Consider the following 57,307-nt stretch of genomic DNA (forward strand, 5'->3'; position numbering starts at 1 on the left):
CACTATAATGGAGAAAATCAGAGAGAATAATACAAGGAGTCCTAAATTTACTAGAGGTTAAAAGTATTTCTAAAGTTGTGTTAATAATGAACACCAAGAAGCCCTTTTATAACCCTTTACAAAACACCCAAAAAGATAACTCAAAACGAAAAATCAAAAACCACGTGGCCGCCAGGCCGTCCGATCGGATCGGGCGACGTCCGCCCGATTAGGCGACATCTGCCCAATCAGGCGACTAATTTTTTTTCCAAACTGTTAATGTCTCGGGCCCGATCGATCGGGCGACACCCGCTCGATCGTGTTTGCAACGGATGCTCGATCGGGCGAGCTTGCAGAAATAGCATATGACGAATTTTCAAGACACAAAACTTAACATCATAAAATATTATGTACCAAAACATAAACACTATATTTTTCTATGGGAATAGCAACATATCATCTACCACTTAGATATTTATCATTTCTCGAGATCCAGTTGGATGGATATGCTATGAGATTGTTATACATGTGACACCAACGATTCTCTTTTAGCCACTATAGTCTATATGACTATATTCTACAGTATAATGTCCTTTGATATCACATATTGTCGTGGTTTCAAAATTATCATCCTCAATTTGATTGGTTATTGCTAGTTTTAATCTGATAAAACTTTGCTTTGAAGTTATGAGGCTTTAAAGAGGCCCAATAATACCAAAATGTTAGCACATTAGGGTTATTCAATGATTTTTGCCGTAGACCAACCCTCTAATAATAGGTAAGAATATTAGCTTAGTAATTAAGCAGAGATAATCTTGATTAAGTGATCATATCGGACGGCCCGATTTGGGCCGGTTTCGAATAATCATTGTCAGCCCAAATAAGGCCCATCTTTGATTTAGGCTCCGTTTGGTAGGGTGTAAAACATTTTCAGTGTAAAATGATTTTCATGGAAAACAATTTACAATGGAAAACACAATTCCAAAATTAGTTTTCCGTTGTTTGGTTCAATGTAAAAAAAATGATGAAATGAAAGGAAAATGAAAGGGAAAGTAAGGAGGTGGTGAGAGGAGTGTACAAGAGATAAGAAAAATAGTTTTCCCTTCATTTTGAAAGGAAAATGGTTTTCCATCATTGGGAGAGTAATTTTACCCCAAAGGGAAAATGATTTTACATTCTTTTGCCAACCAAACAATGTAAAACTGAAAATAGAGGAAAACAGTTTTCCGAGAAAACGTTTTACGCCCTGCCAAACGGAGCCTTAGTGCCAATGTTTTTGAGAGTATACTATATTTTTGATCCATATAAGTCACGAAGGTAATACAAAGTATAAAACAGGAGAGGAGGATTTGAACCTGTGACCTATTGTTTCACAACACCTTAATCTTAACCACTCGACCAAAATATCCTTGTTTTGAAAGTGTACTAGATAAGAAAGAAGTTTCTTCAAGTAGATTTAAGTCAGACGTTCAAGAATTTAGTAATGAAATTATGTATTCTGTACAAATTAGTAAGTAAGCTCTACAATTCACCTTATACATAAATTACAGGTTGCTCAATGAAAAGAAATTCCCCACAAAATTCAGGAGATTAATTCAAAAGTATAGAGGCTGTACAAATTGTGATGATTAACAAGTAGGAGCATCCAAACCACCCTTGAGTTCCAAGTGCCTGCAATTAGGATTTTCGAAATATTAGTTCACTATTCAACAAACTATATATAGAGTGCAATACCGACATATCGACTATAGTAATAATATCGTCTAAAATATGTCATCGGTGTGATTTTGACCAATACCTAACAAGTTAATGTGCGCATTGCTAATCAAGAATAACAAAAATTATTAAAAGAGACGGTCTAATTTTAATATAAAAGTAGACCTAGTCACTAAATGGATTGAACTAGTCACCGAAAGATATTAACCTAGTTACTATTGGGCTAATTCTTTTTTTAATATTAGGTTTAACATAGCCTAATTTTAATTTAAAAATAGGCGGTTTCTTAAGACAAACTCCAAGAATAAAACATGTTACCTAGTACATAAAATATGACAAGTTTGTTATGACTCGAGACCAAGAGCAATATGATAGTCCTCAACTATCTAAGACTTCATTTTTTTTTTCATGTTTCAGCGTATAATTGATCATTAATATCTTTTTTCTTGACGGGTTTTAATATCCTTTTTACCTATAAGTAGAAGTTATGATAACACAATATCTTGATTTTTATTCTTCCAGATCTACTTCTTAAACTAGAGGTGGTCATGGCCGGGACGAGTTCGGGCTGTACCGCGTCTTAAAAGAATGCCATTGATCGGGCCGAGCCAAAATTTTGTGCCCAAAAAGCCCGCTATTCGGGCTAAAATCGAACCAGCCAAAAAATAGACTAGAAAGTCATTTTTGACTTGCCAAAGCAAAAAAAATCGGGCCAAACCCGACCACGGGCCAAAAAATTCTACCCAAAACACGCCCAAAAAGCAAGCCGGGCCAAAATGATCAACTCTACCTTAAACATACCGTTCAATAATATATGCTTATAAGTTATAACAAGGACACCATTTAACATATACTATATGGACTAATAATGATTAGAGAATAGTTATGATACTATACCTTGAAGGAAAACATGGATGAGGGAGCTGAATTACCAATACCAGTGAAACCAATCTTATATGCAACACTACCATCAGCCTTAAACAATCCAAAGTTTCTCTCAGAAAGAGGTCCTGGTTTCGAATCTTCATTAAACAAGGCAAACACATATGCCTTAATAGGTATATGTGGTCTATAAGGTGTTCCTTTCTTTTTGTACAACAATTTCTTCAAATTACCATTATAAGTCTTTGCATTTTTAACCGTTGCTCCAATCTCATTCGGGTCTCCTTTAGACGCCCACCCGGTTTCAGAAACGATCACTTCCATCTTCCCAAACCCAACTTTCTCCAATGCAGCATAAGCAGCATCAATTTGAGCCATGAACATGTTATCATAGTGAAGTTTAGTTTTCGAGTCGAAAATGCCCTTATTTTTCTTAAAAAGGGCATAATTGATATCAATGTGTGTAGGATCACTTATATAAGCTAAAAAAGGGTAGGCATTTATGTAAAAAGGAGAACCAATTTGGCCAAAAAATTGTAAAAGCGGCTTCATGTAAGGTAATATTTCTTCCCTAAATGCCCCTGCCGAAGGAGGGAAAGATGTAGCAAAGACAGCCTCCGAGTGAGGACTTGAGACTTGAATTGTCCTAGCTAATTGGAGATGATCAAGGGCAAGATAGACATTTCGCACCGCGCCTACTAATGCTCCCCATATGGCTGGATCACCCGTGCTACCTAAGACCTCGTTACCAACCGCAATACCAACAATTTTAGTCCTAGGAAGATATGGTTGTACGTTCTCTTTTATCCATCCCATAGCACGATCTCCATTTGCAGCTATTTCCATCAAGAATTCATTGCCAAGTCCTATAATTATTTCGATTCCACTATCTGCAAACGCGGTTAGAACACTATGATCAGCATCGTAAATCCTTGTGTTCTTTATTTTCGCGGCTTTAAGGAGGGTTACTACACTCTCTGGAGGTGGGAGATTATCAGCTATTCTTCCATAGTTTACACCATATGTTCCAACGAATGCATTTGTGGTCAAAGCTGCATGACATAGAAAGAATATATATAAGAATCAAGTAGATGTATGTGATGAAAAAGTTTAGGCGTAGAAGAATAACAAATTGCAATATATGCATGTAATACGTGATTCATATGCTCAAATTGCAATAATAAGGCAACTAAATTAAAATTTCATGTATATGTTGTTCATGCATAGTATACACATAGTCACATACGTATATTAAATTAAATTTAGGAATAAACTCTTAGTTGGTGGGTGAGATCGGATTAATTCTAGAATTGACTTTCTATTTGAATAACAAATTGACAAATTATTGCACCTTAATGAGCCCGAGCCTAATAAAAAAATATTGAATGGATCTACTTATCGTTTGAATATGACCTAAACATGAAATTTATGATCCGATATTATAAAAAAGATCGAAATAACATACGTACCGTGATGAGAGAGGAGAAGGAAAGAGAAGAAGAAACAAGAGAAAAACCCCATTAGATTAATGAGCTTGTTAATACTAACACTGTTGTTAAACCATTTGAAGTATTTATTCTAAGAAGAGCTTATGAAATTGGAAGGTGAAGGTGCACTTCATTAAAAAGGAAGGCGAATTTAGAACTTATGTAAAAGGAAATGTCAGAAAGATTCCATATCTAAAGTAGGAGAAGAAAGTAATTAAGATTTTTGGTCATTTGTTTAGGAGGGCTTGGAATCTGTTAAAGAGAGTATATGACTTAACTTTTCTTCAAAGTATATCTTTTGTAACCTTTTTTTATTAAGCGTAAGACCTCTAAAGATGGGTTATCTCGTATATTTGGGTTTAGTTTTTGTCCTCTACTAAATTTTATTTCAAGATTTTCATACTTTCTAAGATTGGAATCTAATTATTCCTTAATTTTGTGGGTACTCCACACTTTTGAATCTTATGGGAAGGTCAAACTTGCAGAACTCTGCCTATTGATGTAAGCAGTCGAAGCCTTTCTAGCTATTCCAATGCAAGGTATATAAAGGCTCACAAGATATCCTTTACAATAATTTATCCTACTATATATGCACGTTGAGTTAATTAGAGTATGTATGCACGTTGGGAGTATAGTGTCGGGCTTGTAATGGGTCTTTGGGTGGAGGTTCTGTGTGAGGATAATTTAGAGAAATTTTTTTTACTAATTTTTTTTAAAAAGTTTAAACTTATTTTAAAAATACCTATTTCGTTGTATATCTCTGATATGCTCACGCACAAAGACCTAATTACTTTTGAGACAAGAAAACTCATGGAAAACCTCTCTTTTATAAGAAAAGGAATCTAGTTATTTGGGTTAATAGCTAACATATTACGGAATTATGGTGTCTTATCTTGAGATTTCTTTTTAGTGCAAAAGCTAGTTAAGATACACATAATTACTCTTAAATCCTAAACTTTATTTCAATGTACTTTCTGTTAGTTCTATCAATTAAGTGTTAGTTTTAACATTCAAAACTCGTTTCTCTTATTTTCCATTATCTCATTTTTTTTGGATCAAGACCTTCGTTAATTTGATTGATAGTGCATTACTTAGAAGTTTGAAGTTTAGCCAGCTACATGAAAAGTACGTTGTTACTAAAAGAAAGGATAATTAATTATTTTGTATATTTTACGTGTGATATTCTTTTGTAACTAATACCTAATGAGATGAAATACTTATGTCAAAGGGTATAAGTATAACAGATAAGTTGTTTTTGTTTAACGCTTTTTGGGGTCCATATTTCGTTAGGATATTTGCCATGTTTGGTAAATGGTTTTTCATTGGCTTTTGACTTTTCAGTTTGGTCAAACAGCAAAAAAAGTGTTTGGTTATTGGTTTTTTGATTGGTTGAAAAGCAGGCTCCATTCCCCTCTTTTTGTAGCCAAAGCCCGGCCCAGCCAGGCCCATGATTACCTCTATTTAATATTAGTATATCAACTTAAAATATATTTTGTATAAATAGTATCCTAATATAGGTTGGCTTCCTAACATGGTTAATTAGGACTATTATTTTGTAATCACTATATATTGATCAATGACAATACTCCAAAGGTAGGGAGTTTACATTATCTAACATGGTATAAGAGCACATCCTAAAATAGTGAGAAGAATATTATCCTAATTTTATTCTCTGTTACTTACTATCGGAAAAATTAGTACATCAAGTGTGAAGCACATCTGCACATAATGCACTCCCTATGCGGCCATGTGTAGGCCCACGCATCTTCCTATGATGTTTGGGGTTATGGTTAAGGGTTAGGATTAGGGTTGGGTCGCGTTAGAAAAAAAGACTAGGGTTATGATTAGAGGTTAAGCAGGGTTTTAAATAGAAAATTAGGATTAATGATTAATGAAGTTAACCGCTGTTAGTCATTAAATACATCTGGTATATTATCATAAAATTGAGGAGAACTAGGTGTATTTTCAATGCGAGGATATCTCATGAATAAAACCAAAACTTGGGATAATTGGTGAATTTTTTTTTTTTTTTTTTACTATGATGTGATGTATAGAAATTTAGACAAAAGTAGATAATAGACTTGATTTTTTGATGTTGTGTTATTCTAAGTTCTAACGCTATATTATGTCTTGGTCATATCAAATATTCAAGTGTATAATATGTAACAGATGTAACTATTTCACGTGACATAAATCTGTTGTATACTAGCTCTTATGGTAAGAGTTTAACTTACATCTTTCTATAAAATTTTTAGAGGAGAAAAAAGAGAAACTTGGAGAGAATTAGAAAGACTACATTTTAATATATTTTTCATACTCAGATAATGAATAAGCAAAACAACATTTAAATAGACATACAAAGCACTACTAATAACATGTCCACTATGTAGCCCACTACTTGATATCCCACTAACTAGACCATTATCTAGACTACTACTTGTTAACCCACTAACTAATTATTAGAAACTAATCCTAACTATTAGGAAAACTATTTGACTAATTTTGGAGCATAATCCAACACACCCCCTTGCTCCAAAATTTGTAGGAGCCAACATTAAACATTATGTCACAATCTTGATTCTTGGTAATTCTTCCCACATGATGGACCTTCATTTTTTATCTTCATGGAGCACTTCTCTCCATTAACATGGAAGCACTTCTCTTCCTAATGGGATGCGCTTCTCATCACCAAACATTTGTTGATGCACTTCTCACCAACACCATCTTTTGTTGATACACATTATCACCAACTTTCACTCAATGGAGCACTTCTCTCCATAAACTCATTTTGACGTTGCCTTGCAAATTGACTAAGTCCACTACTATAATTTCGGAAACCGTCTCTGCATTGACTACGACTTCCACATACTCGTAAAGATTACTCGATTTTCACCTCAACAATTTTTTTTTTGATGCTTTTGATGCCCTCTTTTTCATAGGATTCAAATCATTTTCATGGGCTAAAAGAGAACCCATCCACACATCTAAGTATAATCATTACTTGCCATGGTTAAACACATAAAACACTTATAAATTTTCTCCTACTGGTTCTCTCCCTTTTTTTTCTTCTTCATTTCTCTCTACTTTTTTTTTTTTGATCCAACCTGATGTTCTTGATACCATGTAGAATTTTTAGAGGAGAAAAAAGAGAAACTTGGAGAGAATTAGAAAGAGACTACATTTTAATATATTTTTCATACTCACATAATGAATAAACAAAACAACCTTTAACTAGACATACAAAGCACTACTAATAACATGTCCACTATGTAGCCCAGTACTTGCTATCCCACTAACTAAATCATTATCTAGACCATTACTTTTTAACCCACTAACTAATTATTAGCAACTAATCCTAACTATTAGGAAAACTATTTGACTAATTTTGGAGCATAATCCAACACTTTCAAGAATCTAGCATAGTTGCCAAGTATGAGGGAATCTCCAGGATTAGCCTTGATCATCTTTTGATAATATGCCTCAAAACTTCCATGCCCACTATTACTACTATAACTATAAAACCCGGACCCAATACCACCATGTCCATTTCCTCCGTCCAATCCTTCCCCATCACCACAACAAACAATGTCATCATCATCGTCTTCGTCTCCACCACCATCCTGATCAGCATACGACGCTGCCTCATCGAGGAGGCCGGTTGCGAAGAAGGTTGTATACATGGCTCGTTCAGAAGGGTTGGTGGTACTCGTGGTAGGGTTTGGAGAGGAGGAGGTGTAATTAGTTTTGTAGAGAGAGGATGTGATGTTGTTAGGAGAAGAGTTGAAGTTGGTGTAGTTTGGTGGAATACATGAGTTTAAGATAGGGGTTGATAAGTTCCTTAGTATCATTATTATTTTTCTTCCTTTGTCTTAGTGAGTTGATAAGCTCCTTAGTAATCTTGGAATATTTATATATTTGGTAAGTGGTGATGAGAGCTCCTCTCTCTATATTTCTGTTAGGGTAGGAATTGAGGTTGGCTCAAGTGGTAAGTTTTCTCATCTTCTCTAGAAAAGTTTAGGGTTGAATTCCTACCCCAAACATTTGCTTGAAATTGGGTTGGTGGTGTTTGGTTTGTAATGAGCCTCTGGGTAGGGATCCTGTACGAAGACAGTCAAGATGATTTCTTCTTATCAATTTTAGAAAAAAATAATATTTCTGTTAGTATACTAACTAGTTTATGGGTCTCGTCACTCGTGAGATATAATAGAGACTTTAAGTAGAAAGAAAATAGATTATAGACTAGAGACTTTATAATACAGTCTCTTATAGTGCAAATGGCAATTAAATATTGTTGGAAACAAACATTAAAATGAATTAAATTACTTTTTTCGTTTTGTTTTGAATGAAACATTGGTGAAATAATATTATTTATTTATCGACTTTGACTTCAATTTATCGCTATTATATAAAGAAAAACATAGTCATGTGGTCATAAATTCGTCTCGATGCATACTATCGAATTATAACTTTTTTATATTTTTTTTACGTGTGTACAACTAAGATATTAATAATTAAAGAAGAGCGTTGAGTGGCATGAAAAAATAAACCTTTCATTTAAAACGGAACGGAGGAAGTATATGATATTACATATAAGTCAAAATATTCCAATAAAATAAATTAAATTAAAAAAAAAGGGAAAGTAAATTTTAGATACTGAAAATATCCAAATTAGACAGGAAAGAAAGTAAATTTTAGATACGGAAAATATCCAAAATAGACACTACTTTTTGTCTAACTTTAGGTGCCAAATCCAAAACATTTTCTAATGTACACAGTACACAGCTAGAAGAGATGCCACACAAACAACTTTATTGCAAAATCGGAAGCTGGACCAGATGGCCCCTTGGAAATGAAGCACAAACGGTACATCTCATGGGTCACATGGTTTTTGGGCCACAAATCAACATCTATTAAGTAAGTGAATGAATTATACTACTCCACATTTTTTATTTTCCGTTTCAATTTAGTTGTGACACTTTTAAAATTATGGACTACTAACAGTTTGTTTGGTAGAAGGAATTTGGAAGGAAAAGAAAGATAGTGGAAAGAAATTTATTACTTTCTAATGTTTGGTTCATTAAAAAAAAAATTAAGTGAAAGGAAATGGGAGGAATTGGAAGGAAAGACTCTTTAATAAAATTTCACTTTCCTTTCCTCCCAAAAGCGGGGGAATTCAGAAGGAAAGAGAAAATTTATACCAAACATGGGAAGTTAAGGTTTTTTTTTCCTTTCTCTTCCATTCTTTTCTTTTCTTTTCTCTTCCCTTTCTTTCCTTTACTAAAAATGAACCAAACACACTGTAAAGAAAATAAAAGGGTCCTATGTAATAGAAGAAAGATAGAGAGAAGTTATTACCCAAAATAAAAGTGTTACAACTAAATTGAAACTTTCTGAAATAGAAAGTGTCATAACTAAATCGAAACGGAGGAAATATTTCAATTATACTTATGTAACAATTTTTACCGAGTAATATAATGGACGGTCCACCGGAGCCTAAACAATTTATTAGGTAAGTGAACTGGACACTAAACAATTGGCACCCATCACTTAAGAGCATCTACAATGGGGTGGGTTTAGCTTGGTTTAGCAAATAGTAAAACTAGTTTTACTTGGTTTTGTTGTTGTGGAACTTGACTCTTTGGCTTGGTTGGTCTGGAAATCCAGCCATATGAGCATGGGATGGTGTGCACAAAAAGCATCTATTTTATATAAATCATCTATTTTATACAAAAAATAAACATTGTATATGGCGGGGTTTGGTAAAAGTAGGAGAGAGAGTATATGGTGGGGTTTGGTAAAAATAGGAGAGAGAAATAGAAAAACCAAGTAAGACCAACCACACCATTGTGACAAAAAAAAGATGAGTTGGTGGGAGTTTTAGTGGGATGTGAGGGGTAAGAAGGAGGAAAGGAGAGAGAAAAAAAAAAAAAAAAACTCCAAGACCAAGTAAGACCAACCCACCCCATTGTAGATGCTCTAAGAATGAGATCAATTTGTCCTGCAGAACCTCAAATTCATGTTTAGTACTTGTGACTGCGTCTAGTTGTTGGTTTATTAAGATAATGACTTGCTATCCTAATTTCATATACGGATCATCGATAATCTCATTGCTCTATCTGTTAATTTTTAAGATTATATGAAAATAGGCCCGGGTAACCCAATAAGAAGGAGGAGAGTTTAGCCATTTTACAAGGAAGGAGGTTCCATCCTAAAACCAATTGGTGATAGGAGGAGTCACTCCTAATCTTATAAGGTGGTTTATTCTCTCATCTTTCTCCAATATAGGACACTCATAAGTGGGATTTCAATGGGTTTCAACACACCCCCTCACTTGTGAGTGTCCTTAGAAATCCAGAGCTAACTGGAAAGGTCAGAGCAATAATCCTCTTAGGGGCTGGACATCCTATCGAGGTAAATCCTTATCCAGTAACGATCAAATACCCAGTTTAGACGAGATCCACAACCCGGGCTATGATACAATGTTAATTTTCAGACCTTTCTAGTTAGCTCTGAATTTCTAAGGGCACTCACAAGTGAAAGGGTGTGTTGAAACACATTGAAAGTCCACTTGTGAGTGTCCCACATTGGAGAAAGAGGAGAGAATAAACCACTTTATAAGATAAGGAGTTACTCCTCCTATCACCACTTGGTTTTAGGATGGAACCTTCTAGTTTGTAAGTCGGCTAAACTATCCTCCTCCTTATTGGGTTACCCAGAACCATTTTCATATAATTAACACTATCAACACAGTGTGATACATTGTATGTAAAGTTTTTTTTAGTATTAAAATAAATAGTTTTTTCAAAATTCGTTGCATGCCCTTAATGACTAATAATCATTAACTTTTTTAGGCCTATTTTTCCAAACTTATTTTCAGTTCAGTTGTAATCAATTTAATCCAGTTCAGTTGCAATCAGTTTAGTTCAGATCAATTCAGTTTAGTTCAGTTCAGCTCCAACTATCATTTCTATTAGTTATAATATAGTTCAGTTCAGTTCATTTCGATTCACTTCAGTTCAGTTGCAATCAGTTCAGTTCAATTCAGTTGTTTTATGTTGAAGAGAACAATTAGTCATTCTCAATTTCATTATTAAACCCTAATTAGCCTCTATTTGATAGTTCACCTTAATTGACAATCCTTGAAACACCTATTATGGCCTATTTTCTCTCTCATCCCTTGTAATGATAGTTTATTAGGTAAATGACTCAAGTATAAATTAATGATTGAAAAAAGTTGACGGATATTAGTCATTAAGGATATAAGGAAATTAAAAAGTACATAATGAATTTTAAAAGGTTGAAGAATATATGATAGAAAACAAAATTATTCAGACTATTTGGTGAAAAATTAGTACAATAAATTATCACAGAAATTGTCTAATACAAAATTTTGTCACTTTAGCATAATGGTTCTAAACATATATTTGGTAAAAGGTAAGTCACATGGCGAATAAGACTTGCCATGATAAGAACTACTCTAAGAAGTACAATGTATTTTGTGAAGGTAGGTTTCAATAACAATTGATGCCTACCTTAAGAGTTAAGACCTCAACGCTAGATATGAATAGTACTCATATTCTTCCTTCGTGACTGTTTTCTAAGGTCATTACACATACAGAGACCGTAACAAAATTGTTCGTTTTTATGGAGGTTATGGACTTATGGTGATTTTGAAAGTTAGGTAATACTACATATAGTTATACTTTTTTCTTTGTTACGAGTTAAGTCTATTATGGTGGTTAATTACTCGAAAAAAGTCGAAAAAGAGTTTGCAATGGTGGCCTGATGGACGGCCTTGAGTGCTCGGCCTCGCGATTGTTGGAGGGGTTCTGAACCAAGAACCTGATATATTCATTCCCCAAGCTAATCACTACATGACCTCATTTGGGTTGTAGTCTTGTAGACTAGGTGCTTGAGGAGTTCAGGTGGTTGGTTTCCAGAATTGGCAAAACACAGGCACAAGCACAAAATAACCTGATTTCTCTCAAACTAATGTTGAAGGAATCCAAACTAAACCAATCCAAGTATTAGTATAAACTAGAATTGATCAATCTTTTATAAGCAGCTAATCATCAAGAGACTTGCCTACACGACACGAGAACTGAATATTTCATCAAACACGATTTTAACCAAATAAATCGAAACCTTACTTCGAGCCATATGACCCGATTACCTGGCCGATCTCTGTCGAACTAGGTTTAACACTGACCTATCCTATACTTGTTACTTAAACTTCCTTTATGAAAGTTAGTTACTCCTGTTGCATTGCCGCCACTAACGCCACAACACACTGTAAACTAAAAACTTGATATGAAGATGATTTTATATTACTCTAGGCATTTTAGGTTGACTTTCTTCGAACTCTTATTCGGTCAATGCTACGTCAAAATCACCGGAAAAACAGCAGTCGATCTAATTATGCAAAGTAATATGAGACGGAGGAGTAACATCATATGAGCAAAAACTAGTACTAGTCCCGGACAGATAAGTATTTCACTAACACAATCCTCTTCTTGCACAACAGCACAAGAAAGTCTACATTTATGATTCAACCCCTAAAGATAACTATGTGTTCTTTTCATCATCACAATTCACAGCTATCTTCATGCACAACAGCACAAAGTGTAATTTTCATCTTCATTAAACTAACAAAAAAATACATAGTAAAATGACATATATATATATGTATATCTAATACTTCGTACTGTAACCTATGACTATGTACATATAAGATTGCGATTGCTTACAACTCACTTTCTAAAACGATCGCTCTTATTACTTCTTCCTGAATTCTTTCCATCTGAAGCAGATGACCAGAAGAATAAAGACATCCAGAAAAGAACTGCAACAAAAATCTGCAGTGTGTCCCAGAGCTTAGAAAAGGTTGCTGCAATACCTGGATCACATATAACCCTTAGATGGCGCCAAAATACTGATGTTGGAAGCATCATCAGAAAATAAAAGGAGCCCAAAGACATATGACCTTACTAAGGAGGAGAAAGGTCGCAAGAAAAGATATGCAGTTCATCGACTATTCAGCTTACATAGATAGTCAGTTGGAAGGAAGATTTAGAAAGTTTCAGAACGACAGCGATATCGAATAGAAGTATAATGAAACAGTCAAATCTAACACACCATGCATTACACAGCCAAATATCTGCAATATGGACTATGGTTTACATGGGAGATGACACACAAAGAACTTTACACAATTTGCTAAGATGATATATTAAACATTAAAAAGATCAATATGTTCCATATTCAACAACTCCCAATTAAAGCCTTAATCATATCAAAACTTGCGATGCAACTATTAAGTGAAGTTTAAAACTGAGACCTCAAAGCCAAAGCTTCATAGGCCCGATTACTATTTGGTAATAAATGATAGTAATGGTAATAAATTCATATGCAATTTTGTGGAAAAAGCTTCATGTCAATATATATGGTACTGCTTGTTCATTCCCAGATGTCTTTTTTTCTTCACAAATTTACATTATCATCCAATACCAATATTGAAGTGGTATTGAGCGGTGATGAAGATTTATGAAGAGAAATACATGTTTAGGGATGAAGTTCCATTACCATGGCATTCACACAGAACCTTGTTCCAAAAACTACATACTCATACTGTTACCACCATGAATTACAGGCTACAGAAAGGAGCTTACAAGTTTATTAGTTAATGTTAAACAAGAGTTGTGGACACCAACTTCTCCAAGATAAATATTGCACCATTTCTATACTGCTTGCAAGATGGGAAGCTCTGATGCTAGAAAACTATTAAGTTTAGAGCTTCAGTAGATACCGGAATGATAAAAAAAAATTGTAGGCCACCTAGTAATTTACTCAACTCTCTTCTTTGCTCACTCACTTAATCTCTTTCAAGTTTCAAGTTCATCCCATCATTTAAGTATAGTATCCTAATCCTCAAAAATTAAATTTCATAAGTATGTGAATACTTGTAATTGAAACAAAAACTAATGACCGAAGACGCCAGTTTGCCTTAACAACTAATTTCAATCATAAAGCATCCTTGAGCAATTTAGACTTCAGTTTCTACGGCTACTGTCCTCATTGTTAGACTTGCACATTATTCATTTCCAACATATTAAACGGAAAAAAATTCAAAGATCCACGCACTACATCTAGCAATAATATACAAGTATGCTTATTTAGAGAGGAAATCCTGTCGTTGATCTGTGAGATGCGGACATGGTATCTAATTAGCCACATTGGTACCAAAAACTCTTCCAATTGGTACCAAAAAAACTAAAAAAAGATAAATAAATCAATTGGTATCCCCTTCCAAAAGGGACCAATATGTAGTTTTGATGACACCAATTGAAAGAGACATTGGTACCAATCTATCTGATAGATAGACGTCGATAAGCTCTCTATTTCGGGATACCCCGAAATAATAGAGGATGTTTTAGTCCAATTCTGTCATGTCCTCAATTATGAATGGTTTAGACAATGTATCAATTTCTTTTCTGACAGTAGAAGAGCTTGAAAATCCCTTCCTCCAATAAGATAAATTTTTTAAAAAAAAACACATTTGCACAACATTTTGAGAATTTTACAGGAGTTTTGTCTCCTTACTCTATCAATAATTCAACATATCAGAAAATGCCTGGATTTATTCAATAATAAGTGTAACTTAGAACAAAATTTTTAAAACAAAGAGCACAGATTTATAACAAGTGTATAACCAACCAACTATTTCTAAACAACTCCCCTAAAAATTACTTCAAATTAAGGATTAGCATCTTATTAAGCCAAAAATCAAATTTTTTAACAGAAAAAACACAAACAGAAACACAATTCCACGCAATAAACCAAGCAAACATCAGAATATTAACCGAAAAACACAAAAAATAGTACAATTACTAAACACCCATCAAAAAAAATTGAAACTTTATGGAAATTAAATTAAGAAAGTCAATTTTTTTAACAGAAAAAACCACAAATAGAAACACAATTCCACGCAATAAACCAAGGAAAGATCAGAAAATCAACCAAAAAATACAAAAATTTGTACAATTAATAAACACCCAACAAAAAAAATTGAAACTTTATGAAAATAAAATTAAGAAAATCCATACCAATGGAACGCTGAGGTTCCTGTCCAGGAGGAGACGGAGGTGGGCCCGGACTAGCACGAAGAATCATGCGGTTGAAATTTAAAGGGTACCCAGAAAATGAACGGTGGAGATGAATTGGGGAAGAATTATGATTGATTGAACAAGGAAAAAACACTAAATGAGATGATAAAAATGGAATTGAAGTTTTCCAAATTGGGTAAACCCAATTGTTGTTGTTGTATTGCGTGTTAGAATGATGTGCGCTAGTTGGGAAGAGAGAAGCCATGAAAATGAATTTTCAAGTTTTGGGAAAGAATGACAAAAGGAAGAAGAAGTTCAAGTGTGTGTGTTTTCTTTTTGTGGTATGAGTTCATTTTGGTGTTGAAATTTTGTTGTTGTTTTGTTAAGTAGGAAAATTTAGGAGTATTGTGGTGGCCTTGGATTGAAGAATTGGGCTAGGGTTGTGGCCTTGTGGGGGAGTTGAGTTGGGTTGTTGGCTTCTCTATTTGTATGTTATTTATGCTATGTTTTTTTTTACTGAATTGAATTAAAATAAATTAAATTTATATGTTGAAATAAACTGAATTGAAATAAAAAAATTTATTTAAATTAAAATATTTTTTATCAATTCAGTCCAAAAAACATAGCCTTAATCCATGAGAAAATATTTTTTTGTTGTCCAAATTATGAGAAGCTTTGTAAATATTTAAGTATCTACTACTTTTAGTTTAACCATTACTGGTAGAGTTTGTGAAATTGGGTCGGATCAACTTTTTTTCTCAAGGAGAGCACTTGTTGGTTTTGAATATTTTGTAATATTCTTTTTAGAGGTCAAATTCTGTCAAAGTTTTTTATAAAGTTCATTTAATCTTAATACGATTCTCTATGTTTAAATTGTTGCAAAGATAGTGCAAATAAGCATAAGTGTTTCTCTTCTCCATTTCTTAGCTAAAGTTCCAATGTAAATTCAATAATTATTTTTGAAGCCGGACTTCTTGGTGCCAAGCCATCTGGCTTTCTTATTGAGCAAAATCTTCGCCTAGCTCATGCTTCTGGCGCATTATTAGAGGATGTTGCGTCCTACAGGCGTCTCGTTGCCTGCTTGATTTATTTGGCTGTACTCGCCCTGCATTGGCATATGCAGTTCACGTTCTCTCTCAGTTTCCGCAGACCCCTCATCAGGAACACTTGGATGCTGCTCTTCGTGTGGTTCGTTATTTAAATGGTACCCCTGGACACATTTAAAAAACAGCTTATACTAAGTAGTACTTGATTTTTTATCTCACAATATTAAGATTGTGGGATCTACCCTACTGGAAGCGCTTTGGAGATAGGATTCTCTTTCCCTTCCCCCACACTCCCAAGAGGCCATATTTGTATAGCTGTGCCGAGTTAAGATGAAAGAGGTTCCGATCTAATACAACATTTCTATTACAAATCTAAAACAATAATCAAAGAATATATACTATACATTCCAAAAGTTATAGGGATACAATTTACAACGTGCATCAATGTAACCAATTTTACTGAATGAAAAAGTTACCTAAGTCAAAAACTCATGACTCCCCATCAAGAATAAGCTAAGCATTTAGTTCAAAGTAACAGTTTCCAAAGAGGACAAACCAAAGAATAAGTCAAAAAAACAAACTTGAAAAGTTTGCTAAGTGGTCAATGGTCCATTTGAGAAACAAATAGTGAAGAAACTGAACCTTCATATCGAAGCATTTGTCTCTCTTGTAGGAAACAATTCTTAACCTTTCACCTCAAGTTTTTCCAACATTCATATATCTCTCTTTCTTCCTTTCTCATGCTCCTCCAATCCCAACCAAATATATATATCTCTCTCACCTCTATCATTTTTTTCACTGTCTTAGACTCAAATGGCTCTATCAAGAAGATATCAACATAGAATAGAAGTTGTTATCACTATTACCCTCATCATTTCTCTAATAATTTTACCTTCCAAATCAGGTAATTAATATTTCATGTAACATATTTATGTTGTAAAGTTTTGTGTTGTAATTATGTTTTTCTTTGATGCTAGATGATGATGAGAAAGAGATGAAGAACAAAAAAATGATGTTGGGTTCAAGACCACCTAAATGTGTGAACAAGTGCTTGAGTTGTAATCCTTGCATTGCGACGCTAGTTGCTCCTCCTCGCCATCAAATGAAAGATGGAATCTTAGTAACATCTTATGATTATGGATATAATAATCATGATAGTTATTACCTTCTAGCATGGAAATGCAAATGTGGAAATAAGTTATTTCAACCATGAAGGTTTATGTAATTAATTAAGGTTGGTTGTTTAAGAATAGTGAGTTCTCTCATCTCTACATGTCTAATCTAATTAATCTGATTTGTATTATTGTATATTATTATTTGAAAAAAAAAAGGATTATTGTGATCGCATGTTATATTATCAATTTAAAGTAGTTAGTCGTATACTCGTATGAATATAATAAGTCTAGTTCCTATAGCAAGTTAAGTTTGTCATTTAATTAGTTTCTTCGTCCATTTTCTTTTGTTTTTCTTATTTGAAATCTGTTTGTGAGAGAAAATTGGTCAAAGTAGGAAGAACTTTCGAAAACAGAAAGAATATTATAGAGTATTAGTCTTTTACTTAAGAGGAAGATTTTATGATTTATTGGAAATGTATTGCTAATTAAAGAAGGATAATGGTATTTAGTGATAATGAAGTTTCTAATATGTCAAACGACTATGCCGAAATTCATGCAAAATTAGAAGGGGTGATGTTTTGTCCATAGTTGATATGTGATGTACACAAGTACGTAAAAGCAACTATATTGATCAGTGGTTTGTCACACCGTCTACAGAATCTTATCATAACTTAATAGCACAAAGACAGCCATTGCACATTGGTGTGTCCCATCTTACCATCTATGTGCATGTGAATTGACTTCTTCTGCATGTTTGTAGTGAGCCAGATTCTAAACAAATCCATACTAAACCCGCGCTCTTTCAATTATTGGATACTCTAGTCTAGTATTGAGGTGTTTGCATTGGGGTAGACCTGATCAAATCAATTTTTGGGTAGATTTTCGACAGATTTTTTGGTCTTTGATTCGGCCCGGCTCGATTTTTTTGCTTTGGGCAAGCCAAAATGACTGTTAGTCTATTTTTTGGCCCGGTCCAAAATAGCGGATTAAGGGCACACAATTTTGGCCCAAAATTCATCCCGGCCCAACCAATCGGGAATATTTTTTAGAGGCGACCCGACTCATGATCACCTCTAATTGGGGGTAGGTAGTCACAACTCACAACATGAGGAATGAAAAATTGAGTAGTAATAAACCACTAATGTTACTAAGGTATTATGCATATTGAGTGAATTTTTGAATCCATAGACAAGGACAATTTTTTCTAAAAATGGTTATACCCTAATCAAATTGTTGGTTGCATAATTATTAGATATTATTGAGAAAAAGTGGTAGAATAATTATTAGATATATGGGTGTTTAATTGAGTAAATTTTAGTTTTTGGATTTAGTAATGCATGCTGTGATGTTAGTTAAGACTATTTGGAAAGAAATTAGATGAAATATAAAATCAATTAATATTGGACACTTTAAAAAGAAGTAATTGATATAAAAGAGTACAGTAAGATAAAGATATATATGAATCTACTTATTTATATTTTTCAGATTTATTACAATATAATGAATAAAGTTATCATTAGTCGAATTATTTATCTAATCATCTTTCAACTCTTGAGTTGGCTTCTATCTTTTTTGTGGGTACAATGATTTGGCCTAATTCGCCCTATCTCATTAATAAAAGTGTTATTGTTAATTATGACTTGAAATCTTGTGAATGGCATAAGGCTAATTTTGAATGCACATATCTCTCAATATATAAATGATTTTGATGTGATTAAAATTGGAGGTGATAGCTTGTTCAAAGAGCTTTCCAACGATAGGTCATATGCCCAATTTCGATGAGAAACGAAAAAGTTATGACTGTTTTACGAAGAACTGACGAAACTGTTTCGTCCCGGGCCCGACCCGGCGGATTTCGCCCGACCCGGTCGGGCGGTGCGCGGTTTTGAGCGTTGAACGCGTTTTTTCGATATTTTTTCGTTTTAAAGTTATCTTTTAGGGTCTGTACGGGGTTCCTTTGTTATGAAAGGGCTTCCTAGTGTTCATTATTATTGACACAACTTATGAAACACTTTTAGCCTCTATATTTAGGACTCCTTGTAATATTCTCTCTTATTTTCTCCATTATAGTGAAGAAGCTCTAATCCCCCACGCACCTTGTGGATGTATGTCAAATTTGACTGAACCACGTAAATCCTTGTGTTCTTTGTTTGCTCATCTTTATTGCTTTCTCACCTTTATTATTTCATTGATTTTCTGTTCCGCATTAATCAAACTCCAACACCTTGTTTACTAACAGTTATTATATTATAACAATATTAAATCTTGTTAGAGTCATATAAACCAGCATTTACTCATTTTTTAGACAAAATTAACATATTAGAGCTGACATAATATATAGTTTTCTATGCTAATATACGTCATGTCATGCACAATAGATAGTGATCATGATTCATAACCAATAAGATACTCCCTTTGTTCCAATTTAGTTGCTACATTTGTTTTATTATAGTTTACGAGATGCAACTTCAAACACCAATATCTTGAGTTACATTATGAAAAATTTATAAAAAATATATATTTGAAAAATACAAATTGGAACGAATCAAATAAGATTCAACAGGACTATGTTTTTTCTTATGTATATGAAATAAAAGATAGTCAAAGTTATGACGTGAATAATGTCTACAGCCTACAGTCAAAATGTAGCAACTAAATTAAAACGAGGGAGTAGTGGTTATTTTTTTTATCTTGACCACCCACGTACATACAGTATTATTTCGCTCTTGACATGAAGGCTGTCCATTATCAAACCTTTGGCAAATAGTAGGAGTAATTAATGATGTTGGACATGTTCAATTCTTACCAAAGTTTATTCCGTACACTGGCTAAAAAAGCTGCAAAAATATTAACCTTTGGGTAAGAAATCAGCTCTGAATAGTATCTGGCATCTTGCTATATCAGTGTCTGATACGTAAACTTATATAACTGTTCATCAAAGGAACCACAGAAGACCTCAGGTAAGGTTTGCCAAAGTTAGGGAATTTAGACTTCCTTTTTCCTTGGGACCAGCTGATTTTGGTTCATACTTTTAAAACTTTTTACTGCACCACACATGCAAAACTATATTGTTAATCATAAATTCATAATTTATTTGTACCCTAGTGTCTTAAATCATGAGGCTTACACCTTAACATTTTAAAAGAGTCTTGAGTAATGTTTTATTCAGCAAGTCTTTTTCGGGTTGAAAACAATTATTAAAATGGTGCACTTTATGTAAAGAAAGATAGATTGAATCGTGAACTTGAAGTGTTAATTAATATTGTCTAAAAGAACACATAAACTCATTTTTGATGATAGAATGGATTAAGTTGAATAGAGATATATATAAAAGAGTAGTAATTATTGTACACTGGCTTATCTATATATAGTCTATTTATAAGCATGCATTTTAGCACCACATTTAGTGCCTCTAAGGAACTCAATCCTCAAAAGGGTTACTTGTTTACGTACTATAGTAAATAGAAAAATTCAAATTAACAATTGCACTATACACCTAAACGAAGACATTATAATAAAGGGCTAACCCAAAAAATTTGAAATAGCAATCACAAGATTTGAGATTTTTAGAAGCAGGAAGAGCGATAAAAAGGTGATTCGGAGGAATTTTGGATATCAGAGAGAGAAAGAACGAAGAAAATGAGGCGGAGAAGAGGTAAATAAAAAATTAGGGTTTAGGAAGGAGTCATTTAAATAGAAGGCTAGCTGGAAATAGTTTATTATTTTAGGTATTATTAGTAGGTAAAATGAGGACAAAAGTATGGTAAAATCGTAATTGTAATATAAGCTACAACTTCAAAATAGAAATATGACAACTAAATAAAAACACCTATAAACATAACAATTAAAAAAGACGGAGAAAATTATTAAGAAAGTCTTGACCTAAAAGTTATACACATAAAATTCTTTCATAAAGATGTCTAGTCAATTAATCCACCTGTGCTCATTAGGTTGATTTCTTGTATTAACTTCTCTTTGATTCATATATTTGTCCCCTACAATAGTACTTTTCCAGGGGTCATTTATTTCGCAAAGAATAGCGCTTAAGTTGCCTATATTATATACTTTATCCGTTTCACAATAAGTGAAATACTACTTTTCTTATTTAGTATATGCACAATAAGTAAAACTAAACTCTAAATGGTAAAAAAATTCACTTTTATTACAAATATGCCACCAAAAGTAAAAGACGACCACAAACTATTTTTTTCATCACTTTTTCATCACTTTATTTTATCGTGATCCCAACTTTCTCTCACTATATTCTTTGATATGTATATACTTTTTTGTGAAACTGAGGAATACATAACATGCACCAAATAAATACTAGTATAAAACATAGATGTTATTATTGCATATGCATGTGGTAACATTTCTAACCATTCACTCAACACAACAAAACCCAAAACACACATAACAATCAACCTCTAAAACCCCAAGCCACACAACACAAACTTTCACATACACACACATTAACTAACATCAACTACATCACCCCTTCAAAGGTACAAAACGCCCAAACTAGTAAACTTTAACCTCCTTAACATCCTTTCCACGAAACTCTGTTTTAGGTATGGTTATATTAAGCACACCATCCTTTAACTCAGCCTTAATATCATCTTGCTTAGCATCATCAGGCAAAACTAAGCTAGTATTGTAGTAACCATAGCTCATAAAATACTCGTCGTCGGATTCGTCTTCCTCCTCCACTTTCCTTTCTCCGTGGATCCTCAGCACGCCATTATTATCAACAGTTACCTTAAGATCGTCTTTAGTTAGACCTGGCATGTCGTAACGTAGCTTGTAGTTTTCGTCTGTCTCTTTAAACTTGCCCATGAGCTGTGCTGGTGAGGGTGCTGTGCCTGTTATGTGTGTTGGAATTACATTTTCAAATATCCTGTTCATGTTTTCTGCTGCCTCTATTAAAGCGTTTCCCATGCTGGAACCTGGGAAAATTTCTGCAGTAATATGAACATATAAGAAGAATAAGTACACTAGTACAGACTACAGAGTACTTGATCATAATAAAATTTCTGTAGCCTATATGTTGGGATGATTTGAATGTGGCAGGAGAAGTAAAATTGTGTTAATATTGATACTAATATACTCCCTCTATTTCAATTTAATTTATCTGAGGACGTACACTTGGATTTTAACACCTTTCTCTCAATGCAGAGCTTCAACAATAAATATAGTTTATTATTAATTTATTAATAAAAAATATTAAAAAATACATCGAGATAAATTTTGATAACATCGTATATGACTATATTTAACCTTATAATTATACTAAATGGTCAAAAGAGATTATATGAACAATATAAAAGTCCTTATATTATGTAATTTAATAATATTAACATACTACAAATGTGACATGTCTAAAAAACCCTAAAAAATCCAATATTATTGCATATATAATAAGTAATTACAATATAAAAGTCCTTATATTATGTAATTTGATAATATTAACATACTACAAATGTGACAGGTTTAAAAAAACCCTAAAAAATCCAATATTATTGCATATATAATAAGTAATTGTATGTTGTCGTGTCGTAATTGATTATACACATGCATAAAATTAGGATATCAATGAATAATAGACCCTTTCAAATCCGTGAATTCATATTCTTTTTAGGTTGTGTTTGGGAACATGGATTTCATTTCAATTCTAGAATTGTAAATCCCCACATTCAACTCCAAATGATTTGTTTGGAAAAAATTAGGAATTTCAAATGCATAATTTGAACATGTTTGTAATGGTATTGTTAATGATGGGAGAGAGAAGAAGAGGGAGAGTGATGAGAGATGTTTGTAATGGTATTGTTAATAGTGGGAGAGAGAAGAAGGGGGAGAGTGATGAGAGAGGAGATAGAAATAAATTGACACTTATTTTGGATTTGAAATGATATATGTTTTGGTTGGATTTCAAATTCTCCAATTATGCCTTACTTCTTATGAGTTTTGGATTTGGGTCAAATGCAATTCCAAATTCTTAGATGATCCAAACAAGTAATTTGGCCCAATTCCAGAATTTCAAATGAAATTCCATAATCCAAACAGGCCATTAACGAATTTGAATCCTCAAAATTTAGACCCAACATATCTGGGTAAGACATGGATAGTAGTTTTCAATATAATTTAGGGTTTGAATCAAATCCTAAATTATTATCCAGACTCGAATTCATTTACTTTTTTAAAAAAATTATTTTGAAATGTATAATATAAAGGGTAAAATCTAAGACCTTAAAATCGTTATTTATGTTTAAATTTATTGCATTGAGGTTGAATGCTTATTTACTTTAAAATCGACAAATAGAAGTGTTAAATACCATTGTGTTGTTCTTAAAATCTTTAACTATAGTAAAATTAAAGTCGTTTGAAGAAAATAAATTTCATTTTGAACCCAATCCTGTAGAATCTATCAAATCTGGATCCTCAATTTTATTACCCACCAGATCGGAGTGGATCTAAATCATAGAGGATTCGTTTTATATCCTACCCATTGACATTCCATTAACATTCCTAGATAAAATTGCATGGTTTAGCGAATTGAAATCTCTTAGAAATTTATCATTCGTTTCACTTCAATTCTCACTCAAATAATTCTAACTTCTCATCACGCCGCATGGCGATGCGCCGATACGTACATATATAAAAACTAGTACTACCTCTGTTTTTTTAGTTGCAACGATTTGACATAAAATAAAGAGGGAAAATGTCTAATCGTTACAACTAAAAAAAACAGAGGTAGTATTACAAAGAGAGTGAAAAAAAAGTATGATTACCAAAGGGGTGAGAGTGACGGGTATTAATATTATGATCCTTCCTCCTCCAAAGACTAGTAGGCCTTCGAAGTGTACTAGGCAACAAAGACTTCCACTTGCTCTTCATCATGTTTGATCTTTTCCGACCACCTTCGTCACTTTCAACCGCCACTTCTCTACCACCGTCTGATGATGTTTCCGATGATGTTGATAAACATAATCTCTGTTGAACACCATAACTCCACCCATATTGTCCCTGCATACCACCCAGTAATTTCTCCCCAATACTAGGCAAAAGAGAGTTTTTAGTAGTATTAACTGATGCAGTTTTTTGCTGCAAATTCTTCAAAACTAGTCTTGCCAGAGCCATTTTGGTGATTACGTACGATGTTGTTTAGTTAGATTAAGCTCTTATTTAATGTTTAGTTTGTTTTTACGATGGAAGAGATATAGTTTTGGTATATCAATATGTCATCTGGTCGGGTGACAATATAAAGGTTAATCGAGTAAAGGAAGTGTCGGATAGTTTCTCGAATTCGGGACAATTGACACGTTGTCACTAACTCTTTACTACAAACTATACAAGTCTAGAACTGAACAGAAACTACGTGTAGCTTCTCAAACTTACTACTTTTTAATTTGTGGTTTGCCAACTCTTGCACATACAGTTGCACTTGTTCTCCTAAGTTCTAGTTCCTGTCAAAAAGTTCTAGTTGTATCACAAACCTCGTCTGTTCGGACTGTTCCTTTTTTTTTTTTTTACTCATTGAAATGCTATTCAAGATACAACTTTTATCATATTTCGGGTTTACTGTAAGTATTACTTCCTTCGTCCTCTATTAGTTTACTCCTTTCTTTTGTATAGAGTTTTAGGAGGAATAGTATTGTGGAGCATACAAAGAGAGAGAAAAGATTATTATTTATACTTAAAGTTAAATATATGTGTGATGAAAAGTTTGTAATCCCATTACAAAAATAGCAAAAAAAGAAAGGGGTAAATTAATAAGGACACCCTTAAAAGGAATACAGATAAACTAATAGAGGACGGATGGAGTATATACTAAGGGAAAAACTTTGTCTATTCACCGATAATCTATCCATTAGAGACAGATATTAATAATTAGTCGAGCCAACTTAGCAGAGTTAATTATATTTTGATTCTCTATTTTTAATGGTAGTCTACCCAATAGATAAATATAATACATTGACTACACCAAATGAATCCAAGGTTATTTTTTGCTCATTGATAATTTAACACCTACAAATAAGCAAAACTCGCATAATAGAAAGAGCTCTAGATAAATGAATAAGCAAATAGGCAAAAAAAAAAAAAAATTGGGTGTGACATGCACAAGTTACACCTAAATCTACAAAGAATGCTCTCATATTTAAGGAGAAAACTCACCATGTCTGAGAGATTCAACTTCCATTTCTATAGTATTAGTAGTATTATTAAAGCTATAAATTTTCTTTTTGGTGAAAATAGTGTAGATAATCTGGGTATTATAAATTAATAATAAGTTCCAACAAATTTAAGAGGAAAGTTGGCAAAATTTTGACACATTGAAATCAAAATGTTGAGTTTTTTTCCCTAGCTCAGTATTCTTTTTACTCTTTTAAGCTTAGAAGTTAGAATTGCAAAATCTCCAAATTGTGAAGAGCAGGTTAATCAAATTCAGAAAAGAGATGGAGAAACAGCAGCAAGTTCCATTAGTTTAAAAAACACCCAGTTACAGCACAAGAAGAAACCAAGAGAAGCCTTTAAGATAAGTCACACAACATTGGTACAAATGAAGTTTTCCCTAATCCTTTCCCTAACGCATTAGCTCAAGGATTGCATGTAAATTGTGTGTTTGCCACACTTGATGGATGGCATGCTACTAACTACCCAGATCTCGGTTTTCGTCAATCATACATCCCTTCCTGCTCCCAGATATCCACAAGAAAATCTACCATCTCCTGGAACATAATTTGGCGCAAACGAAGGTTTACGTACATAATCCAGCAACTTTTAGGATATACAGCATCAAATATGAAAAGAATAGTTGGCTTACAGCGAGAGGTACTGGTTGAGAGAACGGTTTATTACTCCCGAGTAAGCTTTCGTAGGTTGCATTCCAACTGCAAGGCCAGAACGAATCAAGTATGCTGTAACAACAGTTGCTGACAGGATGAAAGAAATGGCGAGGGAAAACAAAAAAATTCAACAATAAGAGTATATAACATTTAAAAGGTAAAACAATAAAAAGGTCAGAAACAAAACAATTATTCCTCAAGTTAAAGGATAATGAACAATGATGCCTACAAAATCAACAAAACTAAATATTAGGGTTAAAACTAGAACTTCAAGAAAAAGAACAAAAGCCTGATGCAGAATGCTTTTCCATCAAAAATAAGTTAAAAAAATGAAGCTTTTGCCTAAAAGATCTCGATCACTTTGCTTCAACCGACAACACCAATTATACCAAACCCCCCCCCCCCCCCCTCCCCAAATGACATAGAGACAGCACGTGAGGATAATGAAGTCGGAGAAGATGGCACTGATTCTTTCTCATGCTCACAAAGACTAAACCCTACTAGGAAATTTGGATTTTGTTACTTAAAGAGCATCCTTTATACTTCCTTCGTTTCTTTTTACTCGCTACACTTTCCATTATGGGAAGTTTCACATTACTTGCTACACTTCTTTTTTGGGCAATAAACTCTCTCTATCTCTCTCCTCCCACATGGGTCCCTTTTCTTTTTACTCTCTACCTCTCTCTTCTCCAAAAATTGCCTAGGAGTCCGTGAAATGAGAAGTGTAGCGAGTAAAAAGAAACGGAGGAAGTATAAAGCTTCCTTTTGTTTTTGCTCAACGGGGTAACAGCACACTAAGAGGGCAGGAATGAATACACATAAAAAGGAGGCCGCTTGGATCTTAATGTGTGTTGAGCAAGGTAATCGAAGTTCTCAACCCACTTCATGCATGTTGTAGAACATCCTACCAGGACAAGTACCATTGTCAACACATTCAGGAACAATCCTAGACGGCAATTTCACTAAACTGGATTCAGAATAGCTTATGTTGCTAAATCACTCGGATCTTTCCATATACAAGACCAGATTTCCATTGCCAGATGCCACTTCATGGACCTAGCTTTTACTGAATGGACGCCACCCAAGTATCAAACTTAAGGCCTGTTTGGTAGACGGTAATAAGTCATATTGGTAATAAATTTACATGTAGTTTGTATAGAAATCCACGGTAGATTGGTAATGGTTGTCCACCTCCAAACTGTTGATATTCTTCATCAAATCTCATCACCATCAATTACCATTTAGAGGTGGTATTGAGTGAGAACGGAAATTTTGAAGAAGATCCCTATGTCTAGGGATGGAATTTTATTAACAATGTAATGAGTAGAGGAAGTCCTTGCAAGTTACAACCTACATATTATTTTTATGTAAACCACCTACAAAAGAGCCACTAAGGCAATACCAAGATTAAAGAGAACCCTCCAGCCTAGATCCGACCAAGTAAGCAACCCAACTAAGGAGATTTTCTTTTTCTCCACCAATACAACATGTACACTTCTTGCCCTTCTTATCTTGAAAATTTCTTTCACAACAGCTATTGCTAGGATCCCCCACCTTACAAGTTACATTCATCATCCTTGTTCACCCAATATTTTCTCATCTCTATCATTGGTGGCTTGATCTTTCAAATTTTCTAACAAATTCCCAAATAACTACTTTACATCTTTGAGCACGCATGGAACCCTTGATAATGGTTGAACAAAAGACACCAAATAGATGATGAGGCATATACATATATCACTCTAATTCAACTAAAGCTTTCAAAAGCTTGAATCATCTAGTTAATCAACCATTTGAAATTTGGTGAATGCAGAACAGGCACATGTTGACAAACTCAGAACAGAAAAAGACGCTCAGCAACATCAAAGGAAACTAGCACAAATCATGGTATAATTTGCATATAGCGGCGCATATGAAATCATGAATGGAGCAGCATCAGAATAAGAATAGTCTGCCAACCTAATTTTAGGATCACGAACTTGATGCCTTTTGTTACTTTGATTTTTATTATCTACCCAGCGTTGCCTGGTCTGGTTCCAGAGAAGAAGACCTGCACCAACATAATCGAAATAAGTGAAGATGAATATACAAAAATCAGATTAAAATGCAGTTAAGATAAAAGCCAATCTGACATGCTACAAACAAGATGGCCCGCAAACCAAAAATTCATATTTTGACGCACCACACTCTATAGCAATGCATATAAACAGTCGAATGAGAAATAGACAAATGGACACATAAGATAGTGATACTACAATTGTAGAGCAAAAATACATCCAAATTTCATGAATTCTGCAGAACAAAAAAGGCAGCATTTCAGAAAGATGAGGTCCCTTAGTTGGAACTAAGTCAGCGTGATAGTACACAACTCAATGTAACAACTAAAACCAGATGAAAGTTGGATATCAGTTTCATCCACATGTAAGCAGCGACGAACAAATGGAAGCTGAACTTTCTGCTTCCAAAACAAACAAATTGATAGTATAAAACTCGGAATAAAGACTAATATCTTCATAGATGTTTGAACTTGCCATGATTTACATATTCGGAAGGCGGATTAGAGCTGCTGACACCAGAAGGGGTATCAATTGATGCGTTAATGGATGATAAGCTTCCTTGTGACTGCATTGCACTGTTGTCCATATCACACACACTTGTGGTCCAATAATCCCTGGAAATACTGGGCACTCTTCTGGTTTGACCTCGACTTATACAACCTTTTCGTCGCTCATCCAAGGAAGCTATTGACTCAGGCTTAATACAACATGCAAGGCAACCACTGCACTGTTACAAAACATACATGCTGTTAGAAATCAATCACATTCGGCTAAAATAACTACATAAAAAGCACTACATCCACAGGCCAAAAATCATCAAGGGTAACATACATAAACTTTATATTAAACTAGGTTTTAAGAGCATTGAGACGGATCAAAATTGTCGATCCAACATTCAAAAAGTTGATAGAATCTAAATTTCAGTTAGATGCTATCAGCAATTAGAAGTTAGAACAATCTGCTAGTAGACTAACCTAATAACTCTAAATAAAGAAAACCCACCAACAAACAATTTTCTAAAATTCAAGTTTCTTGGCGAAAATTTTGTAACCCCTCAGCTGTTTTCCTTTGGCTTACTGAGTCAGTGTAGGTCAGCAGCAAAGTGCTTGTCATCATCCTAACTGGGACCATCCCCTGCAACAAAGAATGAATAGCGCACCTGTATAGTATACATTAGATTCTCATCTGATTGCTCAAAACCCATACACTGTCTCATCAGGAATTGACTTGCTACCTACAAAATTAGTAGTTTAGAGCAGTATGTCTGTAAAATGAGTAAACGTACTTACGCCAGTCGCCAGGGTTCACAACAAAACCTGTATTTACCCTAGGTTCCCGTTGAAATATATTTTTTCTTCTATAACAAGAAACACAAAGCCAATAAGGATGAAGTACAAGCAGCTGTACCTTCCACCTTTTTTTTCTTTCCTTTTCTTCTATTACCTTGTTTTAGGTCTCTCAAAAATTACTTCTCAATTCACTTATAAACCTGTCAATAATCGACACAACCCAGAAATAAAAGGTTCAAACCAACATTTTGTAACCCGAAACTTAATTGTCTGGAACCAGACAACCTGGAAATTTCTGGGTCAAACCCAACCCAGAAATTCCAAGAAAAAGTGCAACCCTCGATGATTTCTGCTCAAGTGGAAATTCCAAGAGAAAGTGTTACCCTGTTTTGTAATAGAGTTTAGGATAAGACAAGGGAAATATATTGCTCTTTTGACCAAGCCTCCTCCTTAAACCCGGTCATATTGCCCATCCAAAGTCTTATAGAACTCATACAACTTCCTAAACTCATTGTGCCAGAGTACATACCTGCTTCTGATCACTCGATGCTATGAGAAATTTGGTTCAAGAGGGAGCTGTTGTAACCAGTTCCTCACCAAGTAGATGTTCTTGAACACTACGCTACCAAGAGTCAAGCTTCCAACATAAACAAAAACTATATAACCTCCTCCACATCAATTCCATACAAACCATTTTTCCTTTTTCATTCATATTATTCCATCCACCTACCCTAAACCCCCCCCCCCACACACACACACCCATGCACAAAAAATTCAAGTATAGCCATGTGAATATGCGGAAAGAAGTCCATGAAGATGCATTATAATATTCATAAGTAGCCCTTCTACACAGGAAAACACAGTCAGTTTTGCCCACACCCTCAAGGAGGTTCAATATATCTGACAGTGATCACCTTCCAACAACCCTTGAAGCTTCCTTATCTCCAATCCACTCTCTTCCTCAAGTAACCATGAGGTATAGCCATATGAATAGGGAGGAAAATCCATGAAGACGATTATAAAATTCATATATACACCTTTCACACATCGACGCATAGTGTATTCCGCACACTCACTGGCAGGTTTAATACATCTCACACACTGGTCATAAAACACTCTCTCTCTCTGTCAAAATCAGGTTCCTCATCATTAGCATGCACAATCTCAAAAATAGCAATTCCATAGTCCTATATAATAAACAGAAATTCAGTATGTCCTTTTTCATCATTTACTTTCCAGTATCTCCATCTCTATCTTTTATTTTAACCACACCTGTTTTATAGTTGCACTGGATGGGGGAGTTTGAAAGGAAAGGAAGAGATTAATTTCCTTGTCTGGATACAATATGAGGGAAAGGAAGGGAAGGGAATTGGAAGGTTCATTTTCCTTCCACTCTTAACGAACCAAATCATTCCGAAAAGACTTGGAAGGAAAATGCAAACTCACTCTCCTCTTCCCTTCCTTTCCTCTCCCTCTGTCCCTCCTCTCTCCTTCCCTGTCCTACCTTTCTCTATATCATTCCTAGTCAAAACTTATTAAAGTTAAACTAACCTCTGGCACAATGACACTTGTTGGAAAGTAGCATATTTTAGCTTGATGTGGTTTTGGAGTAGCAAAACATCAAGAAATCACTCAGACCTAGCTACACTACAGAAACTGTATGTAGTTAATAGTTAATGCTATTTGCACGTCAAAAAAAGATTAGAATTTTCTCTTTTTTCTGGAGAAAAAGACTAGATTATTCTAGTATGATGAGCAAAGCCTCAGAATAGCAACGGCAAGCAAAATGGCAAGTTAACCACTAATCTCGCTAATTTCCAAGCTTTACTTTGGCGATTAATTTCAAATGCATTCTTTATTCAAGATAATTGATGTCACTATGTCAGCATGTCACGATATGATCCAACTGATTTTCATAGACTAAAATCCGCTTGCTTTACTGAAATGAATGATCCCTCTAAAAATGCAACAAAGAGAAGTAACAAAGAATCAGACAGTTAACATCTCGACTATTCACTATTGCACTTGAATTCCTCTTTACTATACACTAGAATAAGTCTGACATGAGCATACAGTTCCATAAAACATAGATCATATCGTCAATCTATATGCTATAATTTTTCTTGATTTTAAAAAATAACAGGAAAGGAAAGAAAAGAGAACAAAATACACGAAAGAAAGTGGCACCTTTGTCATTTGGCCTAATTGGTTGGAATCGAAAGGGTCCTTTCACAACTTAGCTAAATAAAGGAATTAGAAGGTAATAAAGAGAAACATGCTACACATTTACTTTCCAACCGAATTCCTGCCATCTAGGAGATAAAAAGCGAAATTTTATATCAAAAAGCTTTAGTCTATTGTTTTCCATTTCTACCAATCTATGTACATTCAACTACCATGCCTTCTCAAATTGTTTTTTTCCCCAAGTCAAGACAGTTACTTCATAAAAATTGTCACAACCTCAGCTCCTTCATCTCTAAGACACATCGAATTATCGAAAACAACAAAAACAAGTTCCACCAGTCGTGGTCACTACAACGTCCGAAAATTGTTCAGCTTTCCCACATCAGACCAGAAGTATTCATTTCATCAATCATACCTAATTGTTAAAATTCCAAAAGTTTTTTCCCCTCAATGAATCAAGCCACTTTGTCAAAAATAGGTAACATTAACTTTTATAGTTGCAATAAAGCAGTATAGTTGCCTTACTGAATTTGACACCATAAAGTGTCTCTTACCCTCCAAGAAATCACACCTACCATGAGAAAGTTCACAAATAACTCTATCCAAAATCCCCTCAAATTCACATCTCATACATACACCAATCAAAAATAAATCATAGATGTAACATCAAACTCTACTTAAACTTACATCTATTAAACAAGCAAATGTAGAACTAAGGAAGCTCCAAATGCGACATAAACTTATCAATCAATCATAAACTACAATACAATGTACATTACTTTATAAAAAAAAATACCAACATCAACTAAAAAAATACAAAATCTAACAAAAACCCAAGATCAAAAATTTGTAGAAAAAGAACATACCCCATTCATACAATAAAAGATGAGCAAAGCCAAGATTTTTGCTACAATAATTAGATTTCTGACAACATTGATTCCAGGAATGCCCAGATCACAAAGCCCTGAAATCCCAAAAAAATAAAAAAATAAAAATAAAACCCATTTCAGAAAACTTAACAAAAAAAAACTCAATAAAAAGAAAAAAATAAAAAACAAGGATCAAGGAGAGAGAATTGACCTGAGATCAGTGAAAAAGGGATTCCTGGAATCGAATTGTGCTCCGGCTTCACAGAAGAATTGAGTGGTAAAAAATTAAGCTGGGTTTTTTTTACTGTTTGTTTCTCTTTGTTTTTTCTTCTTTCTTTTTCTTCTCTTGGAAAAGTTGTGGATGAAGATTGAAGAGAGAGAAAAAGAAAGAAGGAAAGAAAAGAGGAAAACCCAGAAAAAGGAGAAATAGAGATATAGGGGTTGGAGGAGGAAGAGAAGGGTAGAATTGGAATTTTAGGTAGTGTGATCATGGGCTCACCTTATTTGATTGGGGCCTGAGGTTGGTGCCCGACACTTTTTTTTTAGAACAAAAAAGAAAATTCCAAGGAAAATTGGAGATCTTGGCTAAAAAAATAAGTATTATCATACGCCCAAGTCTACCGTAAATATGGTACGTCTAATATTATTCTTTTTGTTTATCGCTTATTTGAAATTATCTAAATGAACAAAATATATTAAAAAATGAGAGTTTTAAATGAACAAAAATTAGTCTTAAGTGTACTATTACATGATAGGCCTGAATGTAAAATGAATGAACAAATATATGAGACATAAATTTAACTACTAGACTACTAAAAAATTTAGCATATAGTGTTTATGGGAATTTTAGGTCATAGATTCATAGTTGTATACTTGTATCGAGTTAGTAGGTAGTTTTTCATGTAGGATTTTTTTTGGGCACCAATTGGGGAACCTTGGTAAGAAGAGAGATTCTACTAGACCAACACCTCTTGCAGGTCAGCCAACCTAACTACACAAGTAAACGTTTGAGAATAGGGAGATATAAGGAAATCACTACTCACAAGCATAAGTAGGTAGTAGAGCTCGAACTTGTAATTCTCAAAACTATAAGGTGACTTTCTCACCACCTTCACCAAACGAGCTTTATTTTTTTTAATGTAAGATAAGATCAAAGTATTGAATAGAGTAATTGTATTTGTGGGGAAGATGATATCTAGAAAGAAGAGAGACAAATATTATAAGGTACACTCAAAATGGGAAATAGTGCAATCTTTAAGGTATAGATGGGAGTATAAAAGTATGATTCTTTCTTATCCTCTTCAAAACCAATGTGTATTGGTATAAGACTTTAATCTCTGGTAAGTTTATCTCTTGCATTAAGAGGGACATTAGAAATAGTCGTGGAATCCTTCTAATTCAATTTAAAGAGTTCATTATACAAAGTTATTCTCCTTTAGTTATCAAATTCGAAATACCAATAAATCCTATAAAATATAAATTTTATGTCTGTCCTTAAATTTTAGATTTTAATGGATAGAATATTAGAAAGGCCTAATCAACTATTTTTAAGCCATCAAAAACTAAAAAGTAATGTGAAACTGTTACCTCATAAGTTATCGCAGACTTTTTACCCTCATTATTGTCATGTGCCAACACCAAACCAATATCAAGATTGCTTTCCATTCACTCTTGCAAGTTGCAACTCTTAATTAGGCCAATTAAGTGATAATTCCTCCCTAAACTTGTTGAAATATTGCTTCCCATGTCAAGATCAAACAGATGATCTATCTTGAGAAACAATACGTAAGCCAAATGCATTGATTGATAAGTAGTCTTTCCTAACTTCTGTTATAGTCTAGGGGTTCATTTCATCAAGCATGTCATACTTAATATCCCTTGCAAGATTAAGCTAAATAATTGGTATCTCACATCACTTCAAATCACCACACTAGCCACTTGATAACATTGACTTCACCGTCGTCCTTGACCTCAAGAGTATCATGTAATAACCTGTTATATGTGAAATAAATATATCATGGTTTGCCATAGGCTAGTTCTTCTCAATAATACTAAGCACTACTGTAGAAAAAAAAAGAAAAGGGTGTATATGTACAGTGCCAAAAAATGGTGTAGGTGATCAACCAAAATCATTAAGGGATTTGTTTTCATATGTACTCAACAACTACTCAATCTAAGTTGTAACTCTGAGGGGGGAGGGCTCGCTTTCTGAATCTTGAGAACATTATCGTTGAGGGAGACAATTTAGTCATTGTTAATGCTATTAATAATACTCGGCAAATTCCATGGGAAATGAATAATATTATTTGTGATGCAGGAAAAGAATTGGAGAAGTTCAGTTCTTTTTCAGTGGCTCATTGCTTTCAGGAGACAAATCATGCAACGAATTTCATGGCTCGTAGGGGCCACTCAGTGGATTCACTTTTGTATTGTTTTCCTCCTTTTGATGTTGATTTAGATCTTTTCTCATCTGTAAGGATGCTTTAGGTTGGTCGGCGAACTAGCGGTCAATTCTATGTTTTCGTTCCTTTCCTGTTCAAAAAGAAAAAAAAATAGGCGTGGATTGGGTATAGTCTCGAGTATTTTGATGGTGATTTAATCATTCAAACCTCACATAACTTTAAAGTGTCTAATAGAACGAATACACTTATCGAGAATCTGAGATGAGTTGTAGTAGTTTTTAATTTCTATATGGCCCACTTTTATGGAACACTAAAAATAATCGAAGTAAAAAGGGTAGCGAAATCCAAACTCCATTCACTAACATTCAAAAGATCTGTACAAATGTATTAAAAGGTATTCCGAAACAAAGAACAATGTTACGTGGCGCTTTTCCTATGAGTGTTTAACTCCACTTAATCAACGTACAATAAGAAAAAATAGAGCATACATTGTATAATATTTGACTCCGTGATCACAAACATATATACTAAAGTGCTAACCGCTAAACCATGTTATACTTGATGTTATCATTTTAAAGCTATATATTACGAAATAAAAGCTATAATTACCTGAATCGTAGACCGGACCTAAAAACTAGTTATTGTACAAAATATGCTAAACACAATCAAACGAATCGGTTCATCTTACATGGAATTTACAGAGTGACTACGATACGAGAAGAAGTTGAGACTTTGAAAGTTAAGAGTGAAAATAAATGAAAGGTTGAAAGCTAGATATGGCACTAGATAGGTTAGCCTAGCGCAATGGCTCACCGGGCCTAGTCCACTTATTTCATGTTGGGGTTTAGTCGACTTTCTTTTGTTAGGCATTGGTTCTGTCTCGCACAACCATTCATCTTTGTGTTGCGTTATTAAACTTTTAACTGATTATAAAGCTATTACAAAAACAAAAGATGTTATTTCGCATTGATTCAAAGTTCAAATTAACATGGATTTACCCATGAGCAAGCTCAGCCTAACCCATGATTTATTTTGACATGATTAGTTCAAACATGTCTAACAAAGCTCAAGCCCTAGCATAATGCGTTAAATTATATATAAACAACTGCGGATCATTTATGATTCTTTTATATTAGTTGCAAGACACTACCTTCTTTTTAATATTCTTTTTTATATCTCTCTACTCATTACATAGATCGCTTTTTTCTCTCCCCATCCAACTCGAGTCTACACTTGATTTTAAATATTTAGACTCAGATTTAGACTATGTTCAGTTCACCTTATTTTTGCTTATTTCAAATCTAATCAGATCAGAAAAAATAAGTTCAGATCAGATCAGACTAGTTCAAATCATGCTTATATTTAAAAATTATTATTACTATTAAATATCTTTCATTACATATTAGTAAAAATTATAATAATTGAATATTAATAAAGTACTCATTGAGACGAATCAAACAAGACCCTACATGACTATTTTTTCTTATATATTGAAAAAAAATCTAAAAGATAAGATCTTATAAATCAAATTTCAGAAAAAATAAATTCAGATCAAATAAGTTCAGATCAGAAAATTTCAGGTGAACTAAACATAGCCTTAGCTCGAATTTCAAATCTTAAGCATAGTTGAATTCACATTTCACAGTTCACACCTTAAAATTGAGTCCAATTTGATAGGGTATATATGAGTAATAGTATCCAACTTACACCTGTGCCAACTGATTGAGTGATTTCCAAGCTATTTATAATTAGTATAGGAAGCTCTATTCAATTTCTCATCTCCAACATCCATCTACCGCAAACTTGATGTCCACAACATTTGCAATTTGCATGCCATGCAAACCACATCCACTTGTAAATATGTTGCTGGCATTTTTCATGATCTAGAACATACTTTCTTTCAAAAAACATAAAAAAAAAAAAAAATAGAGTAACAAATTGAGAGTGGAAGAGAACAAAAGGATAAACATAAACTAAAACAACTATTTTGTTCTTAAAAAACCCAACTTTTTTTGTTAATCAATCTACTTGTTGTCAGTTTTGTAACATAAGTTACCTCGACACCTTCATTTATCTCAAAAATTACATGTATGGTCCAACACGACACTAAAAGCCAAATCTTTAGACATCCGTATCAGAGTAGACATTTTATCCGTTTCACAATACCATCTTGTAACAAGTTATGTGTTTAATAAAATTAGACTTTCTCGCAATTTACAGTTCATTTGTACAGAATTTTTACACTACTATCTACTTTTACCATCTATATAGAACTATGGAAAAACTATAGAAGTTATCTTCCAAACATCAAGAAAAATAAAAAAACTAAAGATGACCTTAAATTTGTTAACCTGAAATCTAAATTTAAAGATAAGGACATATGGTAAAAAAATCAATAAGAACATTCAACTCTATGAACCCTATCCTTCAAAATTCCATGGTAAAGTGCAGCTCGATTAGCTGGCATTCGACGAAATTCTGGGATTTTTTTTTTATCATCTTCAAAAATCTCAACTTTCTTCATTTTTTTCTCATTTACAGGAGTAATAATATTAGTAAAATCACTTTTTTTATCCTTAACATTATCAGCAAATTTCACCCTTTTCTTCATCTTCTTCTTCTCTCTTTTTTTATCATCTGTAAAAATGTCACCAAATTCATCAAAATCAGAAAAAAAAACAGAGGAAATTAAAAAAAAAAAACAGGGGAAAACAGAGGAAATTAAAATTAAAAAAAACCCACAAACCTGAAGATAAACAAGAACGTAAAGAAGAAGCAGGTAGATGATTTGGAAGATGAGAAGTTGAATTTCTGATACGAGAAAGAGAGAGAAATATTACAGCTCCAGAAACAGCCATGGCAGTTGTTAAGATAACACTTTGTGAGTTCATAACAGAGGAATTCATGCTTGTTGAAAAAACAAAGAGAAAGAGAAAAACAGAGAAAAGAAAGAGATATAGGGAGAGAAAGAGTGGTGGAAGTTTTTGGTTGTAAAAACTTTGGAAGAAAGTGAGAGTTGAGGAAGAGGTAAAGATATTAGGAAAAGAAGGTAGGAGTCATGAGGATTTATAGTGGTTGGTCTTAATCACAAATATAAATGTGTGATTAGAGTATAGAGTACTCAACTTTAAATTGGTGGTCTAGGTCAATTGCTAACTGAAATGTTAGGATTTGGGCTATGTTCAGTTCACCTTATTTTTGCTTATTTCAGATCTAATCAGATCAGATCATATCAGAAAAAATAAGTTCAGATCAGATCAGTTCAGATTATGCTTATATTTAAAAATCATTATATCTTTCATTACATATTAGTAAAAATTATAATAATTGAATATTAATAAAGTACTCATTGAGACGAATCAAACAAGACCCCACATGACTATATTTTTTCTTATATATTGAGAAAAATCTAAAACATAAGATCTTGTAATCAGAAAAAATAAGTTCAGATCAGATCAGAAAAAATAAGTTCAGATCAGATCAGATAAGTTCAGATCAGAAAATTTCAGGTGAACTAAACATAGCCTTGGTGTTGATTTTTTTTTTGGAACTAATGCACCAACTAATTTAGGTTATGTTCTCTTATAAGATGGATACAAAGAAGAAAAAAAACAAAAAACTAATCACCCCTTTTTTTTTCGCTTTGAAATCCTAGCCTTTCTTATTCCTTCTTTATCAATTACGGACTGTTGTGGATGATTTTATCCATGATAAGCCTCTTTTCCCTTTTTATTTTCAGTTTTTAGTTACTTTTCTTGTTTTGTTGAATAAATTAGTACTCCCTTCGTCCCAAAATATAGTTCTCATTTCTCTTTTTTCACGGTAATTTATGCAAGTAGAATATAAGAGGGATAATAAAGATTTTTTTGTTTATTTAAATAAATGTTGTATGGGAAAAGATGATTTAGGAGAGAGAGTGAAAAATAATTGGTGAAAGAGCATTAATTGTAACATTTTGGTTGAATAAATAAAGGAAAAAACAAAATTCAAGAAGCAAATAAATGATGGGACACGATTTTTCTAGACAAATTACGGAAAAATGTGGAACTAAATATGGAAATGGGAACTATATTTTGGGACACCCAAAATGGAAATGTGAACTATATTTTGCGACGGAGGAAGTATCTATTTGTAAGATTTCTTCAAATCCTGTTATGCGATTTTTAGTCTTTGTTATGGAGAACTCCCTTATGGAAGTTGTGAGTATGGTTTTTTTTTTTTAGATATGAGAAATTATTCTCATTGGTTGAAATTCGAGATTCAATTGAAGGTATTGGAATCTCGGATGCGGTTAACATGGGTCGATCAAGAATTTTCTTCCCAAACTATGTCTGAATGATAGAGTTCCTTATCAATAGTTGCTTAATTCAGCAAATACAAGGGGGCTGCGATGTATTGCTCAGTTTGGTTCATTGTAGTTTTTTCGAAGACGAATTTGATTTAACCTTGTTTAATTATATCTTGTTGTTCTTTAATATCTATTGTAGAAGTCGTTTGGCTTTCAATTAATGAAATTTCTTCTTAAAAAAATGATTAGGTTGTCTTCATGTGGAGTAAGGTGACTTAGGCCCTTTTTTTTGGATTTATTTTCAGTTCAATTCAGTTTAGTTAATTTCAGTTCAGTTCAGTTTCTCTATACAATTCAGTTTTGTTCAATTAATTTCAATTCAGTTTAGTCACTTTCAATTCAGTTCATTTTCTTTCAGTCCAAAAGAACGGGACCTTAATCACATTTATTAAAAAAATTGACGTAATATGATTTTAAAATTTTTGTCTCCTATTTTGATTTTACCATATTTTTACTCAATTTTATATGGAAAAATAATATTAATATGGAGTATTGTTGGATTCGTATTGTTATGTATTTTTCAAAGATCTAATTTTCATATTCCCAATGTGAAATTGAACATATTTAGTAAGAAATAAACGAAAAGTCTATAGGAAGTATAAATAATTGTTTGATTTAGTATGAGACTAACGAAGTTAGATAATTGAAGTTAATGCCTCCATACTTGGAAAGTAGAACTTCCCATTAATTTCCACTTCTTCAGTAATACCTCGATTTGTTACGGGCAATAGGTTGTCACCAAATGCGCATAAAGGACCAACAACTATCTCCATGGATCAACACAATATCTTACGATGCACTCTAATCATCACTCATGCACACTTTAAATTTTAAAAATCATTCCAATAGGTTACATGTTTAGAGGATACTCCCAAGTTTCAACTAAACACACTAAACTGTTGGGAGTATCCTACGTTCAGCATGAGTCAAATTCAATTTGAATAGCTACCCACCTATTGTAGATGGGTCTGTTGGGAGTATCCTAATATAAGTGTATAACCACCCTAAAAAAAGATACACCTATATACTATGCATTATACATCAAATCTTTTCAAAAGCAAGCAGGATTATAACTAGTAACTACATATATACTTTGTTTATTCATTTCCTACTTTTTAAAAAATTGTTTTCTTCCTCTTATCCTTTCACGTTATTTGATTCTAGTCAACCTCATGCATGAACAACAATAAAATGAGTAATAATATAATCAAAACATGCAAATCTATGGATCCTAAACTAGAATCTACTGACCTACTTGAAAGTATATTCGTTAATCACTATTATAAAACACAACGCATAAGATCTCCTTAATACTTTATAATAACAAATAACAACAAAGAACATGGATATGATAATATAAAGTATAATAACATTGTAATCGTCATGTAATTAGGTATCATATATAGATTAGTCCTATAATTTAGACCACCTAATAGACAATTTGTGAGGTGAGGTAAGCAAGGTAGTTTAGAGAGAGAAAGAGGTGGGCATGCAAGTTGAGGTTATGTGTGGACAGGAGTAATAAAAGGAACATAATCAATGTGATGGGCGGAAGAAGATAATGAAATTCATGGCTTTTTCTTTCAAGTGGGGTTATGCAGCACTTGTATATGGACTCATTGTGTCAGTCGAAGCTTCTGCAAGTAACTACAAATGAAATATTGAAATGACAACATTTAATTTTTAACCCAAGTTGTAAGTTGTACTAAGTTGTAAGTTTGTAACCAATGCCATTTTTGGCTCCTTGGACCGTTGGACGTATGTATAACAGGAAAACAAAGCATCAAATTAAAGTAGATAATGTGATATTGTCATATTGTATGTGATGCTAGACTTGGTACCATGTGGGATTGCATGTGGTCTAACTTTTTTTTTTCTTCATAAAAAGTAATTTGTCATTGACCAATAATTTCATTTGTTCATGGAAGATTTTAGGTATCTTTTTGAGGGATTAAGATTTAGGGGATTAGATTATTGTTAGGTTGAATATAGTAAATGTTTGTGTTCGATTGATAAACAACCCAATCAGGACACAAAAAGCCTTCTAATAAGGCCTTGGACAGGTGGTAACAATGGGTTCCACCATTGAGTTGACCTAGTCAAGAGTTTGGGAATCCACTAAAGGTTGAAATGATCATTGCCTGAAAAGGCAACATAGCCATTGATCCCAATGAGGTCCATCCCATCAATGTTTCCTGTCTAGAAATCCCCAACACTATAAATACCAACAGTCTCATTAATGAACAAGTATTCAAATCTCACCTAATTAACAAACTAGAGCATCTCTCTAGACTTTCTCTCTCTACCTCAATCATCAACTGACTTGAGTGTCGGAAAGGTGATCCTGGAACCACCCCCGGGTAGTCTAACCTTGTTTTGTAGGTTTCTGGTGTACGGACAATCAGTTCAGACTAACGCTCTTGGCACTCACTCCTACTCAGCACACATCAACAATCCTTAATTTCTAGACAGAAACACTAAATATTGCGAGAAGTTGTAGAAATGTTAGACCCATATAGAAAGAAGGATGTATTATCTGGTCATCTCACCTTATATGTGAAATGAAATTAAAAGGATTGGTCCATAATATGGAGTATCAGTTTTTTTATATTTCTTTATTATTATATTTGTGTATTTTTCAGTTATGTTATCTAAGCCAACATCTGATTAAAGTCCTGTTGTTTTTAACTCAAAACTAGTTACTTCTCAATGATCCTAATTGGGTAATGAGTAACACATTTTGTTGCCATTTTCAACTGAACCTACATTATCAGTGAGCGATAATACAAAAAAATTGTGGTTCATCACGTATTTATCTTTTTTAATTTTGTCTAAACCTATATTCCCATTAGAACGCTTTTTACAGGGCCAAAATTATGATGAATAGGAAAAGAACATGTTTAGTGGTCTTCGTGTGAGGAACAAGTTGGAATATATTGATGAGACAATACCCCAACTCGCAATGACCTTAAAGTTCCAAATCCCAATAGATGTTCATTCCATGATTGGTGCTTGTGACTTGACACTGTCAAGTTTTATTTTCTTATTTTCTCATGTACCTTAGTTTTTTAAGGTCCATATGTTTCTTTCTACTTAATATATTTAAATGTTCCATATCATATGAGTTAATTAAGTATCAATGTCATTATTTATACAATCAAGACCAGTCGATGTAAATTCAATAGAGATTAACCGACATTAGAATTTATCGTTAATTCTACACGATCATTTTTAAGGTAGGTAAAAGTAGATTCTTACGCAGCGAAATTCAATACAAGACAATCCTGTGTAATTAGGTAATTACATATGAAAAATCTTTTGAACAGAAAATAAAGAATAAGGGAATTCCAACCTAAAAAGCCCCTATGTATATAAATATAATCCTAATGATAATTACTAAGGCATTGCTAAATCATTGCTAGTTTGACTAATGAAAATCTACTAGTGTTACTAGAAGACTTGATTCGTCCCTTATTGACTATTCTCTTATAAATTAAGGTAGTATATACTAATATTGAATATGACTCGGTCAATACTATTGGTTAGTCAGATTATTTGACCATCACTATAGTGGAATACATTTCAAAAAGAGTATAAGACGTAACAGTTGAATCTTTCAGCCAATATTGCAATAATATACTCCTATTTGACATGCACATTATCATTATGCATGGAATGCTTTTTCTTGTACTTCCTTCTTTCATTCATGTCCAACTCAAATGGTGTAAAATTATCCAAGTGGTCAAACCTTGAATATTCCCAGCCTGTAAGGTAGTCCTGTGACTAACTCGTGAAAGTTTGGGTGTTACGAATTTTGCTTTCAACTTGCCGTAACATTGTATTTGGCTTACAAATTATATAGATAGTTCAAGATTAGATAATTTGCTATGATTATGAATAATATAAATTTCAACTTTAATTATGTAAAACAATATGGGAATTTTGTCGTCGGCGGATAGTTCTAATTGTACAATATCTGAATCCTTTCAAAAACTCTTAAATTATGTAATTCTTAACAAATAGTTCAGTTTGTACTATTTTATACATAACAACGAATGTTTTTTTATTATTTTTAGTCATTTTTTTAAAAAAAAAAATCTTAAAATTCTTCTACTATTTTTTTTTTTGGGTATTATTCTTCAATCTTTCTCGTTCACATCAATTTTCTTTTATTTTTCCTCTCCTCAAGTTTGTGCTACTCCATCACTCGCAATTGGGTTACCCACGCCCAACAGACCCCTTGCCAGGTCTGCTCTCACCCCAACACATGCGTTCCCCCTCACATACTCCCCCCCACCTTTATGTGGGCTGCCCCCATTCAGCCCACTCATCTCTTGTTATTCGGTCTCAAAGAGGCATTGTTAAGCCCAATCCTAAATACAATCTCCTCACTCAAATTTCATGCACCACTACGTACAAGTCTCATTTGCCTAAAAACACAAACAGACCTTAAATGACCCTAATTGGAATGCGACAATGCAAGATGAGTACGGTACTCTGGTTAAAACAGGGACTTGGGAATTGATTCCTAGGCTTAAGGGTGTAAATATTGTTAATTGCATGTGACTTTTTAAACACAAATTGAAATCTAATGGTAATCTTGAAATGCACAAAGTTCGACTTGTTTGTGATGGCAGGTCACAGGAAGTTGGTATTGATTGTGATGAGACTTTTAGTCTTGTGGTTAAACCATAAACCATCCGTACCCCAAAGCTTAGATATGCCTCGCCAGTGGTCTATTCATCATCAGCTCGATGTTGAAAATGCTTTTTTTCATGGTGATCTTCGTGAGACAGTTTATATGCATCAGCCTCCGAGTTTTGTTGATTTGCACACACCTCATTATGGTTGTCGCCTGCAAGGCTCTCTTTGGCCTTAAATAGGTGCCTCGTGCGTGGTATCAACGATTTGCTAAATATCTTTTGCACATGGGGTTCATTATTACCAAGAGTGATAGTTCTCTTTTTACGTACATATCATCATGGCTCTGACACAACATATTTATTTACTTTTGTATGTTGATGATATTTTGTTGGTCACTTCTTCTGATACTTTATGGCAACAAATTATTACTCAGCTTCAGACTGAGTTCCCAATGTCTGATTTAGGTCCTTTGAGTTATTTGGGTATTGATGTCACCCGGACGTCATCTTATATGTTGTTATCTCAACATAAATATGCACAGGAGATTCTAGAACGTCCAAGCATGTCCAGTTGTAAACCTGCTGCTAGTCCTGTGGACACTAAGTCCAAACTAGTGTCGATGTTGGACCTCAATTTCATGATCCTACCTTGTATTAATTGCAGCCTTGCAGGTGCTCTTTAGTACCTCACCTTTACTTGTCTTGATATTTCTTATGTTGTTCAACACATTGTCTGTTTATGCACGACCCTAGGACCTCTCACTGTGATGCATTGAAACGGATATTGCGCTATATTCAGGGCACTATTGATCATGTGTTACATTTATATCCTTCTACTTCTCTACGCCTGATCACTTATACTGATGCTAATTGGCGTGGTTGTCCTGACACTCGTCGTTTTACTTCTGGATATTATTTTCTTAAGGGACAACCTTATTTTGTGTTCTTCGAAGCGTTAGGCAACCATGTCTAGATCTAGTGCAAAAGCTGAATATCAAGGCGTCGCTAATGTTGTAGCTAAATCATGTTGGTTGTGCAACTTACTATCGAGTTGCATTGTGCTCTTCGTTAGGCTAAACTTGTCTATTGTGATAATATCAGTGCTATTTATTTGTCTAGCAACCCTGTTCAACATCAGCGCACCAAATTAAACATGTTGAGTTGGATATTCACTTTGTTCGAGAAAAGGTTGCTTTAGGAAAAATTCGTGTTTTTACATGTGCCTACTAGGTATCAGTTTGCAAATATTTTTACAAAAGGACTTCCCAGACAACTATTTTTCGATTTTAAATCCAGTATTAGCGTACGTCCTCCTACCTCTATGAATGGAGGGGTGTGATAAAGAATAATATTAGGATAATATTTTCTCATTCTATTAGAATATTTTTGTTATAAATTCCTAATTATATTAGGAAGAGGATATTATAAATCCTATATATTTGATCAAATCACTCCAAGCTCAAAGAGTTTTCCGTAATCCAACACTCTCCTCATGCACTAATGTACATAATGTCAATTTACTTCTTACAAGAAGTTGGCCTAATACCCAATATCTATGAATATGAAGTACTTTACAACGTGTATAAAAATGACTAAAATATATTTACTCATTCAATCAACAAGAAAAAAATGAAAATTGCGGTCATTGACGATATGCTAGTCATCTTCTTGTTATATAGTCTTTTTTTTATTAAAATATGTTAAGAATTTTAATTGTAACTTTTTAAGTGTTATAAAACTAAAGAAATACGTAAACAATAGATAAGTATCTTGTCCTATTCGATGTATCAACGAATGGAGGAAGGAGTAATCTTCTTGTTAATTATATCGTCCTCTTTTTTATATTATACTAGTTATTAGGCCTTGACTATGCCCCGGGTAAGAAAAAATTTCATTAATTAATATAATACTTTATGATAATAACATTAAATACAACTTAGTCTAGTGGTTAAAACTTTAGTATATGTACTTGAAGTCTCAGGATCACACCCTATACTCTGCAATTTCTTAATTTTTTTATTGTACATGGATTACATGAACTAAAACTCCATAGGGAGAGCGTCACGTGACACAATTTCTTGTTTTCGCACGCCTTTTAATATATTTGTATAGATGTTAAGAATTTTAATTGCAACTTTAAAAGTGTTATAAAATTAAGGAAATACGTAAACAGTAGATAAGTATCTTATTCTATTCGATGTATCAACGAATGGAGGAAGTAGCCACCACCAAAACACGTTAGGTAGTCAATTTAGTTACAAGATCACGTTTCTTACACCACAATCACAAATCCACAATTGGGAAGTTAGAACTTAGAAAAAAAAACAGATTTACGAGGTGGCAACTTCTTGTTATTTGGAACAAAAAACTAAAAACTCTTTATGTCTCAAGTGTTATAGGGACATTTGTATACATTATCTGAATGCCATTTGTCATTAAATATCTGAGCATACATGGCTTTGATTGGGTTTACTAGTCATAATAAAGTTGACTTGACATCAATGGTCCAGGTTTTGGACCGAAAGTGAAACAATCAATGATGATTCTTAATTTAGTTTTGCACCAATGATTCACTCCCTCGTCTTCCTCTTCCGATCCTTTCTTTCTTAGAGGTTTCTAACTAATTAAAATTAGGAAAATATTTCAAGAAACTATAATAATAATAATAATAATAATAATAATAATAATAATAATAATAATAATAATAATAATAATAATAAACTACCTTTTACAATACGTTTCTTTCAAAACATTACTAGGTGAAGATCATCGTTTTGACAGTTTATTCTGCTGTTGATTTTGCACATAAAAGTAACGTAACCTTCTTTGACCTTCTCACTGCCAACTTTTAATGCCATTACCGAGACTTTTCTACAGTTAATTCGTGAGTTTATTGATAAAGCTCTCCAATTTGAACTTCAAATGGTGTTGAAAAAGGTCATATGATTATCATGCGTAAGTCAATAACATACTTTACTGGTCATATTTAACGGAAATCGTTATATGGTAGTATTTGAAAGGTATTTGTTTTATAGGTAACTTTTTGGAAATAACTAATAACGTAAAAGGTAATTCTTTGAAAAATAAAATATAAAAGTTAGGTTTTTGAAAGAAGTTTCTTATAAACGGTAGTATCTCGAAACTTTTTTTTCCTGAAATTATGTATATAATTTAATTGTTGAAAGTACCAATCTATTATAGATAGGTAACATTCATCTATTTGTTGAAAGAATGTCTACCAATACCATGATATAGACCCAACACACAAGAATACAAGATAGCTATGTCTAAAAATCGAACGGTTATAAAGAATTTAGATGTGATCAATATGGGTTTGGTTCATAGGCCCGACCCCATTTGAAAATGGACGGATTTTGGGCATGATTTTTAGGCCCGTTGTTGGATCCGACCCGATTTTTGGACAAAAAAGGCACAAGCAACTTCATTATGAAAAATTAGGCTAATTTTGCGCATGGCCAGATCCGAATTAGCGAGTTTTAACGCGAAAAATTTAAGTCCGAGACTTTGGTGCAAAAATGACCACTTTTATTTGGCCAAAGCTCGGCCCATGATCACCTCTAAAAGAATTAGAGGGAGAAAATGGGTTTGTGAATCAAACGGGTATAACCAGAGCAAATGAGCCAATTAAGAATAAGAGACTAACAAAGTGATAAAAAAGGGAATATCATATAATGCGTAATTGTTAATTCTAGATAGAAGGGAGTGTGATGTTGATAAAAACAAAAAAAAAAAAACCCTAATACTCTGTAAATTTCGAAATCCTTGCAAAAAAATCCGCCACTAAAATCATAGTTCCGGATAAGCCATGGTTAAGTTAAAATACAAACCAAAAACTGAAACAAGTTTGAAAATAATAACCAAAACACAAAACTATAGCTCATTGCCTCATTACAGTAAAGGGCAAAAAGTTTACAAGAGATTCTCTCACGCCATAATACATATCGAGATACTCGCAAATACAGTACAAAGTTTGTTAACAATCTCATTGACCTGGTATTCTAACCACCAATATCACATAAACCCTTGTAAGTTTTAAAAAGTAAAAACCAGATGCAGAAATCTAAAATCACCAAGCTACTACTTTATTATTCTGTCTAAAACTCCAGTATGATTCGCAAAAGCATGAGAAGATGGGATGTTACTTCTCAATATTGATTAGATTAGGTAGTTAAGATTGGTGGGAGATAGTCAGATTTAACACCAAGCACTCGTGCCTTGGTGTCGGGGAAGAACTCAAAGCCTGGGAGCTCTGAGACATCTCCTTCACTAGAGACACCAATAGGATAGCGGAGGAGGTGACCAGGCAAATCACGCTCAAGAGATTCGCTTGAATAGAGATCCCAGTACTTGTCTGCAGATCGATTTACCTTCTCAGCACAGTCACTGCTTTCAGGGCGCTTGAAAGAATCATCAAGCATGCCAAGGTGCTCATACCACAGGGCCATTCGGAAACCGTGGATTTGACCTTGTGCTCGTTGGTTCCTTGTCACCAAGTGGTGAGGTTGGTAGGCCCCCATGGCTATTTCCGAGTCCCTTGCACCATCCATTGATCTTTGGTTGATGTTGGCAGATCCAACAATAATGTATTCGTCGTCAACTACAGAATCAAACGCAGCTCATAAGTCAGTAAATTTTCAAACAATAAATTAGTCCTAAAGTGAAAATAACACAATCCCTGTGCATCACCATTGCACAGTGATTTTTTTTATTAAAAAAAACAGAAGATATGAGGCTTCTATAGGAAAATAGGCTTGTAGTTAAGCAGGTCCTGCATTTTGAGATGCGACAATAGTATTTGCTTAATAAAGGAGAAAAAGTCGACCTACGAGTCTACAACCTTCTCAGTGATGTGAGGCTTCTAGAGGAAAATGGACTTGTATTTAAGCAGGTCCTCTAAAAGTTTAGAATGAAACAATGGTATAAGCTTAATAAAGGAGAAAATTGACCTACATTCTTTTCACTAGCTGTTATTTGAGTCTAAACCTTTTCTGGTGGACAGGATGTTAACAGGTGAAGAGAAAGGGGGGAAGGGTACATCAGGAAAGAAGAAAAAGATGTCAAAAGCATACCAATCATCATTTTTGAATGAACATAGATCATAAACCGTCGATTCTGCTGAGCTCTTTCATAGTCAGAGTCAGGTTCAGGCTGTTCTGAAGGTTCATATTCACCGTCTTTTTTCACCTCCCGGTTGGCCAAGCAGAAAAATGTCAGATAGTTTCTCGGATCCTCGTCACTACCCTTGGCCCGCAGAGCAGTAATAATATCCTTGTACATCATCGTCATTGTCCTCCTTTGCCAGTCTAATATGGCCTGCACTGATCCACTTTCCGGTATTCCCTCTGGCCACATTGGAAGAACTACGTAAACAGTGAATCTCTCATCTGCTTCAATCTTGCTAACGATCTTCAAGGAGAGTTCCTTGGGGATCAGATGTAAGGCACCAACTTCCTCAATTGTGATATCATCTGCACGCTCCCATGCAAAAGAACTTCCAAGGAAATACTGATTTTCAATGTAAATGAAATTCCTAGCTCGGCGAATTGCATGGATATAAGCATCCTGGATGCTTCGATCAATAATGTTATCTTTACCACTTACAAGCCCTGCTCTGGCTGCATCTTCAGGTGTGTCGGGGAAACCAAAAGCAGCACCACCATCAATTGATCTAAACAGCTGAACGTGCCATGTCTCAGGATCATCCTGAAAAGTCACTGGTGAGGGAGGAATAATATCATCAAGTTCCCTCAGTGGAACAAGTACATCTTTCCCACCCTGTTTTCTCCATCTCTGTTCAAAATTGAACAGGACATCCCAAGCAATAGGTCCTTCAACACGAGAATGAATGTCATGCCAAGGTTCTCTAGGACCACCTTTTGTAATTGCACCATCAGGAAAGTTTGGCTGATGGAAATCATCATGATGTGCAGTGTCAAGGGTCCTGAAAAGTGAATGGAATGGGGTGTCGTATCTCCCATCACAAAGATCAATTCCCCCAACAAAACTCACAATCCTCCTCTTGTCTGACCCACCCTCAGGCATTGCACTGTCAACCACCACAATCTTCTGATGATGAGTAAACATAGTAGAGATCTGTAGATCCTGAACTATGCTTCCACCATCATCAGGATTGCGAGGGCACAAAACACAATGCACCTCAGTGTCGCGGAAGAATTGCCCAGTCTCTTCATCATGTGTTGCCATTAAACCATCCTTCTTCAACACACCAACAGATGTTCGGTCATCCCACACAAGCATACAGACCTTCACACCTTCTCTTGCCTTCTTCTTAAGCAGCTCGCCGATGGTTATGTCACCACCAGGCTTTGGCCTCCTTGAATCCCTTATCAACGCGATCTCTGTGTATACAGACCATCCAGTAATGTAAATCATGTGTTTTGCATTAGTAATTGCATCAAAGATATCTTCCCAGCATCTATGAGGCTCATAATACTTGCCACCAGCAAGAGGAATTTTCGGAATAAAATTATCTGGGATATGGGCATCCTGATACAGAGAGACCTTACATCCTGTCCTTTGTGGGAAAAAGGTGTAAGGAACTCCAGGATATTTTCCACTTCTAATGCCATGATTGAAACTACGCTCTTGGGTAATTTCAAAAAATTGCAGCTTCACATGAATCTTGGCACCACTATCTAAAGGGTTCTTGTCTCTATCACATATTTCAACCCATCTGTCAACTTCTTCCCCACCCAAGATTTCCTCGACAGGTACATATGCTCTTCCAATTAATGTCGCTCCGATTGGATTGTCATCTTTCACGGTGAAAATAATGCTTGAGGCTAAATGTGCACAGTATATATGAAATGACTCGTACCATCTGGGGTTTGCAGGTTCATTTTCTATAATTCTAGTTCTCCCAGCTCTAGCCTTTTCAAGATCAATAGTTGCATACATTTTGGGAGTTCCTTGCCCAAGACCGACTGTCTCTTCAATATTTGCCATAAGCTGCATACAAAGGATTTGTCAATATATATCAGAATATGCAAAATTACAGAGAGAACTACATAACAAGGAGAGGAAGACCCTCCACCCCCATTTAAGAACACTAGAGACAAGTCTCTAAAGTCTAAATGGTCACTTGACAGAGTACATATTGAAATAGTGATTACAAAAAATGTATTTCAGGATGTTCCCATGTCCAAACAAGATTCTTGACAGTTAAGGAAGTTCTCAGTAGAATAAGTGCTCAGGCAGCAACATTATGTGGAAAGCTGATAGCTGAATTATCTGTTTAGGAAACTTATAAAAATTTGCTAAGAAGGAAGGCTGAATGCACTCTGAAGACAATATCTACAGCTCCTCAATGTCTTGACACCATAAACAGCAATTAAGCAAGTAGATGCTCTTGTTGAACAGATTTCCTAGTGTTGATAGGCTTCAGAGTTGATGCATAAAGAACAAACAAAAAAAGTGTTCCAAGGGTAACACTTTTTGCGGGATTCTTTATTAGATATGATCACTACGACAACTTGATGTTTCAATGGCATATACATCGAAAACGTATTAAACAATCACGAGATTCCCCCCTAGTCTCATAATATATGCGTTAACTGATACTGCAAACATGATTTGAGAGTGATTGATGGAACTTTCAAGTGGCCAGTAATTCTTCTTTTGTATTATGAAGTGACAAGTATAAATGCATAGAGATCCTAAAGAGACGAGCTAACAAGTATTGTATAACAAACAAAATTGGATAATGCAGCATATTTTTTGAAACTAAAGGAGTAGTTCACAAGATATAACTCAGGGTCTTAGGAGATTAGTAGTCGAATAACTTGATTTTTCAGTTATATCACTTAAAGCTAGAGCAGTTCCTGTTGCATATTCAGTTTGCCATAGCCCGTGAAAGGCAACCTACAAGAGTATGCATGGGGAAAAGATCAACGCTGCTCAATAAGGCAATCAGATCATAATGGAGCTATATGTGAGGGGCTACTATCTTCAATCCTAAAGTTTACTGGTGCTTCAGTCTCCCGATTGAGACATTCCTCAGAGTAACTGAGATACCGTGGAGCCTGTGTTGCTTTGTTAGTTCTTCGCATCCTCAAAAAATCTTGTTGGCATTGCAATAAAAAAAATCAATGGATCAAATAACGAGAGCTTGGCATGCTTTAAACAGTACAAAAACACAGGTCAATTGCTTCACTGAAAAGTTCTATAAGGGATGGCTCAATATGCAATTTTCTTGATGGTAATGGAGGTAGTAATAGGAAGAAAAACAGGAGGAACTTTTTTATCATTGCCAAAGTGTTACATAGACACCTGATTTACTAAAAAGTCACAGGCTAAACATCCAACGTAAATTTAAAAGTCAGAAAAAATTTACCATAAGAATAATAAAGATGGTTGACTAAAGCATCTCAAAAACCAATCAAGGGCTCGGTATTTCCCAGGAGAGAGGGTTTCTATACATGTCTACTGTAAATTCGAATTTGGGATAAAAATTTCAACCAAATTGTTTAAAGTAAAGCCAAAGAACAAGACTGTGAAACTAAGACAGTATTTGAACAGCAAACAATAGAAACCGCATAGCCCAAAGACTCTAAAAAAGCAAAGGAAGTAGAGAAAACTTCACAGCAATATCAATATTTTGAAAAGAGATTTTGTGTGCTCCATTATCCATGCATATTGAACTAGCATTACATAACATGTCGCTTGTAAAAAAATTCATGTTTAAAAAAGAAATTTTTTCAAGAACTAGATGGTCAAAACATAATTATTTTACACTGCATCAGCCTTGGAACAAATCAATTGTACAAATCCTTATCACTTGATGTGATCAAAGCACATCCAAGAATGACATTCATATCTGTAACAAAAATACGGTATCCCCTCATTAGTTATTGGTCCTTTTTCAAAAGCTTTCCAGTTTAATTATACAACCTCAGCAAAATGTCCAGAATACTTTAACATCGAATACTTTAACATCTACACAATTTGTATGTAAGTTGAGATTAACGACAAACCGAAGTCCTCCTAGTATTTCTTTGGCATTATGTCTCTCCATATCCTCCAATCCATCAGCATAATGCCTATACACCAAACACATCTGATTTTGCAAGAATCAGCTACCATTCACATGCTTACCTCACAGAAGTGGAATCATAACAAATCTAATTCAACATCCAGTCCTCGTAATAGCAGAAGTGAGATCTTTTCCCAGAACGCGATTGGTTTCTAAGATCACTTCCCACTCTAGGACTCTCATTACCAGATTTTCTTCGAACATCCCAAATTTCTACTTTTTCACATTATCACTCAACTTTGTGAATTTTTTTTCATCATCCAATCCAACCAACCCAAGATCCAAATGTCAAACAAACACTCAATTAAATAGCAATCCCACCGTCCTATAATAAAGCTCTCGTTTGCTTTTTGCACAGTCTCCAACACACACACCTTTGACCATTAATATCTTAAATTACCTCTTAATAAAAACTTCTAAAAGTTCATATAACCAATTTAACAAACCTATTGGTGAGAGTTTATAGTCGAATACTCGTTAAAATTTTCGAGAAACATCCAACTCCAAGTCCCGCTACAATCAACAAATTCTATAATGTTGCAATTTTATTCATTTCTTCTTACTCCCTAAATGCACAAAATGAAACCCCCAAACACATTTGGTGGAAGATAAGGTTATGTTATAGATACCCTCCCTTTAAATAAAGGGACCCTATTACTTGGACCCCTTTACATTTACATCATCATCAACTAACCCCTTGACAACGATATATCATACTACTATATACTTAGATCACATCTAGCAAAAAAAAAAAAAAACAGATACACAAGAAAAAAACAAACAGATACACAAGAAAAAAAAAAACATCAGTATATTCTAAATTGATCCACATAAATATTCAAAATTTCAAGTATAAATAAAGGAGGAGAGAGAAAAAGAAAGACCTTGCGGAAAACACCGGGATCATTTCCATGGTGAAGATCACTAGCTTCATATATCGTAACATGTAAAGTTCCGTGCAGCAAAATCTGCGCCATTTTTCAATTCCAGCAACTGTAAAAATTCAAATTAAAATTAAAATTCAAATTAGATAAGCTTTATTCGTCGTTCTTTCTTAATGATCTGCAAAATTTGATCATCAAATTCAAAATTCTACCGCAAAATTATACTAAAGTAATATAATTCATCTAGATGATAACAATGTAGATCGAAATTGCAAAGTCGTTAAATAAAATCATGAATCAACAATTGAATAATAAAGTGATGCAATGATCATGTAAGATAATTGATGAAATTTTGCGATGATGAAGAAAAAAAAAGAGAGAGAACTTACATTGAAAAAAAGTAGAGAGAGATGAAAATGATGAGAAGAGATCTGACAAAATGAAGATTTTAAGGGGGAAAAAGAGGTGAAATTGTGTATTTTAATAGTCAATGGATCTGATTTTGGGAGAGGTGGGTTTACTGAGTGGAATGCGCGTTGAAGAGAGAGAATTCAGGAATGTAATAAAGAGATCCGTGAAATAAGAGGATTAATGTCTATTTTTTTGATAGGAAATTTAGGAACATGAAAAGGTTGTTTAACCTATGCCATGGATGTAATAAGAACTTGATTGTTTCAACAAAAATAATGATTTTCTTAGTTGCTAATGAGCGACTAAGCACGGTAATATAGATAGAATCATAGAATTCGGTTCTAGGTTTTGGACACTACTTCCACAACAAATAATATCCTTTTGACAAAATAATAATAGTACTATGATAATATGATTGTACCAAATTATTCGTGTTAATTCATTTTTTGACAGAAAGCTTGGTAGAGTTTTAGTTATAGTTTAATGAAAAATTATACAATGCGTTGGAGGTGGTAGAAATCACAACTAGAGCATATCCAATGGTATGAAAAAGGGACTTGTTTGCAAATTAATTAAAATTTCAAGCAGGTAGTTTATCATTGGAGTGGAAAAATTAATTGTAGCTGGAAGGAGCAACCTGCCCAAACAAGCTACACTGCTTGGTTGAAATAAAGAAAACAACCTCCATCTAAAGTGTAACATGTGTCTAATTTATTTTATTTTATTTATTTATTTTTCAAGCAAGTTACTTTTTATTATAGCTAACCATTGGAATACTTTGTAGCTTGAAAATGTAGTAGCTTAAAAAGTTAATATGGCAAGTTAAGGTACAAGACGTTGTAGCTTATTATTGGAGTTGCTCTTAATAGCTTGTGCGCTTGATATATGTGGACGTGATATATCATTATATATAGAACTAGCTTTTAACCCGTGCAAAAATGCACCGGAGGTTTTATTTAGATATAATTTGGACCAGTTCATAGTGCACGGGAATTGCTTTATTTATTAAGTAGTTGTTTTTGTTCCAAATTTATTGGATCCATAATTATTAAAATTCATGCATTTAAGGTTAAAAGAATATAAAATGTAAAATCATATTAGATGATATATACAAATCCTTTGTTACAACATTTTGAAGTTTGAAAATCTTATAATTGTGATATATACATCTATAAATACGTAAATGAAACAAAAAAAAACACATTAACGCGCGGAAATATTTTGTTTTATTAATTTTTATTTTAGGATGTTTATCCTAAAATCATGGTCAGAATATTAGCTCATGATTTAAAGTTTTTATAATCATATTGTATGTGTAATAAAATATATTTTAAAATCAGCTTATGACCCGTGCATTCAGTTGCTGATGTAGCTAATGTCATGATAAAATACACGGGAAGTTTTTTGTTGGTTAGATATATATACTAAAAGATATTGATTGACTATTTCATTTATACAAATTCTTTAGTAAGATAGATATACTGTAAATTATTGTGATGGGGGTATATTTTTGCCTTAAATATATCAATTTTATTAATCTAGAAGTGGCCTATTTAAGATTAAAAGTTACACACTTTGCTTGAAATATCTCTTTAAAGTTGTAAAATGACTCACTTTGACTTAAAAAAGTGATATATTTTGATTAAAATTAAGTGAATTGGTTTGACAATAAATTTATTACTCCCTCCGTTTCTTTTTACTCGCTACACTTTCCATTATGGGAAATTTCACATTACTTGCTACACTTCTTTTTTGGGCAATAAACTCTCTCTATCTCTCTCCTTCCACATGGGTCCCATCTTCTTCTTACTCTCTACCTCTCTTTTCTCCAAAAATTGCCTAAGAGTCCGTGAAATGAGAAGTGTAGCGAGTAAAAAGAAACGGAGGAAGTATTTATCCAGAGCACACAATATTTGTTGTTTCATTTGAAAGTAGGAAAGAACATGCAAAATTAGCACACCAATTTGTACATATGATATATAGGTTTTATATGTCTTGCTAATCATTGTATATTACTTCACTATATTACTACCACCATCGGAAAAAAATATTGATAATTTTATATTCTAGGTACACCATACAAAATTATGAAATAAGATATATTATTGATAATGATTCAATAATAATGATTAAAAATCACTAACTATATATACAATATTTCTAATTCTAATATGGAATCTCTTTATAAAGTATATTTTGGAAACCTCCATCAGTTCATTATCATAAAATGTGAGTTTCAGATGTAAAAGTTACGAAAAGCTTTGTGTTCTTATCAAAAAATGAAAAAAGCTTATTTGTATTGAATTAATTTAGTTCAATATATATCTGCAGCATAACCATAAACTATAACTTGTATAACTATATGAGATGACCCAGGAGATTTAGTGTGACTTAATGATAATAACTTATGTAAAGATAAGGTTAGTTAAGATACACTTACAATAATCTTAAGATTTGTTGTTACAACAACTTGATTTAGTTCATTAAGGATATTATTCCTTTACTTCAGGAACTCCAGAACCAATTCTCTTCATCTGCCCTATGAAATTGTATCAGGTTCAATTTCGTCGGCCATCTGATCTTGATGAAGAATAATTTTCATACACCGTATCAATATTTATGCAGCTCAAATGACCACCTTAATATATTTCTTACCCACCAGCTTAAAATTCTAAATTTCATTATAATAGTAAATATTAGTACATAGTGAGTCTTATTTTGCGAAAGAACGACAAACATGTTATTTATAAAAAATATCAATTTCTTTTTGTATTAAGAATTAGTTATTTAATGGCTTTCAGGAAATAAGGTTACATAACACTCAAAGTACTATATACTTTTTTTGTTTTCTTTATATGCGACATTTGTCTTTTTAGGGGGTAGATCATATTTATCAAATGTTACATAAAAAAAGGAGGTAGTATTAGGATCACTTTCGGAAAATAAACAATGCAACATGTAATTTTTTTTTTATAAG

The 57,307-nt window shown here is 33.7% G+C and overlaps 7 protein-coding genes across 11 annotated transcripts; 1 reads left to right on the top strand and 6 right to left on the bottom strand.

Moving 5' to 3' along the window:
* Positions 1-1,405: 1,405 nt before the first annotated feature.
* Positions 1,406-4,182, bottom strand: LOC104904560 (glucan endo-1,3-beta-glucosidase 14). The gene is made up of 3 exons (XM_010692838.3): positions 4,047-4,182; positions 2,593-3,629; positions 1,406-1,650 (listed from the first exon to the last, which is right to left on the bottom strand). Exons 1-3 carry the CDS (start codon positions 4,096-4,098, stop codon positions 1,570-1,572), a joined length of 1,170 nt encoding a protein of 389 aa, XP_010691140.2. The 5' UTR covers positions 4,099-4,182; the 3' UTR covers positions 1,406-1,569.
* Positions 4,183-12,543: 8,361 nt separating this feature from the next.
* On the bottom strand, positions 12,544-15,573 carry LOC104904562 (uncharacterized). Its single transcript, XM_019252064.3, has 2 exons — positions 15,167-15,573; positions 12,544-12,960 (listed from the first exon to the last, which is right to left on the bottom strand). The coding sequence occupies exons 1-2, from the start codon at positions 15,429-15,431 to the stop codon at positions 12,815-12,817; spliced, it is 411 nt and encodes a 136-aa protein (XP_019107609.2). The 5' UTR covers positions 15,432-15,573; the 3' UTR covers positions 12,544-12,814.
* Positions 15,574-16,814: 1,241 nt separating this feature from the next.
* Positions 16,815-17,545, top strand: LOC130589969 (EPIDERMAL PATTERNING FACTOR-like protein 6). The gene is made up of 2 exons (XM_057391652.1): positions 16,815-17,116; positions 17,190-17,545. Exons 1-2 carry the CDS (start codon positions 17,026-17,028, stop codon positions 17,423-17,425), a joined length of 327 nt encoding a protein of 108 aa, XP_057247635.1. The 5' UTR covers positions 16,815-17,025; the 3' UTR covers positions 17,426-17,545.
* A 4,106-nt stretch (positions 17,546-21,651) lies between these two features.
* Positions 21,652-24,833, bottom strand: LOC104904563 (26.5 kDa heat shock protein, mitochondrial). The gene is made up of 2 exons (XM_010692839.4): positions 24,116-24,833; positions 21,652-22,285 (listed from the first exon to the last, which is right to left on the bottom strand). Exons 1-2 carry the CDS (start codon positions 24,462-24,464, stop codon positions 21,849-21,851), a joined length of 786 nt encoding a protein of 261 aa, XP_010691141.1. The 5' UTR covers positions 24,465-24,833; the 3' UTR covers positions 21,652-21,848.
* A 948-nt stretch (positions 24,834-25,781) lies between these two features.
* LOC104904564 (uncharacterized) lies at positions 25,782-33,075 on the bottom strand. Of its 5 annotated transcripts, none has more exons than XM_048636742.1 (7): positions 32,781-33,075; positions 32,567-32,664; positions 29,387-29,461; positions 28,702-28,954; positions 28,130-28,220; positions 26,149-26,215; positions 25,782-26,053 (listed from the first exon to the last, which is right to left on the bottom strand). In XM_048636742.1, exons 1-7 carry the CDS (start codon positions 33,058-33,060, stop codon positions 26,000-26,002), a joined length of 918 nt encoding a protein of 305 aa, XP_048492699.1. In that variant the 5' UTR covers positions 33,061-33,075; the 3' UTR covers positions 25,782-25,999. The 5 variants fall into 5 exon arrangements, with proteins under 5 accessions (XP_048492699.1, XP_048492698.1, XP_048492697.1 ...); XM_048636741.1 differs by having other exon boundaries at positions 26,149-26,242; XM_048636740.1 differs by having other exon boundaries at positions 26,149-26,257.
* Positions 33,076-37,141: 4,066 nt separating this feature from the next.
* On the bottom strand, positions 37,142-38,017 carry LOC104904565 (hypothetical protein). The gene is made up of 2 exons (XM_010692846.4): positions 37,718-38,017; positions 37,142-37,608 (listed from the first exon to the last, which is right to left on the bottom strand). Exons 1-2 carry the CDS (start codon positions 37,875-37,877, stop codon positions 37,364-37,366), a joined length of 405 nt encoding a protein of 134 aa, XP_010691148.1. The 5' UTR covers positions 37,878-38,017; the 3' UTR covers positions 37,142-37,363.
* A 9,817-nt stretch (positions 38,018-47,834) lies between these two features.
* LOC104904566 (phospholipase D alpha 1) lies at positions 47,835-54,548 on the bottom strand. Its single transcript, XM_010692847.4, has 4 exons — positions 54,309-54,548; positions 53,920-54,028; positions 49,053-50,952; positions 47,835-48,580 (listed from the first exon to the last, which is right to left on the bottom strand). Exons 2-4 carry the CDS (start codon positions 54,010-54,012, stop codon positions 48,144-48,146), a joined length of 2,430 nt encoding a protein of 809 aa, XP_010691149.1. The 5' UTR covers positions 54,013-54,028; positions 54,309-54,548; the 3' UTR covers positions 47,835-48,143.
* Positions 54,549-57,307: the final 2,759 nt, after the last annotated feature.

The sequence above is a fragment of the Beta vulgaris genome, chromosome 9 (assembly GCF_026745355.1).
Source record: "Beta vulgaris subsp. vulgaris cultivar EL10 chromosome 9, EL10.2, whole genome shotgun sequence".
Lineage (NCBI taxonomy): Eukaryota > Viridiplantae > Streptophyta > Magnoliopsida > Caryophyllales > Amaranthaceae > Beta > Beta vulgaris.

What these genes read in the sequence shown, in the direction of transcription:
- LOC104904562 (XM_019252064.3), bottom strand. Translation starts at nt 15,431, where the DNA reads ATGGCTTCTCTCTTCCCAACTAGCGCACATCATTCTAACACGCAATAC. An exon ending in GGAACCTCAGCGTTCCATTG is followed by an intron (nt 12,961 to 15,166) that starts GTATGGATTTTC and finishes TATGTGATCCAG; the next exon opens with GTATTGCAGCAACCTTTTCT.
- LOC104904560 (XM_010692838.3), bottom strand. Translation starts at nt 4,098, where the DNA reads ATGGGGTTTTTCTCTTGTTTCTTCTTCTCTTTCCTTCTCCTCTCTCAT. An exon ending in CCTTCTCCTCTCTCATCACG is followed by an intron (nt 3,630 to 4,046) that starts GTACGTATGTTA and finishes TATGTCATGCAG; the next exon opens with CTTTGACCACAAATGCATTC. An exon ending in CATCCATGTTTTCCTTCAAG is followed by an intron (nt 1,651 to 2,592) that starts GTATAGTATCAT and finishes TCCTAATTGCAG; the next exon opens with GCACTTGGAACTCAAGGGTG.
- LOC104904563 (XM_010692839.4), bottom strand. Translation starts at nt 24,464, where the DNA reads ATGGCTCTGGCAAGACTAGTTTTGAAGAATTTGCAGCAAAAAACTGCA. An exon ending in CCGTCACTCTCACCCCTTTG is followed by an intron (nt 22,286 to 24,115) that starts GTAATCATACTT and finishes ATATTACTGCAG; the next exon opens with AAATTTTCCCAGGTTCCAGC.
- LOC104904566 (XM_010692847.4), bottom strand. Translation starts at nt 54,012, where the DNA reads ATGGCGCAGATTTTGCTGCACGGAACTTTACATGTTACGATATATGAA. An exon ending in ATCCCGGTGTTTTCCGCAAG is followed by an intron (nt 50,953 to 53,919) that starts GTCTTTCTTTTT and finishes CTTTGTATGCAG; the next exon opens with CTTATGGCAAATATTGAAGA. An exon ending in TCATTCAAAAATGATGATTG is followed by an intron (nt 48,581 to 49,052) that starts GTATGCTTTTGA and finishes TTGATTCTGTAG; the next exon opens with TTGACGACGAATACATTATT.
- LOC104904564 (XM_048636740.1), bottom strand. Translation starts at nt 33,060, where the DNA reads ATGATCACACTACCTAAAATTCCAATTCTACCCTTCTCTTCCTCCTCC. An exon ending in CCCTTTTTCACTGATCTCAG is followed by an intron (nt 32,665 to 32,780) that starts GTCAATTCTCTC and finishes TTGGGATTTCAG; the next exon opens with GGCTTTGTGATCTGGGCATT. An exon ending in CTCAACCAGTACCTCTCGCT is followed by an intron (nt 26,054 to 26,148) that starts GTAAGCCAACTA and finishes ATTATGTTCCAG; the next exon opens with GAGATGGTAGATTTTCTTGT.
- LOC104904565 (XM_010692846.4), bottom strand. Translation starts at nt 37,877, where the DNA reads ATGAATTCCTCTGTTATGAACTCACAAAGTGTTATCTTAACAACTGCC. An exon ending in ACGTTCTTGTTTATCTTCAG is followed by an intron (nt 37,609 to 37,717) that starts GTTTGTGGGTTT and finishes ACATTTTTACAG; the next exon opens with ATGATAAAAAAAGAGAGAAG.
- LOC130589969 (XM_057391652.1), top strand. Translation starts at nt 17,026, where the DNA reads ATGGCTCTATCAAGAAGATATCAACATAGAATAGAAGTTGTTATCACT. An exon ending in AATTTTACCTTCCAAATCAG is followed by an intron (nt 17,117 to 17,189) that starts GTAATTAATATT and finishes CTTTGATGCTAG; the next exon opens with ATGATGATGAGAAAGAGATG.